We start from the raw sequence: 60,948 nt of genomic DNA on the forward strand, positions 1-60,948 counted from the left end.
AAATATATTATGGAGAGATGACCAGATAGTATAGATATCTCCCTTACTACATGCTTGAAGTTTGGAACTTGTTCTTTTATCTTCTGTGTAAATATTACTTGTTTCACAACAAGACATATCGCATTTAAAGAAATATTATTTTCCCCTTTTCCCCGTTTTCTGATGTAAAATCAATGTTGCCTTCAGTTGCAGTCATTAGCCATCAAGTCAAACTCTCCGAAATCATTTTAACATGACAATAATTACAGAATAGATGAACAATTGTTTCTAATTACTTTGAACAGAATGAAGATATTGGAGTGTCTTTTAGTTAGACCAATTTTATGTAAGATAACGTTTGTATGCATAATATATAGAGGATATTATATGAGTGCCCATGTCATACTATGTTTATGACACGAGTGCCTTAATGTTGGTATTTCCCGAGCGAGAGCGAGGGATATTCCGATATTTAGGCACGAGTGTCGTAGGTAGAATTTGATGCTATAGTCTTCCTTGAAGCTTGGTGTGAAAGTGAAAGTGTGACAGTCCTGCCTACCTATGTACACTATCACAATCTAAGATGTAAAGTGAAAGTGCGACATTCCTGCCTAACTATGTACACTATCACAATCTAAGATGTAAAGTGAAAGTGTGACAGTCCTGCCTACCTATGTACACTATCACAATCTAAGATGTAAAGTGAAAGTGCAACATTCCTGCCTTACTATGTACACTATCACAATCTAAGATGTAAAGTGAAAGTGTGACAGTCCTGCCTACCTATGTACACTATCACAATCTAAGATGTAAAGTGAAAGTGTGACAGTCCTGCCTAACTATGTACACTATCACAATCTAAGATGTAAAGTGAAAGTGTGACAGTCCTGCCTACCTATGTACACTATCACAATCTAAGATGTAAAGTGAAAGTGTGACAGTCCTGCCTACCTATGTACACTATCACAATCTAAGATGTAGTGTGAAAGTGTGGCATTCCTGCCTACCTATGTACACTATCACAATCTAAGATGTAGTGTGAAAGTGTGACAGTCCTGCCTACCTATGTACACTATCACAATCTAAGATGTAAAGTGAAAGTGTGACAGTCCTGCCTACCTATGTACACTATCACAATCTAAGATGTAAAGTGAAAGTGTGACATTCCTGCCTAACTATGTGTACTATCACAATCTAAGATGTAAAGTGAAAGTGTGACAGTCCTGCCTACCTATGTACACTATCACAATCTAAGATGTAAAGTGAAAGTGCAACATTCCTGCCTAACTATGTACACTATCACAATCTAAGATGTAAAGTGAAAGTGTGACAGTCCTGCCTACCTATGTACACTATCACAATCTAAGATGTAAAGTGAAAGTGTGACAGTCCTGCCTAACTATGTACACTATCACAATCTAAGATGTAAAGTGAAAGTGTGACAGTCCTGCCTACCTATGTACACTATCACAATCTAAGATGTAAAGTGAAAGTGTGACAGTCCTGCCTAACTATGTACACTATCACAATCTAAGATGTAAAGTGAAAGTGTGACAGTCCTGCCTACCTATGTACACTATCACAATCTAAGATGTAAAGTGAAAGTGTGACAGTCCTGCCTACCTATGTACACTATCACAATCTAAGATGTAAAGTGAAAGTGTGACATTCCTGCCTACCTATGTACACTATCACAATCTAAGATGTAGTGTGAAAGTGTGACAGTCCTGCCTACCTATGTACACTATCACAATCTAAGATGTAAAGTGAAAGTGTGACAGTCCTGCCTACCTATGTACATTATCACAATCTAAGATGTAAAGTGAAAGTGTGACATTCCTGCCTAACTATGTGTACTATCACAATCTAAGATGTAAAGTGAAAGTGTGACAGTCCTGCCTACCTATGTACACTATCACAATCTAAGATGTAAAGTGAAAGTGTGACAGTCCTGCCTACCTATGTACACTATCACAATCTAAGATGTAGTGTGAAAGTGTGACATTCCTGCCTAACTATGTACACTATCACAATCTAAGATGTAAAGTGAAAGTGTGACAGTCCTGCCTACCTATGTACACTATCACAATCTAAGATGTAAAGTGAAAGTGTGACAGTCCTGCCTACCTATGTACACTATCACAATCTAAGATGTGAAGATCCTTTAGAAACTCAGGTGGAATATTGATCATTATTAGAAACAAGCTGCAGCAGTTAGTGAAACTAGTACCAATCACATCAGACAGTATACTATGGATTACAATCACAATCCTATATGAGCCGGTCATCTTTTTCGGTGCTGTTTACTACTCGCCAGAAGGCAGTAGTCATCATTCCAATGAACCTATCTTTGATACCTTAGAACAGGACATCCCAGTTCAAATTAGACTCTCCGGACTGTGGGGTAATAGTACAAGGCGACTTCAATGCGCGGACTGGGGACGGCAGTATTGTATTCGACTACATCATGGACGACGACACCAACTACCTACCAGTTGACCAGGACCTGGGCTACCTAGAGGATTCGCCTCCACCGTGCACATCTCAGGACAAGTGTATCAACAAGCGAGGGTATGCTATGTTAGACCTTTGTAAACAAACAGGCCTCCGTATCTGCAACGGGCGTGAGGGTAAGGACAAGGATCTAGGTATGTGTACATGTTATGCTTATGATGGAAGCAGTGTTATTGACTATACCAAGTGCCTAGAAAAATCACTTCATCAAATCATTGACTTCACAGTTTTAAGCGAAATTGACAGCACCCATATGTCGCTGACCTGCTCGTTGAAACTGACATGCGGTCACAGTGACGCATGTGAAACAGCTCCGGCCCGACCTACATACGTCTGGAGCGACAGTGCCCGTGACGAATACACACAGCGATGGAACTCAGACTCCGTCTTGTGTGGTCAGTTCTTTAACTCCATTAGTAGTGGGTCAGTACAGACTGCTTACTCTTGCCTCAGCGGAGTATTGTGCTGACATATGTAAAAAATCAGTAAGGCGGGATAAGCGAGCCAAGGGAGACAACTGGTTTGACAATTAATGCCTAAATGCACGTGCTGTTGCGCGGAGATCTCTCAGGGCGCTACAGGGACACAGTTGTGAAGTGAGCAGACTAAACTATAAGCTCTCTGTCAATCATTACAAGAACTTATGTAAAGTGAAATCCAGTAATTCACTGAACTTACTTATTGATCAACTACAAAACGATTTATACTGTAAGGATGGTAAATTGTTCTTGTACTGTGTCAAGAGACGGTAGCTGACAGTAATAACCTCTCACCTCAGGAATGGACACATCATTTCTAGGATTTGTTCCAGGGTACCAACTTTGCTGAACATGAAAGCTGATTTTTATGACTTTATATATCAGTTTGTTGATTCCATATCTGATAACCTGATTGATAGCACTGTGGATAATCAGTTCTTAGATCGAGATATTTCTTATATGGACATATGTAAGGCACGTGCTGCAAGTGAAATGCATTGTGGTAAAGCACCTGGCTACAGTGGTATGCCTATAGAATTCTTCAAGTATACTCCGAGGAGATGTTATGAAATGTTGCAACTACTCTTTAATGTGATTTTATCATCAGGTAATTATCCTAAGAAATGGACACTGGGAGCCATCATTCCAATTCATAAAAGGGCAATGTGACCAGCCTGGCAACTATAGGCCAATTACACTTTTTGATGTATGCGGTAAGATATTCTCGAAAAATCTTTGTACCAGATTGACAGGCTGGGCAACACACGCAAATATCATCTCCATGGAGCAGGCTGGTTTTAGAAAGGGTTTTCAAACCATAAATAATATTTTCATTATATCTGCTGTTATAAGAAAGTATCTAGCACTATACAAAGGCAGGCTGTATTGTGCCTTTATTGATTTTAAAGCTGCTTTTGACTCTGTCTTCCGCACTGGGTTACTTTACAAATTTTGGGTTGGTAATGTACAGGGCCGCGTCTATAACGTTATCAGAAATATGTAAAAAAAACGTAAAAGCATGTGTATCATTCCAGGAAGGCTATACTGAATTCTTCGACTGTGCTTTCGGTGTTCGTCAGGGCTGCCAGCTCTCACCATTCCTGTTTTCATTTTGCATAAACGACATGGTACAATTCTTAGGGGAAGATAATCAGTGGTCACTGCTATTGGCCTGGTGCAATTGTTTATCTTGCTATTTGCAGACGATATTTCTATTCTTGATAGCACAGTAAAAGGTCTCCAAAAAAGGCTAGAGAAACTAAGAATATACTGTGACAATTGGCAGTTGTTAGTCAACAGTGAAAAAAGTAAAATTATTGTTTTAGGAAGGGGCGTCTAAGGAAATATGAAAATTCTATTTCAAAAGGGAAACCCTAGAAATAGTATCTTCTTATAAATACCTCCGTGTTCACTTATCAAGCTCTTGTTCATGGTATAGGACCCCTAAAAACACTTGCTTACCAATGTAATAAAGCCCTGCAATGTATAAAATCTAATATTGAATACTTTTACAGGTTGCCTCTTCATATTCAACTCAACATATTTGATGTGAAGGTTATGCCTATAATGACTTATGGGAGTGACGTTTGGGGCTTCCATGTATCCCATGATATTGAAAATCTTTGCGATAGATTTTATACAACCATTTTAAATTTGAACAGGTCCATTCCAAATTTAGTTGGACGGGGCGAGCTTGGACGCTACTCCCTAAAAATTAAATCCTTACATAAAAATCATGAAGTATTGGGTAAGACTCCTTTATCAGGACAGCAATAATATTTTGAAGCATGTATATTTGTATTTGCAAATAGAGACATTGAGTGTTGGGCTTTGAGTGTAAAGAAGTTACTTTTTTTCTTATAGCTTCGGCTCAGTATGAATCAATCAGGACACTATAAATACCCAGTTATTCCTTCAAACATTTAAACAAAGATGTATTGATATCCATAAGCAGATATGGCGTGACAACCTAAATAAGTTCTCCAAATTAACACTTTATAAGTCAATCAAAAATACTGTCCATTTTGAGAGTTATCTCACAAGCATTCCAGCGACAGTGTACAGAAAATCTGTGTGCTCTCTTAGGTGCTCCAGCCACTGTTTCATGATTGAATATGGTCGTAATAAATTAGGACTACCAAGAGATCAGCGATTATGTCCTCTTTGTGTTATTCCAGTGATACAAACTGAGTTCCACTTCACCTTAGAATGTTCATTTTATGATGATCTCAGAAAACATCTTTTCCCAAAATAGTTCTGGGAATTTCCATCTCTCGATAAGTTTAAGCGGCTGCTGTTATATCATAATGAAATAATAACTGATCCTGGAAAGTACACATTTCTCGCATTTAAATTGCGGAATAAGTTTCCATTTTCTCTACTGTCATCTGCATTTCTGATTTTACAGGCGCTTCCTGTGTGTCTGAAATATTCCGATATGTTGTACTCTTGTGTAAAGGGCCTGTGGCCTCATCACCAAATGAAGTCATTCAATTGTTATAATGGATATAAATGGATTTGATAAATCTGTTCATGAATGTTTGGATTCACATTCATGTCAACATTGTAATGACATGCCTATTCTTATGAGAGTGTGTTTTTTGTAATTTGTAAAATCATTGATTAGGTGATAGTCATTATGGGTCACAATGTTTAAAGTTTTGAGTGTGGGTTGCGGCTCACATCTTGCATCATGTATGTTCAATGGCAATAGTATTTTTTGGCGGTACGCCTTTTTGATAGCGCTCCGGAGTTGCCTCCATTGGCTTTATTTTGTTGTGACTCCCGGTCGTATGTTCAACATGATTCGTGAATGTTCTCAGTGGATAAAGAATGTTCTAGACTCTCTGTCAATATATATATAAAAGCTGGCTGTTGAGTTGAGATGGGACTAACACACGGAATTACACGGGACTGTTCTTATCACTGGAGTTGTGTAGATCTTTCTGCCGTCACCTGCCTACCGTCGTCATCTCTCTGTCAACAGTGTCAAGACCGATTGTCTTCTGACATTGTAAACTACCTTCAATTCGAATATCTGCTCTCATTGTGAGGTGAGGTGAAATTGGGTTTTAACGTGGTTCTTGAGAATATTTCGCTCATATGACGACGTGCATGCTTGTGTATGTGTAGGTGCGGCTGCTTGTACTAGCCAAGACTGACGCTGGTTTTATCCTTAGGAATGGACACTGGGAGTCATCATTTCAATTCATAAAAAGAGCAATGTTGACCAGCCTGGCAACTATATGCCAATTACACTTTTTGATGTATGTTGTAAGATATTCTCGAAAATTCTTTGTACAAGATGGACAGAGTGGGCAACGCACGAAAATATCATCTCCATGGAGCATGGAGGCCAAACCTGCAATGTGGAAATTTCTGATTTTAATTTTTTTGTTGAATCACTACATTGATGAGGGAGTTTTTGGACATGAAGTTTTGGAAATGGTTGAAGAAGAATGTTCGGACCAGCTGGAAATGAAAAAGGATGGAAATAGAAGAAGAAATGTAATATAGAAAAATAAAGAAGAAAGGGAAATGAAAAAATTTGAAATGGAGAAAGAAAAAGAAATAGATTTAAGAAAACCGGAATTTGACAGAGAAATTGAACTGAAAAAGCATGAAAACACATTTTTTCCCTCAAACCATTCCTCTTTTGACATTGCAAGGCACGCAAGACTGGTACCCCCTTTTAATGAGAAAGAAGTAGACAAAGATTTTCTACATTTTGAAAACCTGAAAACCTCAAGTGGCCTAGGGAGTCATGGACTGCTACTGCAGACTGTTATGAAGGGTAAAGCTCAGGAAGCTTATTCAGCCTTGCCGATACAGCAAAGCTCAGACTATGATCTTGTCAAAAATACACTTTTAAAAGCTTATGAGTTAGTGCTTGAAGCTTATCGTCAGAAGTTCAGAAATACTCATGAAAGGGACAATGAGAATTTTGTAGAGTTTGCTAGAGAACAGGAATTCTTTTTGTGAGGTAGAGGCTGATCACTTATCTTCAAAGAGTAGTAACTTTTCAGGTCTTCTTGATAAATCTGATAGTCTGTCAGGTGGTGATCACATTCTTTCTAGAAAGCAGCTTATCAGTGTGCAGGGTGAGGATGTTGAGTTGAATTATGAGAGAAATTCCATTAGTGGTGAAAAGGTGTTAGTCTTACTTCCAATTCCTGGTCAACCACTGGGAGCTAGATATCAAGGTCCATATGTTGTTGACACAAGGTTAGCAACACAGACTATGTCGTTCTGACGCCTGGCTGTTGTAAACAACAAGGTTGTGTCATGTAAACATGAAAAAAAAATACCATGAAAGGTTAGAAAACAAACAGGTCAATTGTATTGCCACACTCTCCCATGTTACTGATTGTACTAAAGACAATGGTGAACATGTTGACAATATTGATGATGGTGTTAGCAATGTGAAGTTAGTGATAATGCTTTACCAAAGTTAAGAAATATGATGTGTTAGCTCACCTTGATGAGAAACTAACACATTTATCCCCTGAGCAGAAAGTTCAAATGTCAGATTTGATTCATGAGTTCTCTCACTTATTTCCTGATTTGCCTGGTCTAACTGATGTTGTTAGCCATGATATAGATGTAGGTGATGCTGTGCCTGTAAAACAACATCCATATCGTATGAATCCTGTGAAACGTGAGATTCTGCGGAAAGAAGTGAAATACATGCCGGACAATGACATTATTGAACCCAGTGACAGTCCTTTGAGTTCACCATGTATTCTTGTGCCGAAGAGTGTTGGAGGTGGTTGGCGTTGTTGTGCTGACATGAAAGCTATCAATGCACTCTCACGAACTGATTCGTATCCAATTCCGAGAGTGGACGTTTGCAAGCTAGATATATAAGTAAGTTTGACATATTGAAGGGCTTCTGGCAGATTCCACTCACAGACCACACAAAGAAAATATCAGCATTCGCTACACCAGATGGACTGTATCAATACAAAGGGATGGCGTTTGGTCTGAAGAATGCACCAGCGACGTTCCAGAGACTCAACAATGTCACATCTGGTCTTTATAGTGTCGAAGCTTATAGGGATGATGTCATCAATTACGACATGGAGTGGGAAGACCATCTGAAGAGAACTCGTGCTTTCTTCGAAAGACTGTCTGAAGCAAAATTGACTGTTAAATCTTGCAAAGTTTTAATTTGGGAAGGCACAAGTTGAATTTTAGGGCATGTTGTAGGGCACGGCCAGGTACAGCCAGTTCTTGTTAAGGTTGAAGCGATTGTACCTTTTCCAGTACCTCAGTCTAAGAGAGAACTCATAAGATTCTTGGGTATGGCAGGCTATTATAGAAAGTTTTGTCAAAATTTCTCAGATATTGTATAACCACTTACTAACCTTTTTGGGGAGAAGGTAAAATTCCAGTGGGATAGCTGTTGTCTGACTGCATTTGAAAACGTCAAAGCCATACTCATGAATTCCTCAGTATTTCAAGCACCAAATTTTGAGAAAGCATTTAAGTTACAAATTGATGCAAGTGATATAGTTGCAGGCGCTGTCCTGATTCAAGAGGATTCAGAAATTGATCACCCAGTTTGCTATTTTTCCAAAAAGTTCGATAAGCATCAAAGTAATTATTCTACAATTGTTAAAGAGACATTAGGTCTTTTGCTAGCATTTTGAAGTGTACCTAGGTACCACTACTTTGCCAACTGAAGTGTTTACTGATCACAATCCCTTGACGTTTCTTCATAAAATGAAGAACAAGAATCAAAGACTTTTGAGGTGGAGTTTGACCTTGCAAGGGTTGTATCTTGTGATAGGCACATTAAAGGCAAAGACAATGTTTGTGCTGATGCACTTTCCAGGCTGTAAATGTGTAATGACTTTATAATGCTGTATGTTTGTATCTGCATTATATCACAGTAATTCTGCAAGGTGTTTCTCATGTTATTCATATTATTACATGCATCTTATTATGTTAGTTATCTTGCAATGATTGTAACAGAACGTTTCTGTGAAACTTTCTTTTCCTCAAGGGGGAGAGTGTTTTGAGAGTGTGTTTTTTTGTAATTTGTAAAATCATTGATTAAGTGATAGTTATTATGGGTCACAATGTTTAAAGATCGTTTTTACTGTGCCTTTATAGATCTTAAGAAGGCATTTGACTTTTTTGATACAAAGAAAATGATGTATTTATTGATTACTAAAGGATTAACTGGTAAATTGTCAAATGTTCTACAGAATATGTACTCATCAAATAAAGCATGTATCAGCACAGATAAAGGAATCACTGCATGTTTCAAGACTTCATCTGGTGTAAGGCAGGACTGTGTGCTCTGTCCAGTCCTATTTATAATTTTTATAAATGAACTTGTAACTGAAATGTATATTGGATGTGATTATGGAGTCTTTGTTTCACAAGCTATTATTGATATAATGTTATTACTATTTGCAGATGATATTGCTTTATTATCATTTTCAGTGTTAGTGGCCAAAAACAGTTTAAATTATACTGAGTCAAAAAGAAACTTCACATTCTTTCTTCAGGGCACTATAAAAGAACATTGCTGAGATCTGTGTGATGTACTCGATACACTGAGAGTGCCCTAATCAGTTCCATTAGGCTACACCGCCGTTCCAAACACATGGGTATACAGAATGTCAAGTCACAAGAAATAAAATGCGAAATTTCTCAGTTCAATATCGTGTATGGCCGCCCTGCTCATTCACCACTGCCAAACACCATCTCCTCATCGACTGCCTGATGCTTGTGAACACGTGGTTGGTGATTCTATGCCATTGCTCTTGCAAGGCAGCGCCAAGTTCCTGCAAATTCTGAGGTTGGCTCCTAAGACCACGAAGCCTTCTTCCAAGTGCATCCTAAACGTGCTTTATTGGATTAAGGTCAGAGGACCTCGATGGCCAGTCCATGGCGTTGATTCCAGTGTTTTGAAGGAAATTTCGTGTCAACATCGTGATATGCGGCCGAGCATTATCATGCTGGAACTGTAGACCTGGGCCATGAGCCGCCATGAAAGGAACGAGTTCAGGGGTGAGCACCTGGTTGCAGTAAGCTGCACCTGTGAGGTTTCCACGGAAACGTCAAAGCCATACTCATGAATTCCTCAGTATTTCAAGCACCAAATTTTGAGAAAGCATTTAAGTTACAAATTGATGCAAGTGATATAGTTGCAGGCGCTGTCCTGATTCAAGAGGATTCAGAAATTGATCACCCAGTTTGCTATTTTTCCAAAAAGTTCGATAAGCATCAAAGTAATTATTCTACAATTGTTAAAGAGACATTAGGTCTTTTGCTAGCATTTTGAAGTGTACCTAGGTACCACTACTTTGCCAACTGAAGTGTTTACTGATCACAATCCCTTGACGTTTCTTCATAAAATGAAGAACAAGAATTAAAGACTTTTGAGGTGGAGTTTGACCTTGCAAGGGTTGTATCTTGTGATAGGCACATTAAAGGCAAAGACAATGTTTGTGCTGATGCACTTTCCAGGCTGTAAATGTGTAATGACTTTATAATGCTGTATGTTTGTATCTGCATTATATCACAGTAATTCTGCAAGGTGTTTCTCATGTTATTTATATTATTACATGCATCTTATTATGTTAGTTATCTTGCAATAATTGTAACAGAACGTTTCTGTGAAACTTTCTTTTCCTCAAGGGGGAGAGTGTTTTGAGAGTGTGTTTTTTTGTAATTTGTAAAATCATTGATTAAGTGATAGTTATTATGGGTCACAATGTTTAAAGATCGTTTTAACTGTGCCTTTATAGATCTTAAGAAGGCATTTGACTTTTTTGATACAAAGAAAATGATATATTTATTGATTACTAAAGGATTAACTGGTAAATTGTCAAATGTTCTACAGAATATGTACTCATCAAATAAAGCATGTATCAGCACAGATAAAGGAATCACTGCATGTTTCAAGACTTCATCTGGTGTAAGGCAGGACTGTGTGCTCTGTCCAGTCCTATTTATAATTTTTATAAATGAACTTGTAACTGAAATGTATATTGGATGTGATTATGGAGTCTTTGTTTCACAAGCTATTATTGATATAATGTTATTACTATTTGCAGATGATATTGCTTTATTATCATTTTCAGTGTTAGTGGCCTAAATGTTCTTAAATTATACTGAGTCAAAAAAGAAACTTCACATTCTTTCTTCAGGGCACTATAAAAGAACATTGCTGAGATCTGTGTGATGTACTCGATACACTGAGAGTGCCCTAATCAGTTCCATTAGGCTACACCGCCGTTCCAACACATGGGTATACAGAATGTCAAGTCACAAGAATAAAAATGCGAAATTTCTCAGTTCAATATCGTGTATGGCCGCCCTGCTCATTCACCACTGCCAAACACCATCTCCTCATCGACTGCCTGATGCTTGTGAACACGTGGTTGGTGATTCTATGCCATTGCTCTTGCAAGGCAGCGCCAAGTTCCTGCAAATTCTGAGGTTGGCTCCTAAGACCACGAAGCCTTCTTCCAAGTGCATCCTAAACGTGCTTTATTGGATTAAGGTCAGAGGACCTCGATGGCCAGTCCATGGCGTTGATTCCAGTGTTTTGAAGGAAATTTCGTGTCAACATCGTGATATGCGGCCGAGCATTATCATGCTGGAACTGTAGACCTGGGCCATGAGCCGCCATGAAAGGAACGAGTTCAGGGGTGAGCACCTGGTTGCAGTAAGCTGCACCTGTGAGGTTTCCACGGATGACCAGAAGTCGGGAACGGTTGTTCCCACAGAAAGCACCCCACACCATGCAACTTCCGGCCCACCATCCGTCGACTTCCTGTACACAACATTGGGCATACCGTTCACGACGTCATCTCCAGACTCTATGCCTGCCGTCCGCGAATCTGAGGGTAAAGACGCTAAAGACGACTCGATTCCAGTCTCTCTGGGTCCGTCAGAGGTGACGTTGGGCCCACACCAGACGTTGACGTTGATGAAACGGAGTCAATATTGGCCCACGATATGGACGTTGAGAATGGAGATTGGCAGCCCGCAACCGATTTCGAATGGTCTGTGAGGACAGTCGACCTCTAAACATCTCAGCCCTAGTCCGTGTAGCCAGCAGAAATCTGTCACGTAGGTGACGTAGGACGATTTGACCGTCTTCTGCTCGTACGTCACACGTGGACGACCCGACCTTGGGCTATCAGAAGTGGTGCCCGTTCGTTGTAGACGACCTCGCAAGTCATACACAGTACGACAGCTGCATCCCATTGCTCTTGCGACGTCAATAACTGATCTTCCCGCTTGCAACATGCCAACGTGCCAGCACGTTCACGTTGCACATTTGACAATCGTCGCATTTCAAGTACCGTTAGAACTGTGGTTTAAAAGTGTTTTTTTTCAATTCTTGATGCCAATGCAAACACGTGCATATGAAGAAAACTTTGATGCGAAGATCACGTGATTGACTGCACGTGCAAAATCTGATTTGGCACTAACGTCATTTGCACGACGAATGGATGGGTTTGAGTGGGTTTTGCTAACGTTTTTCTAGAGTCGAAAGATAGGGATCCCATTTCGGATACATAGATGTATCATCAGAGAAAAATTATTTCATTATTTCTCAAATTAGATTTTGTGAAGTTTCTTTTTTGACTCAGTATATATTGTGAGAAATGGGTCCTTGAAGTAAACTTGAAAAAGACAAATGTTATTGTTTTCAGAAAAGGTGGTATTCTTAATAAATTTGAAAAATGGACGTACTGTAATAAGGAAGTAAGCATTGTTTCACACTACAAATATTTAGGATTGATTGTATCCAGATTATCATGGTCAGCAGCATGCAAGCAGCTAGCTTTGCAAGCATCTATAGCCTTGATCCCCGAATGTAAGGTCTTTAAAGAAAATAAGTTTAGATCTTTCCCAGTTGTTTCTAAAATTTTTGACACAAAAATAGCTCCAATTCTTCTCTATGGTTCGGAAATATGGGGCGTTAGATATAATCATTCCATTGAAAAAGTCCACACTTTATATTTTAAACCTTTCTTAGGTGTTGGTAAATATGCTTCTAACAAAGCTATTTTCGGAGAAACTGCTCGCATCGGTTTCTTTGTTTCATCACAGTTAAGGGCTGTCAAATTTTGGATAAATTACTTCGTATGAATTCAAATAGATTTACCGTTCAACGTTATACCATGTTAAAGAGATTGGATGATAATGGGAAAGATTCTTGGGTGTCTGATACAAGAAATATTCCTTTTTATGTCTGGCCTTTCCCTTGCTTGGATATCTCAAGATGCTAGAAATGACAAGTTATTTACCTTTATCCGTAAGCAAAGATTAAATGACATATTTTCACAAAACTGGCACTGTCAAGATTTCTGTGTCATTATGCAAATATAAAATCATTAGTTGTTCCTGAAAAATATGTATCCGAACTAGAGGATAGAAACTTTAAGAAGAACTTTCTGTAAATTACGAATATTAATACACAATTTTAATGTTTTAAATCGTAGAAAGAAAAATGTACATGATAGAAATAATATTTTATGTCATTTTTGTAATGAAGGCTATGTCGAGGATGAATTTCAGGTTCTTTCCATTTGTGAGCATTACCAGTTTCTTAGAAACAGATACCTCCCTATGATCTCAACTGTGTACAAAGATAAACAACAAATGAAAAACGCTAAACTCAAGAAATATCAATATTGTGTTATCTGTTTCAATATTCCTAAAAAAAACATTTTTGAGATTAGAACATAAAAACAAGTACAATGTTTGACAAATTTATTTTGGAAAAAATGAACATCATTTTAATACATTTGTATTAAACTACAAAAGAGCAAACACAAAAAAATTATATCGTTTTCAATCTTGAATTGAAATTTAAAGAAACAGTTCCGATACTCAAGTTCGTCTGATTGTTTTCAATCTGGAATTAAAAGTTCAAGATGCAGTTTTGATACACAATAGATGGTGTGGACGCCTCCGTCTCCGTGACTTGCCGCGTTTACAGTGGCAGAGGGCTTTGTTTTCATTCGTTTAAGTGCAAGAGGTGGATCCAGTTTTGTTTTCGAGTGAGTGAGTGAGTATGGTTTTACGCTGCTTTATCACGGCGGGGGACACCAGAAATGGGCTTCACACATTGTACCCATGTGGGGAATCGAACCGGAGTCTCCGGCGTGACGAGCAAACACTTAGTAGTATACACCCTGGGGGTACGAGATAAATTCTAACAAAAGCCTCTGTAAAGCTTCATTTATGAAATAAAGCTTTTGTCTGGCCCTTATCTCTCCCCACTATTGTATATACCAGATTTGAACCCCCTTCCTGGTCACTATGACCGCGAACAAACACTTTCCTGATCATGTGACACTATGTCGTGTTGATCTAGAGGAAACAGTTTAATGTGAATCAGCTGGTTACAGGATACTATTGGGATTACTCAACAGTTAGGGTTAAATATTTTGCTTGGGGGGTAACATTGTGTCGTATGGTATGACCAATAATTCTTCTCTGACGAAACCTCTCCCTGGCTCATCTTTCAAGTAGTACAAGTTCGGCTCGTCGGCTTTGATGTCCACTTAATCTATGTTGTAAGTTTTGAATGACCATGTCTGATCGGTGTCTCGTTTCCCAGTGTGGCCTTTCTGTTCCCTTGGCTGGTAGAGGTACCTCACGAGGGCCCTATCGGGTATCTGTTTCTCCTTCCCACGCAATGGTGCAGCCGGTTCGGCCGTCACTGATTTCAGTTTGATAGCGTCGGCTGGTTCTTGCCGGTGAGCTGAGTGGTTTCGTGGTTGATAGCCGACACCACTTGAGGTACCCGCGCTACCCATTCCGTCGTTCGTTTTCCCGGGTTGGCCATCTCTCTCGCATACTGATGCCCGAATAAGCGCTCGGCCAAAGTCCGATTGAATCTCTCGACTATGCTTTGACTGCTATGAGCCCCGGCAGCGCCACGCCTGACCTGGACACCGTGCTTGGCTAGCAGTTGTGACATGGCACCCATGAACTCCCGTCCGGGATTGACTTGCAGTTTGGTGGGCCATGTCAGCGGGCTGCGCTTCTATATGCGTTCGAATCCGCGGGCTACCTGGGCCGAGTCTTTCGAGGTTAAGGCTTTGGCTTCTTTGTAGCGGCTGGCCACGTCCACGATGGTTAGGGCATACTTGTACCTCTTGTTGTGGGGTAGGAACAGGAGGTCGGCCTGGTGGATGCTATTGGGTATGGCAATGCCGAACTTTCTTCTAGGCATGTAGCATGGTGCCGGCAAATAGATCTGCCACAGGGTTTGTTTTTCAAGCCATGCTTTGGCCTCGTTCGTGGGTACTCTCGCCATTTTGGCAAGCTTATGTATGGCGCTCACTCCTTTCCAGTACCCCCGCGGGCTGCAGTAAATATAGCTTCAAACTTTCTCTCTTTCCGTGACATCGTATACATACGGCTATGTCTTTGGTTCAATTTTCTCATGCCCGTATGCGTACGTGTTGATTCCATCGGTGGCTATCCAACGCTCCGTGTCCATCGGCGACAGGGACGTCTTGTTTATCGTCAGTCTGTTTATCCTGTGTCCTTCGCTTCTCAGCATGTTCATCTGATGCTTGAAGGTGCATCGTATAAATGGATGTGTTTTGCCATGTCCTCGTACACGTCTTCGGTTCGAATCTCCATCAGCAGGGAGTCCGTGTCCGTGTACAGCACTTTGCATCTGTCGCCGTACTGCTTCTTGAGCTCGTTGTAGTAGAAGTCGTACATCAGGTGCTTGGAGAGGTCGAGGATGCTCACCCCAACGTAGATGGGCCGGTTGAACTTGATGTGGCTCTTCCTCATGTGTAGGGCCACCAGATCGTCGGTGAATATCTTGCTATGGTTGAATGCCGGGCTGGCTATCAGCCTCCTCAGCTTGTCTTTTTCTTTCGCCTGGAGCAGCTTCATGGTCACGCGTTTTCACAAATTCTCCATCGTCTTACCGAACACCTAGTTGTTCATGAGCTTGTAGAGGTTCTTCTCGAAGTCACTGGTGGCCAGCTTTCGCACATCCGTGTTCATTCTGAACTCCATCCACTGGCTCTGGTCGAACTTGAGCACCCTATTCGTGAGCACCCTATTCGTATGGCCGTCTGTCCCACACCTAGGCAATCCTCCCGGTGGCATTCCAGCAGGTCGGGTCGGGTGAAGCCGTGCAGGCACCGTACGCAGAAGTGGCTCTTTTCTCTGTGTGCCGATTGGTCGTACAACTGCCTGCTGAAGTGTTTAATCCATGCATAGTGGTACTTATCACCTCGCTGGATCATGAATATATTGATCATGCAGCGACCCTCCATTGGGCTGATCCTGTGCATGATCGTTTTGTTGCCTTCGTGCCCAAAGCCCAGTTGAGCCAATCATTTTGGTGATAGCTAGAAGGTATGTTTGAATTAACATTGGCTGGAAACAAGGCTGACCTGATTGCTAACCTCATGCAATCGTCCCCTCTGTTTTTGATGCTGACCATGGCCTGTTTTTCTTGGTGGGGAAGTCTAGGTACGATCCACCTCTGAACGGTATGTGGTTAGCTATGTCTACATAGAGTTTATCGATTGTATCTACGGGCCACCCGGAACCCCTGTGCGTGAAGCGTTCCAGGGTCTCTCGTATTTGCTGAAGACTGGGATCGATGGACTTGTCTATAGTCTCGGCATGAGTCATGACTTCTTGTTTACCCCGGAAGTAAGGCTGAATATACTCAATGGCACCATTCTGCTGTTTATCAAGCGACATTTTTGCCGTTATTTGAAACTTTAAACTCCCCAAATCGTTCAGCTCCTCATTAATTTGTTCAGCGATCAGCAGCTTGACGTCACCGATGTCTATGTTCTTATCCACATGCATGTGCCAGCCTCTCAGATAGTTACCTACAGCATGTTCAGTGCACACGAACTCTAGATCAATGACTCTTTGCTGATGTAACAGTTCAACGAGCTCGGGCTTCCTCATACGGAAATAACCTACTAACCCCAGCTCTCGGGCTTCCTGTTTGAGTTGTTTCACAGTGTGGGACGTACAGGGTCGTGCAACAGCGTGACTAGCCCGGCTTTTCTCATACGGGAATAACCAGTCAACCCCAGCTCTCTGGCTTGGTGTTTGAGTTGCTTCACTATGGGAGGGGGTTGTATGTCGAGTAATCTAAACAACTGGGTTCTCCTCATTCGGGAGTAACCCACTACACCTCGTTCTCTCGCAATCTGCTTGAGCTCTCGGACAGTAGGCATTGTTATACCCAGGTGTATACAATCTCTAATTGGGCCGGCAACAAGGGAGGTAACTCCTCCAACCTTAATAAAATCACCACGAATCTAGTCCACCGCCCAGCGCTATATTTAGAATAACCATATCAATTCTGGGTTCAGGATAGCTTTCCCGTTTTATTATTTTCAGAACGTTGGGGATACACGTATATATATATTAGCTGATTCAGTCAATACTTGCTTCTGAAGACATCCAGCTTTGTAGTAACAATCATTTGAAAGTTGATGTAACCCAATTCGTCTATTTCCTCTTCGAGTTTGCTAATGACCAGAGGCCTGATGTCATCAATACTACATTTACCCGGAAACATCAACCAGCTTCTCAGGCAAAAGCCGGGGGGTTGAATTCGAATGAACTGAATAGCAGGCATTATTATACCTAGGTGTACACAGTCTCTGATTGGGTCACTGGAAGGGAGGTAACTCCTCCAACCATTAAAAAATAATGAGAGCTACACCACCATACTAAGGAGGCGCCTACATTCGTTTATGTACTCCTTTTTCTTCTCGTAGACATAAGCTGGTGCCTGACTACGTTTGCCCCGTGGCCTTTACATAAACAGTAGTGACATTTCACTCCAATACCGCACACGGAACACGTGTAGTTCGCGAAACACCTCCTATGAAAATAGCAGTACCCCTCAGTCCTACATCTCCTACCACAGGTCTCGGTCTTCCCCATAAGTATGTACTGGCATCGGTACGGGGCAGGTCTCATCTTTGGCATACTCATATGGAGACCTAGTTTATTTGCTTTATGATCAATGCAGTCGCTGCTAGACCCAGCACGACGAAGGTCAGTTCTCGGTCCTTTTGCCCCGGGGATGGTGTGTAGTACTGAGCAAGTGTGGGTTCCTTGGTTGGTTCGAGTTGTTTGCCGTTTAGTAGGTAGTATTCTCTCGCTGCGTAGTCGACGTCATGGAACGTTTTAACGGCATGGTTCTCACACTCGAGTCGTTCGTTAATGTAATCGAGCCTCTGCATATGTTTCTTCGCAAACTCTTGCAGTTTCTCCACGGCTTTGTTGTGCTGTTTTTGTTCTGCTTCTACCTCGGCCGCGTTCGACTCCCGTAATTTCGAGAACAGGTAATTACTCCCAGAAAATGCCAGGGCATTGACTAAAGCCCCGCCGACCATCATAGCGATCGTAGCCATCCTATATATGTTTATATACTTACTTCAAAATATTCCCCGGTATGATCCCTTGCTTCATGAGGATATCCTTGGTGGCCATAGCCATGCCCAAATTCATGATGAGCATGCCCATATCCTGCAGGTCGAAGTCGAGCTTGATAGTCTGTTATTTGAGGACCATCTTGGTCAACTGAGCGTACCCTACGGCTAGGCCGGCGACCAAGGTGGCGTGGTATGCTTCAGTAACGAAGGTTTTTCCCTCAGACATGATGTATATGATATAGAAATATATATTTATAACATAATATGGGGGTTGACCTCTAATTGTGGTTGTGGGGGTTGTGCTTGTGGCCTATTATAAAGCATGAAAACCGCGGCAACCGCAGCAGCGCCTACAATCCGTATATAATTACTCTTATGTTGCTTGGCTAGACCACCTTTTCTACCGGCGGCGACCCTTTTAGGGTTCTTCTGCTTGGTGACTTGTAGGGGGTTCCCCCCTATTTGGGTCGGAGTTTCCTCCTCCGGCAACGGGGTTGTCTGGGCAGCATCCATCTTGTATACTATTATGATTATTATTCCCCTCTTTAATTTGACAATGCTTCGCCGTGATGATCGCCGCTGTCACCTGGGCTAAGAACATACCGTATTTATGGTACAGCCGGCAGCTGACGGCACTCAAAGCATGTTGGATGAAGGGGTCCTTCTCGAGGTCCTCCCACAGGTAAAGCCGGCGTTCCGGGAGAATGGGGAGGACATACGACACTATGCCGGTGTAGATCTGTGCCATTGTCGAGCCTATAGTCATCATCTCGGCCCCAGCTGGGACTCGTATCTCGCGTACAGCTTATCAACCCATCAGTTTCTGGATTTTATCTGGAGAATAGTCCCCTAAGTATTCTTTGGCTTTACCACCGACCGCCAGCGCTACCAGTTTCTCTCGTTTGTCGTCGCCCACCAGTTCCTCTCGCTTATCGCCCTCCACCAACAGTTGTTCGAGCAGGTCGTTGCAATCCATCCTGTAATGTAACAAGCGATTCTTAACTCAATGATATAATAACCGATACAGGCGAAACACAGCGAGATGAAGGTTAAATTGCACACGATGAGCACTTCACAAACCATATAGAACAGTAACCTTTAATTCTAAGCATTTGCTCAGCTTTGCCTAGCATTTGCTTAGCATTGCTAAGCTAAAACACCCTATAGTCCACGGGTTGGTCGGTCTTGAGCACAAGCTTAACATGCTTCGTCTCGGCTAGCTGCCTCTTCACCCATTCCCATTCTAGTTTGCTCATCACATCGTTCTCTCTCAAACACTCCTCGAAGGAATCCCTGTCCTTGCAGTGGAATAAGGCCACCCATCGCATCTGCTCCATGAGGTCTTTCAACACCTAGTTGAACTTCTGCATTAGCACCCATGTGCTTTGCGTGCCGGCCGGAGAAGGCCCAAGTACGATAGCATGGTTCTCTGTTTGTTATCTCTTTATTAGCGCTGCAGTCGTCCAGGATAAACAGCGTTGACTCCCCTTTAAATTTCCCCTTATATGCCTTCAACCAGTCCTGCAGACGTGTTCCCGGGTCGACTCTATATACGTCCGGGTCCGTCATCACCCAAGGTCTTTCCATGTACGGTCTATTCATGTGCAAAGTAGGGCACATGATAACGATGTTATCGAACACATCCTGGTAGTACCCCTCCAGCATATCCAACACGAAAATGGTCTTCCCACAGCCCGTCTGCCCGCACACTATGGTGCAGTGCGGGTCGCGGGATATAGATCAATAGATGGCTTGCACGAATCTCCCATTCTCTATATTAAGTTGCGAGTCCATATCATGTACAGATATAATTTCAACTTGCCCGCAGATTGAGCCTTCTTGGTAATCTGGATGGTTATCCCGTCGCTGCCGTTGTTGATGCGGCGACTGCTGTTGGTGATGGTCACCGACTGGCGCACGGCTCTGACGCCTAGAGGCTCTCTTGATCTTCGAAAGGATCTAGGTTCTTACCATACATTGTTATTTACATAAAATATAAAAGTTTAATATAAATAATGGCTGAAGGTTACGACGACATCCCGATGGATGATATGGGGGATGATAGTGCCCAGACGGTCGGGGAGGAGGAAACCTCATTCACGAACAACCCCTTAAACGCTGAACTTGCACAGTCGGCCGTCGACGATTATTACATCACAGTTGAAAAGAGAGACAACATCAAGCCGTGGGGACGAGACTATACCAAGTTTAACATCGATAAGAAGGGCACGCTGTGATTGAGGGCTAACCAGGGGATCGATATCATGAGAAAAGACTTGAAAGGACCGCTTGCCTTATCGACACTCTCAAGTCACCGTGGTGGGGACCAACTGATCCGTGATGAACTAGGCTTCACAGATTACGGTGGGGCATGGCCTAAGCTTTCCCTGAAGGTCGTCCAAGATCTGCAAGCAGCCAGGGCCAAACTCAACGATATGCACCAACGTGCCATCAATGAATTGTTGGCCACCTACCATAACAAACCCTTACCCGAGTTCGAATTTACCGTCCGGGAACTGCGGGGGCTGGACAAGGCCATGCAAACCATTCATGGGTCACTCGTGGACAACACAGCCAAACTGGATGCGATCGACGCCCACATCGCCCGGGAAAAGACAAAAACTCAGCAAAACGGAGTCTCTGAAAGCCACAATCGAGGAACAAATACTTAATTTGGAAGAGGAAAGGAGGACCCGGCTGGAAGCGGCGTCCTCATTCCGAGAACAGCTTCAATCCCATATCAGCCGCGTGCGGGAAACCATCGATCGAGTCCTCGAGTGCCAATCTCCATTCTTGACGTCCATATCGTGGGCCAATATTGACGCCGTTTCATCAACGTCAACATCTGCTGTGGGACCAACGTCACTGTCGATGGACCCAGACAGACTGGAATCGAGTTGTCTTTAGTGATGAATCCAGGTTTACCCTCAGATTCGCGGACGGCAGGCATAGAGTCTGGAGACGACGTCGTGAACAGTATGCCCAATTATGTGTACAGGAAGTCGACAGATTCCGGGGCGGAATTTGCATGGTGTGGGGTGCTTTCTGTGGGAACAACCGTTCCCGACTTCTGGTCATCCGTGGGAACCTCACAGCTGCTGCTTACTGCGACCAGGAGCTCACCCCTGAACTCGTTCCTTTCATGGCGGCTCATGGCCCAGGTCTAAAGTTCCAGCATGATAATGCTCGGTACGATAATGTTGACACGAAATTTCCTTCAAAACACTGGAATCAACGCCATGGACTGGCCATCGAAGTCCCCTGGCCTTAATCCAATAAAGCACGTTTGGGTTGCACTTGTGAGAAGGATTCGTGGTCTTAGGAACCAACCTCAGAATGTGCAGGAACTTGGCACTGCCTTGTAAGAGCAATGGCGCAGAATCCCCAACCACGTGTTCACAAGCATCAGGCAGTCGATAAGGAGACGATGTTTGGCAGTGGTGAATGCGCGGGGCGGCCATACAAGATATTGAACTGAGATATTTCGCATTTTTATTCTTGTGACTTGACATTCTGTAGACCCATGTTTTGGAACGGCGGTGTAGCCTAATGGAACTGATTATGGCACTGTCAGCGTATCGAGTACATCACAAAGATCTAGCAATGAAACAATAACAATTTAACCATCTTACCATCTCTTGTTCTTTTATAGTGCCCTGAAGAAAGAATGTGAAGTTTTTTTTGACTCAGTATAGGATAACTCAGCAAAACGCTGCACATAAAATGACTGGCACACAAGGTCCCGGAATGAGGTTGAAAAAATGCATCAATGTGGGGATCTCCGACCTCAGGGACACTAGCGGATTCGACGACCCCAGAGTAGATGGTAAACTATACGCCGTGCAGCTTAAAGACAGTTTTACAAACGCGTTTGAGTCCCCTCCATCGGTAGAACCCTAGGTGATATAGTAGATACCTCAGGAGCCGCCCTCAACACTTGGTTCGACCTAGTCCGCATCAGTGATGATAGATGGTCGGTATACCCAACGTTCGGAAGCAAACTGTTCGACCTAGAAGATGTTGAGAGCACGACCGTTGCTCGAAACAAGCAGTATACCCTCGTCTTCACCGACGATGACAAGTGGTTGTTGTTACCCTCTCGAGTGGATTGGTTTCTCAACATTAGTCTCGGCTCCTCCTACGTGTTCACAGAGAACAAAGACAACTACCTAAACAAAGTCATGAACAACGGAATCCTGCTCGTGGCTTACATCCCGGAGCAGAGACGTAGCGTAATCATCAGCCCACTCTCGAGTATGGCAGCCCACATGCTATCAAGTAAACCGGGAGTGCAAAACGTGGCATTGCATTTGGTGTTTGAATTCGACGGGTAGGTCAAAATCCTGGAAGGTCTACCAACAAATTCCATGCTAGCCATCCAAGTCTACCTATACTTTCCAGGTTTCTTCACAAGGTATGTATTGCACTGCGAGTAAAATTCTGGAAATATGAAAAGGAACACTTGTATATTCATGTGTTCCCTTATTCGTTTCTATGAGGATATTCGAGATATAAAACGGTGGTGTATAAATATTCGAGATATACAACGGTGGTGTATAAGTATTCGAATCTGGAACAGTTATTGACATCATGAACTTCACCTTGCGCAGTTGGGATTCGACATGTGCCACCCGAATCGGAAAGCCTTACCACCCAATCCCGTTAATGGACTCTTACGAGCGTGGGTTGCTGAAGATCAATCAATGCCTTTTTCTGAGTTTCAACTTCATTCATGTAGTGGAAGAAGTTGTAAATTGAAGCTGATAAACACGTCTTACCTTTCGTATGTAGTTTTAGTTATTACGCACATGAATGCAAATCATATTGTCCAAACAGTATATTTAGTGGAACATCTTTTCCTATAAATTACTACCTATATAGGTTTGTTTTCTTCCCCACACTTTTCTGTAACAAAATTACCCAAACTAGACCTGAGATAGCTGCAACACGCCATTAGGTGTGACATGAATGAACCTGTTAGTGTACACCGGTATAAGGGACGATCATACCAGCTCACTAAATGATACAACATTCGCATGGACCAGTTCTCATCTCCTTGCGTTGGGATAATCATGTGGCTAAAGAGTTTGTTCGTCATGCCGAAACCCACGTTCCATTCCCCAAATGGCTACGATGTGTAAAGACCATTTCTGGTGTAAGCCGCCATGATATTGCTGGAATATTGCTAAAAGCAGCGTAAAACCATATTCATTTACTCTATCTCTCTCTCGTTATCCATTTTCACTGCCGAGGCCAAAGCTATCATTTCAGCCTAGACCTATGTTAAACAGCAAAATCATTCCAAAAACTTCATCGTTTTCACAGACTCATTATCTTGCCTTCAAGCACTTCAAAGTGTTACTTCAAGTCACCCAATCATTCTGGACATTTTGGAACTTTACAACGACCTCTCTACTGGCCAATGTGACATCGTCCTCTGCTGGTTGCCGGGTCACGTCGGCATAGCAGGTAACACAAAAGCCGATGCAGCAGCAAAAGCAGCTCTTGACAAGCCCTTATCTCCACTGCTCATACCGTACAGCGATTTCAAACCCACTATCAAAAGCTATACTCAGGACCTCATGCAAAAACGATGGGACACTCAAGTAGGAAGAAATAAACTGTATGAATTGAAACCAACAATTGGTTATACCTACTTGGGTTGTCAGTCAAGACGTGATGAGGTAATTCTACGATGATGTCGTATTGGACACAGTCGATTTACTCATGACTATCTGCTGAAAACGGATGGGGATGGACCCCCCATGTGTGTCTCTTGCTATGAGGTTTTCACCATCAAGCATATTCTGCTTGAATGCGTGGACTTATTGTCTGCAAGGGACTCGCATTATGATGCAACAAACCTAAAAGATCTGTTCTCCCGCGTGAGCGCTCATCTGATAGTGAACTACCTGAGGGAAGTTGATCTGTATCATAAATTGTCTTTACCTGCTTTTAAATCACAATGTAATGAATATATGTTTTTGAAATGAAACTCATTCCGGGTGTGTACTTACAATGTTTGTTAATGCAAACTTGTTCTCGTCACTATATGGCTGGAATAATGCCGATGTGACGAAAAACCCAACTCAACTCAACTCTCTCGTTATCCGCCTACTACTACTACACACTGTTTCAAATAGCAGACATATATTCTCAGGTTTGCACCAAGAGAAAACTTGACACTGGAAAAAAAATCCATCTTTCCAAGCTTGGAAATGTCTTGGAAAGATGATGTTTCCAAGACATTTCCAATTTTGGAAAGATGATGTTTCCAAGACTTTCCAATTTTGGAAAGATGATGTTTCCAAAAATTTCCAATCTTGGAAATATCCGCAAGGGGAGATTACTGGTGGGTGATGGTAAATTATTGTTCTGCATGGGCTAATTGCAATAGTGGCATGGGGCGGCATGAGTGTTTCATGGGGTCGTTAAGGCGACTGGCGGTAGTCTTTGATGTTTGGTGTTGTTTTAGTAATGATTGTTTAAGGGGTTAACGAAAGGATAATCGACTTGACTAGTCGAAATTGCAGTGAACACATTTTAAGTGTTCAATGTTGTGGGTGAAAAGTGAATTTGTCACTTTGAGTTTAAATATGTATCATCATAAGCTTATATCTAGTCGGTGAGAGTTAATTTCATTACAAGGGCCACCGACCCGTTTTACAATTATAAAGATGAAAATACAATCCAGCGCCATATATAATATTAAGCTGTATGCTAACGTGTACAATGTCTCATTTAATCTTATACTCTATATTCAAAAACTTCGCTCTTTTTGTCAATGTTTCACATGGATTATTTATGTAGTATTGTGGGGGAAGGCTGTTTCTCAGATCACAGTAAAATGAACATTGAATAAAGAATTGGTACTCTGATTCAATGGTAAGTACAATACACAGAGGGTAGAATCACTCATGTTGTTTTATATTTACTTTTCGCCCTTATTCCAACATTAAAGGAAGGTCTGAACAACGAAACTTACTCAAAGCAAAACGAATCGTTGCGTTGCTGTCAATCGTTGCGTTGCCGTCCTGGGGGGTCGAGTGATGGTGTCACCATGCACCGGACCCCGCAGTTCGTGCTAAATCATTTAGTAAATGGGTTATGTTTGTGAGTGCGAAGCGAGCGTTGTGGAAGCTTGGAACGATACCTTAAATTTATCCAGATCGCTTCGCGGAAGTTAAAGAATCAAACTACTTACTACTTGTAGTACAATATATATATGATTGATGACCAAAAATATTTTCCATGACACAACTTGAAGCATAAAGATTTCTTTCTCGGAAGCGAGGTCGTGGTGGAAGTGACAATAATATTGTAATAGTGTTATACTGACACCCACCTCGCTTCCTCGAGAGAAATTGTTATGATATAAGATATGTCACGCAAAATCCTATTGGACATCAATCAAATACATATTGTACTACCAGTACAAAGTAGTTTTGATTTTGTAACTCGGTGAAAACAAACCTAGATAGCATTTATTCTCAGACTCGCGGATGTTCGCGACAGGGCGCTGCCATTTTTAATAATCGTAACATGACGGGCTAAAGTCTGTTAAAGAATTGATGAGATTATGAGTTTGTTTTCATCAAGTTAGAAAAGCAAAACTACTTTCTACTCGTAGTTAAATATGTATATGAATCATGGCCAACAGGATTTGGCATGACACAACTTATAACATAACGATTTCTTCCTCGGAAGCGAGGTGGGGGTCGAAGTGACATACTGCGCAATAAATATCTTGCTACATTCCCATGGTTAATGTCCACTCACCAGTATGTAGATACTAGTCAACGTGCGTCTTTCTATTTGGTCTTATAATCCTAATTAGTTTATTATCATACTTATGTGCATTTTGAAACTAAATAAAAATCAGGCGATCTGCCTTTACTTATAACTTGAATATCTAGACATTGTAAATCATAATTCGCACACACGCCCTAGTGTATGTTGTCTGTCTCATTACTTCACGACGAAATCATGGATTCTGTGGAATGCTGCGACAAATGAATAAAAACAAAATGCAATTATTAAAACTAAAACAGGTAGTTATAATGATGTCAGGCGATTACTTTGTTCGAGGAATGTATCCATCAATATCCACAAAAACGAGCCGTATGCCATTCACCTGCAGCTGTTCCAAATGATGTGTCTTTTAACAGTCTAATACATGTTCACGAAAAGTGATATATCGTTTCAGGTATTTCACATTGGGATATAGTCGCATTGGTCACCCAAGATAGCATACCTGGGAACTAATTGCATAATCTCCGCCATTCTTTACAAAAAAGTAATTTAGTTAGCCAATAATGAGAATCAATGTCTTGGCGGTTAATCCTTTGAAAGAAGGAAGTTGTTTTACGCAGACACAGACACGACAGAGTGTATTCAGTATTGATTAGTAAATGTACATACATAAACACTACCTTTTGACAAATCCGCTGTGTAAGATAAAAGTATGGGTTAATCCTTTGATCGATGTTTATAATGTTGAGTATTTACTCCAGACACAAGAAATGCAAAATGGGAACCTTTGTCGGGTTATCTAAGTGGTGTTACCACTAATTATACCTGCTATAAATTCATTAACTGACCATCAAGTGAATGATGACAAATGACATGTGTAGGTTTATACCACCTAACACGGGTTACAACAAGGGAGTATTAATTGCTGTATTGCATGCAATTTTAATTGCATGTGAAAACCTATGGGCCGACACTATTTTGAGAATACGGACAGAACTTCATTGTTGCAAAAGAAATACATATAAGCATTTGCTGTGTGCTAAAACTGTATTAACCTATTTACCTAAGTAAATTTTCAGAGTCTTCTAGCAATAGCAAAGTGCAAGGATGTGTTAAAAAGGAAAAACGCAGTCAAACAGTTGCTGTTCGAATTGCATGACATATGCAAGAAGCATGACATATTCAAGAACAATGTTTCCAATTTTGGAAATATGAGATTTCCAAAAATGTACAATTTTGGAAATGTCCACAAGGGGAGATAACTGGTGGGTGATGGTAAATTATTGTTCTTTGCACGCCCCAGGACCTAATCCCTTGTTGATTGATGAGTGGGTCAAGGCAGTTAAGAGTCACCAATTAACAAGGCCTACTGCCTTGGCCTTATGCCTCTTAAAGAAGTCTCTGGAAGTAAGTTAAATCTTTGATGGGCATTAAGAAGTGGAATGCATTACTGTGACCTGATTTTCACCTGATGAAGGAGCAAGCATATGCTCCGAAACTTCGTGTTATTCACAATAAAGAAGTAGACATCCATAAATCTTGTTTTTCTTATTAAAAAGGTAAGTTATTAAAATCTGCTGAGCTGTAGGTTTGTTAACCATGTCGCGATGTGATTATCGCTCTAACACACCTGAGAGATTCGTCAACAGTGTGGTATGCACAGGCGGTGAAAATTGTATTGTATTACATTGGGTTAGTTGCATATTGTTTTGTGTTATGCTGTCAGTTTGTATGTATGTGTGAATAAGGAACCTCACATATTATGACATTGAAAACAGACTAAACTTAACATTATTCCATGGTCAATATCGCAATGTTTGTGAAATGGTAGTATACGGAAGTTTGTTCCACAATTTTGATAATACCTTCTTTTATGCAAATAAAATTATTACAAAAATGCCATGCTTCTCTCAGAGTAAGGGAAGATAATTTATAGTGATTCTTATCAAATTAGATATTTCTTTATCGTCCGAACAGAATTCACAAATTACGGATGTTTTGTGTGTGTGTGTGTGTGTGTGCATGCACGCGTGTATAACATCTATAACTTGATAGGTATTAATTAAAATCAGGCATATTGTAACCATAATGACTATATTGGTTGGAACACTCCAAGAACAAAAATAATTTCACTCTTCAAAAGGAACTGGAACAGTAACATTTTTCATGTTTTCATATGAGCTTCAAAACATTGAATGACATAAATGCTGTATGATGAAATGGATCAGAGAACATTAGAATGGCATACGTGACGTGTGAATGACACGTGTAATGGTCAAAAATATATAATCACTATGTTAGTTAACTCATGACCAGACACGTCAAACTGGTACCGATAGATTTATATCTAATATGTAAAAATTCAGTATTTCTTAGTACCTGAAATAGAAAACACGACTTTGGAATGAGATGTTTTAATCTGAGATTAATCTGTTAGGTAGCAGTTTACTTAAATAGAACTTAAATCAACTTCAAAAGATTGGTCATTCGCAAAGTGAAGTAGATTTCACTTATACTGCAGTAAACAGTATGGGGATACACAACGAAACATACCACCTATGAGGATATTCCGGATTATGCGAATGAGAGCGAATGAGCGCACACCTAATGAGAAAACGAGCCAAATATATGTATAAAGAAAGTATTTCATTTCAGTCTCAGCATATAAACATTGAAATATAAAACACATAAAAAACATAGAAGGCGTAAGCCACGAGTGGTAACGGGAGACTATATGGACAGATTTTATTTAATCATGTTACAACATGCTACATATTACAGGATTTTTTTATAAATATTTATATTACATCATATTATGAAATGTTTCAAAATATTACATAATTATAAATATACATACACATTTATAAGTACATTATAAATATATTAAAGATGTGAAAGAAGAGACGCTGAATCAGCAAACTGTCTAACAGTTAACATTCCATTTTGAAACTGGTGTCTCAGTTCTTGAAGACGACGTTCCAGGTATCGGTATTTCTTCTTCGTGGGTTGTCTTTGGCCTCCGTCATATTGCACCAACGAGGTGTAGGAATAAACTTATGTTCAAGTTGAGCATTAGCCATTTCGAAATCGAATGTACACTTTCATGCTTCTTCTCATTATATATCCCCATGTAATTAGATGGGAACTGATCCAGAGCGATTAATGTTTCTCGCCAACAGTCTAATTACCAAACCAAACTGCAAGCTTGTCGGTATCTGCTCCTTCGACCGTGACGGACACAGGGACTGGGCTTCTGGCCACCTTGACAAAATTTCTTCAACCCAAACAGCGGGACATTAGGAAGGGTGGATGCTCATCAGATGCTGTTACATGTATTTGAGAATACCCCCAGTAGTTCCTGTCTGATTGCAATAAAGTATACCAGCAGTGTATATGCTTTTCGGATTTTTTAATGCATAGATGGCATAGTGACTGATCAATTTTTCAATTTGATCTTATTTCTGTGTTTTTACCTCGATATTTAATCATGCCATGTAAACATATGATGTCTATTACATATTATATTTATGACAAATGAAAATGTACTTAGGTATATACAATTTTAACTTCAGTACACATCCAATGCTTATATGTATTTCTTATGCAACAATGAAATTCCGTTCGTATCCTCCAAACAGTGTCGGCCCATAACTTTTTTCAGGCAAATAACATTGCATGCAATTCAGCGATTACTATCCCCTTTGCTGTAACCAGCTGAGTGTTTGGTGGTATAAACCTACACATGATATTTGTAATCATTCACTTGATGGTCAATTAATGCATTTATAACAGGTATGATGGTAATACCACTCAGGTTAGCCGCCAAAGGTTCCCATTTCGCATTTCTTGTGTCTGGAGTAAATACATGTACTCAGCATTATGAATTAAGGTCTGATGTGACAAATGTATTACATGTTATGTAATATGCTCATGGAACTGCAGCAAGACGAATTATCAGCTGAGATACAAAACAAACATTGATCAAAGGATTAACCGATAACACGCTGATTGATTAATTACTTTTTTCTTGCACAGTGGATTTGTCAAAAGGTAATGTTCAATGTATTAACCGCCAGTAAGTTGATGGGGGTGTTCCTCTTTTGCCAGTCGGGCAAGTTGATTATTTAAGGCGTAAGAGGATCACCAGACCATGTTAATTAGCAAGACAATGGTACGGGTGGGTGGGGGTGTGGGGGAGGAGATGACCACGCCAAGAAAAACTGCTCATTATTGGCTAATTAAATTACCTTTTTAAAGAATGGCGAACATCATGCAATTAGTTGACCAATGAGATTATACACCAATGTGAAAACTGAATCGATGTATCCCTTTTTCGGGTATTAGACTGTTAAAAGACACTTGGCATGGAACGGGATTCTTTGTCAGCGGCAGATCAATGGCATATTGTTCCTTTATGTGGAGGTAGTGTCCCATTTTTGACAGGGTCTTGGTCACTGATTCGCGAAGTTTCGCTCTCAAACCTGGGATAACTAGCTGCACCAATTAAGGGTAGTTATGTTAATGCAATCACCTGAGAGAAGTACAGAACAAGTAAAATTCTTCAACACTAATACAAACTAATACGAGACGAACTGCCAGCAGGAATGGTACCATTATATGGAGATGTCAGTGCCCGACAACAGCCTCAGTCACTACAACAGCAGATGGGACTGTTGTCAGAAGAGGGGACAAACAGCATACACATCCAGACCAAAGCTCTATTGGCTCCTATATCCAAATTTGAGGCTGTCAAAATCGGGACTAAACCTATGTGGATATTGATGGATACATTCCTCGAACAAGGTAATAACCTGACATTGTTGCAGACTTTAGTCGGTTTTATTTCTAATATTTGCATTTTGTTTTTATTCATTTGTGGTAGCATTCAGCAGAATCATTTGTTTTCGCCGTAATGAGACAGACAACATACACTAGGTCATACCTAGGGTGTGTGTGAAATATGATTCGTGTTGGCATTCTATAAAATGTCTAGATATTACAGTCATGTTGTAAATACGCTATAAGTATAATCGTATGCTTTTTATTAAGTTTCAAAATGCATGCCAAATATGGCAATATAATAATTAGGATTATAAGACAAAATATATAGACATACATTGACTTCGTTTTTTTTCAGTCCTGACATTTTTTACCACTTGCAGATGATTAAACTTCAAACTGTTTTCATTTCATTTTCAAAATGATGGAAATATTATCGAGTAAAAAAGATTTATATTTGTTGATCAATCTACACCTATACGATCAATTGCGCATGCGGGTTGCGCAGCAAAGGTCACGAACCAATCGAAAGTACTGGGATATCATCCGGGTACTCAGGGGACAAAAGCAATAACAAAAGCAACCACCAGTGCGCGCAAATTGCTCTGGATCAGTGCCTTGTTAAATGTGTTTACCATATGATTGTTTTGATCATGTTTTTACACGGTCGGCTTCAGTGTGCGATGTGTTCACTTCCATCAACCACCAGCTTGTAATAACACGTCACATGAGATTAGCCATGTGCTAAAATAACACCCAAACTTTAAAGCGTACCCCTTGTCAATGTCCTGATCCTTATAAGAATCGAAAGGTCGGCTTCCTGAGTCGACATCTCAAACTATGGTATGTAAGTGGTAATAATTCCTGAGCATTAGAGAACAGATTGGCTTGTTTGGAATTTAATGCTTTTCATAAACTAGAATCTCATACACTGTTTGTCTCTGGAATCATCTGTGATATGAACTTGTGTAGTGGTTTCTCTAGAAATTATTTAACGTTATCTAAAATTAAACATTTAGTCACCTTTTATTGTATATGACCAAATTAATTAGTTACACTATGAAGTTTTTAAGAAGGAATTCATTTGGGTTCTTTTTGCCCCAGTCCGCCTGTGTGTGGACAATATAACCAATTATCTATTATTAAGTTCATGATATTTCGTGAATACACCAACTGCATAACACCGTCTCTGACCACAAACCCAAAAAGGGTTGCTCTCTATTCTCTTACAGTCTTAAAATAACATTTCATGGTCTGTTGACTGTTGATTTCGCAATGATAAACCACCTAAACGGTCCATCCCTTGTGTCAGGTGTTAATTAGAGGGTACCATTAAAGAATGTATTCTACTACAATAAGCCTATTATTCCCTGGCAAGGGTTCACTTTTATGACAGGTAATAAACCCTGGCCAGTCAGTCAGTGGGTCCGGTAAACTTTTATTTAATCAATGATGTAACGTAGGTCTATGTAATTTGTGTTTATGCAAACCGTGACAGGTCAAAAACTATTTGCGCTTTTGTGGATAATAAGTAAACCATACACTTAAAACTGTATTTTGGAAAATGCTAGCCATATCAGGGCAAATATGACAGTTAATGCCAATTTTTGACACCTAGAACAACAAGGATGCAGACGAGAGAAGTTATACCAGGAATAATCTACAACGTCTTATAGTCTCCCTGGTTATAGTTGATCGCATAGGAGGACGAATACACTCCTAGGAGGACGAATACACAGTCTATACACTCACGGGGATCCTTGGGAAAAGGAGAAACTGAAAGAAGTAGTGGTAAAATCCTTCCTAAATTTCCAAAGATTTCCAAACCTTGGAAATATCATCTTTCCAATTTTGGAAATTTTGGGAAATATGATATTTCCAAATTGGACATTTTTGGAAATCACCATTTTTTTTCTTGTGTTGAGCCTTGAGGAACTCCGTACTCCAGATGATGACGGCTTGAGTTGGAGCCATGTATAACCACAGCCTGGTATCGGTCCGTGAGGTAGGACTTAACCAAGCTAGAGCTCTACCTTGGATGCCAAGGTGCGATTCAAGCAGTGAGAGGAGAATACCATGGTTGATGGCATCAAAGGCCGCAGAGAGGGCTAGAAGAACCAGGACTGCTGCGCCTTTGGAGTCGACTTCACTGAGAAGGTCGTTCTGTACACGGAGCAGAGCGGATTCCATGCTGTGGCCAAAATTTATAGGCAGATTGCATGGGTTCCCCTAGCTATAGGTTGAGCTTCAGGTGATGCTGCAGGCGAGATGCCACAACACATTCAATCACGTTAAATAACTAAAGAGTGAGAAGGAAACAAAGGCGGATCGTTGTATGTGTATCTATTTTCTCAGATCATAATGACAAATGGACAGTCAACCAAACCTAAAAAGAAACTCAACAAACGTTTACACGTCCGGACATGATGTTGTCACAAAATAATCTTGACAGAAGATGCTTCGTCAATACGAAATCCAGCTTGACCATCCAAGAAAATATGCAAATGGGGATTCTTTATGCAAATGTAGTTGCCAGGTTGAAGGTCGTTCCAGCTGAAGTAAGGGTCGGGGTTGTCGTAGTCCAGGTAGAAGAATACAGACGTCTGACGGCCGACGCGGTCCTACAACAACACAGGGGTAAAGGTCATGTAATGTTATTATAGCCCGTTGTAATTCCAGCTCTATATTTCGGCCTTTCGACTTTAAGGTCGAAGTATAAGCGAAAACTCTTTGAAGTCACATATATATATAATTCCTACCTTCACATACACCCCGTGCCGAATGACATAGAAGTGCATTTCTGATATAAGCCCAAGGAAGATCCCCCGTGACGGGTGCGTGCTCAGTTTGGAGAGTTCATCGAAGAGTGGCCTCCCTGGATATAACTTCTCAGCCTTCACCTTGGCCTCAGTGAAGGTCAGTTTTCTACGTTTTTCTACAACAAGGCTAGTAGTCAGTTGTTTCAGGAGAGTCTTCAGGTCGTTCCCATCGTGGTCCGGTATTCTGCATGTCTGAACGATATTTTTAATTGTGAGCGTTGGGTTGAAAGCCAGTTTGAACAGTGTATGATTTATACCATCGCGGAATGTCAGCGTAATTCTGTTTGTTGATTAGCGCCGCATTCAGCAATATTCCAGCTACATGTGGGCGGTCTGTAAATGATCGAGTCTGGACCAGATAAACCAGAGGTTGACATTGTGAGCATCGATCTACGTAGCAGGAATACGATGACGTGACAACCAAGTTAGCGAGCGTGACCAGTGATCCCGTTAGTAGTGAGTGAGCATAGTTTCACGCCGCTTTTAGCTATTTTCCAGCAATATCTCGACGGGGGATGGGATTCCCACATTGTACCCATGTGGGCAACAAACCCGGGCCTTCGCTTTAACAACTGGGCTTCCCTACCACCTCGATCTCCTTAGTAGCCTCTTACGACAAGCAGGTGTTGCTGATGACCAATTCTAACCCTGATCTTTACGGGTGTCAGCTTAATGAGAGAGTAAGCTAAGTGAGTGAGTGAGTTTAGGTTTACGCCGCACTCTGCAATATTCCAGCTATATGGCGGCGGTCTGTAAATAATCGAGTTTGGACCAGTGAGTGAGTGAGTTTAGTTTTACGCCGCACTCAGCAATATTCCAGCTATATGGCGGCGGTCTGTAAATAATCGAGTCTGGACCAGACAATCCAGTGATCAACAGCATGAGCATCGATCTGCGCAATTGGGAACCGATGACATGTGTCAACCAAGTCAGCGAAACTGACCACCCGATCCCGTTAGTCGCCTCTTACGACAAGCATGGGTTACTGAAGATCAATATTCTAACCCGGACCTTCACGGGTAGAGTAGCTAAGTACTGACTGAAATAATGTAATGGTATGCTCTTTTACCACAAGAATCTCCCTCCAAATACTACTTTATAAAGTGTTTCCATTAGGGCTGCGCAATATAACCGGTTTACCGGTATTTACCGGTTCAGACATGAAAACGATTCGTATTGCGATACGCTGATCGAAAACCGGTATTTTAACGTCGTAACAGTCGGAAATCTTCGGATATTTCCTTGTTTCATTTGTGCCAAATATTATTCACATTTTTATTTTATCATGATTAAAAGTTGTTATTAAGCTTAATCAAGCATAGTGATGTTGTTGTGTTTTTGCTCTATAAATCAAGCAGTAACTCGATTTATAAGTAGTGTTTTGTTTAAAAATATTTCATGCAATATATATTGCAATACATATCGCAATACATGCTTTCGCATCACAATATATCGCAATATGAATATTTGCTGCAATACCCACCCTTAGTTTCCATATAGAGAGTGGGATGTTTGATAGTTAAAAGGTATGTTCAAGAATCTTTTTCATCAACTTCAGATTCAAGTGGTGAATGAAAAACAAAACACACAAAAAAGAGACCGATGTAGTAAATGTTTGGACACGAGGTCTGTTGTATCTCCATTCCAGTTTGCTAAACAACTTGGACACATTCGCCACCCACTATCATCATCGGCATCTTTCAGCACAGAAGTTCTCTCGCTCGTAGGAGTAATTTGATTGGACGAGAATTTCCAGCCAATCGAAAGCCTATATTGTTTTTTTATTGTGTTTGTTATTGCAGATGTGTGTCTTTATTACCTTCTTGTGTTTCTGCCAGTCTTTCTTCTGACACTCTCTGGAACAATACAGAGCCGTCTTGCACCGACTACATATCTTCAGACGCACGCCATGCTTTCCGCATTTCCCACACATCTGGGGCTCGGGAATGTCCGGGGAAAACTCGCATACATCCAAACAATTTTCGTCTGAGCAGAAAGCATCATGTCCACCACAACACCCAGATTCTCGGTAGTTCTCCTTCGATGACCTCTCGACGGAGCTGCATTTAGTTGAACCGGAAGTAGTCGAGTGTACAAGGTCACCAGGGCAACAACTCTTGCCGTCTGGTTTGGATGTGGAAGACTTCGGTTCGTTGAGCCGGTTGGCGTCTTTCAGCGGGCCCAATGACATGTCAGATCGTCCTGCAATGAGAGTACAGCTTTCACTCACTGAAGTTTGTCAATTTACATGTAAGACATTTTTACTTTGCTATAACCGCTTGTAGACTTATAATTGGTCTCATGAAGAAATGATACTGATTTGATTAAAAAATTCTCCCAACAATTTCACAGATGGTGGTCTAAATAATCAAGAGCATCACGAGCATCGATCACCCACTTAGTCGTCTACTATGGCAACGAATCGAAAATTTTGTAAACAAGATTCGTTGCCAGATTTCACTTCCAGGAGAGGGGCGGTGGGGTAGCCTAGTGGTTAAAGCGTTCGCTCGTCACGCCGAAGACCCGGGTTCGATTTCCCACATGGGTGCAATGTGTGAAGCCCATTTCTGGTGATATTGCTGGAATCTTGCTAAAGGCGGCGTAAAACAATGCTCACTCACTCACTTCCAGGAGATGACACAACAGGAACAAGTCAGCTTCACCTCCTTCAAACATTCACACAATTGTTATTGCAAACGGTTCTAAAAACATATAACAAAGTACTCACCAAATCTACTGTAAGAAACCTGAAATCTGGGATCGCAGTGACCTCCGATATTACTGGTTGTGTCACGAAAACCGCTCTATCCGACTGGTGAATTTCCACGTCGTTTTATTCCCCGACTCTCCCACACCAAATCTAGCGATTAATTAGTTTGACATCCATATAGTGACAGTTACCGTTCTAGTTTTCTCTATCTAACCCTAATTCGTACGCCCATGATTGATTCAATAAACAACTCCTTTGTGAATTACACGACTTTCAGACTTAGTTCAGACTTTATTCTCCTTGCAAATTCTATATATTAAGCCCATGATTCATTAACTTATTCAGATCTGGATGTTTCTGGTGGATCGGACAGTATCTTCCCCTCTGACCCTTAACCCATCATCAATCAAATCAGTTCCTCTCTGTCAACCAGAACCGTCTACATGGTTCTGAGGTTTGCCTTCTCTTTCAACTATACTGTCCCCTGTCACTCAGTTCAGGAAAACAAAATAATTGGAGTGAGTGAATATGGTTTTACGCCGCTTTTAGCAATATTCCAGCAATATCAAGGCGGGGGACACCAAGATGATTGGATGTTGCCATAGACAGACAGACATACACACACACACTCTGGTAAGTGTGGTTAGTTTTACGCCGCATTTTGCAATGTTCCAACAATGTCACGGCGGGCGACACCGGAAAAGGGCTTCACACATTGAACCATCCATGATGGGATTCGAACCATTAGGCTACCCCCACAGCCCAACATATACAGGTACATTCATATACACCCACGTATGTAATAAATATTCCATGCACAATCAGAACAATGTCGACCGCCTCCGTGATGTAGTGGTTAGAGCGTCCGCCCGGAGAGCGGAAGGTCGCGGGTTCGATCCCCGGCCGCGTCATACCAAAATATGGTCTTCATTGTTGGTCCCTGCCTGGCGCTCGGCATTAATGGGTACAACAAGGACTGGTCGGCTCGGAGTCAGTATAATGTGTCTGAGTGGGGTATTCATGCTTCACTGCGGCATGGTATCTCAGTGGGCTAGCACTATAAAACCAGCTTAAGTCTGGGCTAGTACAAGCAGCCGCACATACACATACACACGCATGCACGTCGTCATATGAGCGAAATATTCTCAAACACGACGTTAAACCCAATTTCACCTCACCTCAGAACAATGTCAATAATTGAATATTCATTTCTCGTTTGATAACCGGGACTATATAGCTCCTGGTTTCAATTGTAGTCTTTATTGATGTTGATCCCTGGATTGTCTGTCCCAGACTCAAATATTTACAGATCGCCGTTTATAGCTGGAATATTGCTCAGTGTGGCGTTAACACCAAACCAAACCAAACCCTCTAAGGACCAAAACGAATTTAAGCCATTTTACCACAATGCAATATCCGGATCCATTTCTTTCTCTGGCGTTTGAAAATCATAAATGCGTTAGTAAAATAAATTTCTTTGAATAAAGTTAATCTGAACCGATTACCTGAAAGCAATGGCGAAACAAACTGGGGGCCGGAGTGCTCAGTGACGATTGAGGGTTGTGTTGTGATTCAGTAGATCTTTTCACGGGTCAGGTTGTGCAGCAGGTCGGAAATCACGTGCTGCACGTGGTGACCGCAGACGACCCGATTTATATCCACTTACCGTAAGTGCTGCAAATATTCATCATGGACTATCATCTTCGTGATTATATGACGCCTAAGTCAACGGGCTGACAGCTAGAGCTTTTTTCTGTAGATCGTTGGTATTGTTTATGTATCATCAATATGTGTATAATATTAAACTACGATGCATTTCCCTATTCATGTATTGGTTATCATTACAATACCTGCATGTACATACAAGAGGGGCGTTAGGGTAGCCTACTGGTTAAAGCGTTCGCTCGTCATGCCGAAGACCTCAGTTTGATTCCCTCACATGGGTACGATGCGTGAAGGCCATTGTTGGTGTCCCCCGTCGCGGAATTGCTGGAATATTGATAAAAGAAGCGTGAAACTAAACCTAAACCTCACTCACATACGAGATATCCGTCAAAACATCATTTTTTAGTAATCTGTTGACGTCTCTGCAATCGACTGATGTCACCATATAAAACCCTTCCACTACCCTATGCAACTGTGTATTGCTCTTCGGGGTTTTGAAACATTATTTTCTTATCCAATAAGAAAATTGGAAGCTTTCAGAGACCACGATTGGCAACAAATGCTGCTGTCGGATCATTTCAATTATTAATTGATATAACAGTAATTAACTTTTGTTTTAAAGAATTCTGACATTTGAAACAATGCAATGTAAGCAATGTAATATGTATATTTTATTACTTGTGATCCACCGGCTGAGCTGACAAGGATGCCAAATTTGATGTCCCCCGGTTTGACACAGATCCGTTTTAGCCAGGAGATCCGTAATTTTATGTACACCGTTGTCGTCCTTGACCTTCTGTGCAGGCGATGCAACTAACATCATAAACAATGTTTCGTGTCTACGGTTTGTTGGGAAAAGAAATTGGCAACAGATCTAATCAAGTATGTTTTTTAAACTACTTACTTCCATACAACCTTACACGTGTATGACATTATAGGGATACAGAAAGAACGTATGAAATGTGATCGACCAAGAAATGTCCTATTTTCGATCACTACTATATCGTTATATTTGCAATATAAACTAATGATGTACAACCTTAAGGTCTGCTTCCATTGCACAAAACGTGGCACTGGTAACAAATTTGGCCAAGTAGTTATTTCTTTCATTGCATATTTCTTCTGATGACACGGTATTTGTTTAGATTACCTTAAATTAACTCGTTGGTTTGGTTGCAATATGTCCACAAGCGTTAAACCTGAAGTTACGCTAAGCCTCAGATTGATTGTCTTGGCATATTGTGAGTGTCATATATAAAACTAAGACATTTCTTCTTTTGCAAATGGGTGGCCGAGATACATCAGCTCCATGTGATGAGTTGTGTCCCTTAATCCTGCAAGGATCCTATGATTATTTGTTTGAATTTGGGCTTACCCAAATCATATTTCTAGGTGTGTTAGAACCAAGCACCGACTCATGGGTTTCATCAAAGTGATAAACATCTCAGAGGCATAACTCCTCTCTGGTGTGATGTAATAATATCTGAAAAACTGTTCAGTGTGAAGTAAAAACAGACGTACTCAATTCTGTTATTTGGGTAGTTATTAACTCGGAGTATAACCTGTGCCCACTTTGTTGTCTTATAACTGGAGCAGCCTTGAACACTCTACTTTTGAACAGACAAGTGGGCCAGTGGATTTCACAATGTACATACTTGAATAGGGACATTTTGGAAAAGAAAAGAAACATTTGAAGACTTGAATGAGATTTGTACTGACTGCCAGCACATTTGATCCTGTCTTTTCTTTGATTAAGTGTTATATATTTGTTATCCTTCATATAAAGTGCACCTTACGAAGTAACAGTACTCAAGCAAAACTATATCATATTTTTAAGATTTCTGGTATCCATTTCGTGGCCATTTCAGAAATTGTTTTGGATGAGGCATTATGAAAAGAAACATGAGTCAGCACAATGCCTTTTTTAATTAAAGTTTGGTTTTGTGAAATCTGAAAATATTATACTGTTGACAAATGCTGAGAGTGAAACTGATCCTGACATCTACAAGTCATGTTTTACTTAATGTCTTCCAGTCCATATTTACGTTAACAGCTATGTACATATAAGCATGTACATGGCTTATCAGTGCTTGTTTCTGTTGAAGATACTTGCGCCTATATGGAACTGCACCAGGTTTGCCAGCAGCTCATCTCCTCTTGACCCGACGTGGTCGGCAGGAGCCAAGAAGGAGCTGAAGGGGAAGGATGTGGAGGAAACGCTCACATGGAGAACATCAGAGGTGAACATACTGTCAAACATTGAACTGTATGTACTCTTCCTAAAATAGCTGCCAAATCATAGCTATGTACTGATCCACCTCTTCTGTCAAGACCCGTGAAGATCCGGGGTAGAATAGGTCTTCAACAACCCATTCTTGTCATAAAAGGCGACTATGCTTGTCGTAAAAGGCGACTAACGGGATCGGGTGGTCAGGCTCGCTGACTTGGTTGACACATGTCATTGGTTCCCAATTGTGCAGATCGATGCTCATGCTGTTGATCACTGGATTGTCTGGTCCAGACACTATTATTTACAGACCGCCGCCATATAGCTGGAATATTGCTGAGTGCGGCGTAAAACTAAACTCACTCACTCACTCACTCTTCTGTCAGACCTGTACATGCAGGTACGAAGCTATGTACTGAAAACAGCTCTGGTTTTACTATCAGAAATGTACCAGTCATTAGTACATAGATATGATTCTCTCATTATGAAGGCCTGTGTTTGATTCCCCACGTGGGTAGGTGGCACAAAATTGCACCCGAAGAAAGAATGTGTAACCTCTGGACACGTGTGATGTTGGCAATGAATTAAATTACATTTTTCTCTGCCCTTTCTTCAAGCAGCATCGGAAAACTTATATCCCAAACCATCATGTTAAAAACCCAATGTGTTAAAATTTAACGAATTGTTTAACTGTAGACAAATTAGTGTTTTAAAAAACCTGTCTCTAAACTGACATTTTTCACCGGTCCCGAGCGATGTCGATTTAGAGGGGGTCCACTTTATGTATATTTTGTAATACCATCATGAAAATTATACAATCTTCCATGTAAACCATTCCGCCATACTAGTTTCACTTAACTCTGTGTTTGTACCTATGTCAAGTATCCCGGCCTGAGAATAATAAAAGTTATCTTCTGTTTTGGTACAGTGTGTGAAGCCCATTTCTGGTGTTCCCCATCGTGATGTTGCTGGAATATTGCCAAAAGCGGCATAAAACCCAACTCACTCACTCACTCACTCATTTATATTATAACATTCTAATAGCATCTGTGAAAACTGGAATCCTGATCTCTGTCAAGAGCAGACCAAATTTGATGTCATGTACTTTCAGTGTTCATATATAGAGAATACTACACGAGGTCTTATTACATACAAATTATACGAAACGAGTGTCCTTCCTGTGGTATCTCACCGAGTGAAAGCGAGGTCAGATACCGTAGGAAGGTCACGAGTTTTGTATTTATATTTCGTATGTAATGATACGGAATTTGGTATTTTATTTATTACCCACGTCTTACCTGCATAAAATTGACAAAATAGCGTATTTTTGTGGGTTTTATGCTTTCAAACAGAAACTGGTTTCATAAAGAGGTTGCGGAAGAATTTTCGCTTGATGTCATAGTGTATTGATGTCACTACGCCATTCTTGTCTGCCCCCTCGTTATAAAAGGTACCCTTGGTAACCGACGTCATGATGCATGTCAGTTGTCATCGCCTCGTACAGCCTTGTACACTAAACTACTCCATAGCACCCCGTTTCTTGGTTTGCAGTTGCTTCACTCAGCTAACATCACTGACAGAAACATTACGCTTATGGTTTTTGACGGATAAAATGTCTCAGTTCAACTCACAATTTAACAGCGACATGGTAACGTTCGCAATGTTTACATTCCCACAATGCATCCGTGGAATGTGGCGTGATTAGTCAGGTTCACCTGGATGTACTGATCTTAAGTTGGTAGTAGAAATGCGACATTCATATTGCCCCATTTGGTCTACGTTAATCACAGATGTAATTATATAATAACTAAGAGAGATATTTAACCCAAACATAAACCGTCTTCAAACTGTTTTTTCTGGTAACGTGCATCTTAACGTAGGGCGATACAACACTCGTGTGACGTACGAGATTAGTATGCACCTACCCATATGTTGACCACGTGGGTAATAAACATTAGTATCATGACAAAATCAGTCTAATCCAGATTTCTCACTCAAACATGACTGTTTCTAAGATGTGAGATACCAAAGAGTATTTCTCATGGCTAAAACTGAATCTGTTGTTTATACAGGATTTTAATCCCAGTCACCTGTAAATGGGGTTTGACTGAATTCACTGTATATCACAGAACCTTTAAGATACTTCAACATGAATACACCCATAAGCTGTGTATATAGCAAGATCTTTCCTTTTATAACAGTTCTAAGTTTCTAATAATTCTTTGTGACATATTTCAGCTGTTATTGTTTTTTTTATTTTGACTGTCACTGCTGTGACATGCATGATGATTCAGATGTAAAAATGTTTCTTGTTTCTATCACCAGGGGATCAACATCAAGCCTCTCTACACAGAGGAAGATGTGAAGGACGTACCATATGAGATACCAGGGAAATACCCCTACACCAGGGGCCCTTACTACACCATGTACACACACAGACCCTGGACCATCAGACAGGTAGACCACATGACTTGATCTATAGACCCCTACACCAGGGGCCCTTACTATACACAGACCCTGGACCATCAGACAGGTAGACACACATGACTTGATCTATAGACCCCTACACCAGGGGCCCTTACTATACACAGACCCTGGACCATCAGACAGGTAGACACACATGACTTGATCTATAGACCCCTACACCAGGGGCCCTTACTATACACAGACCGTGGACCATCAGACAGGTAGACACACATGACTTGATCTATAGTCCCCTACACCAGGGGCCCTTACTATACACAAACCCTGGACCATCAGACAGGTAGACACACATGACTTGATCTATAGACCCCTACACCAGGGGCCCTTACTACACACATACCCTGGACCATCAGACAGGTAGACACACATGACTTGATCTATAGTCCCCTACACCAGGGGCCCTTACTACACCATGTACACACACAGACCCTGGACCATCAGACAGGTAGACACACATGACTTGATCTATAGTCCCCTACACCAGGGGCCCTTACTATACACAGACCCTTAACCATCAGACAGGTAGAAACACATGACTTGATCTATCGACCCCTACACCAGGGGCCCTTACTATACACAGACCGTGGACCATCAGACAGGTAGACACGCATGACTTGATATATAGACCCCTACACCAGGGGCCCTTACTACACCATGTACACACAGACCCTGGACCATCAGACAGGTAGACACACATGACTTGATCTATAGTCCCCTACACAAGGGGCCCTTACTACACCGTGTACACACACAGACCCTGGACCATCAGACAGGTAGACACGCATGACTTGATCTATAGACCCCTACACCAGGGGCCCTTACTACACCATGTACACACAGACCCTGGACCATCAGACTGGTAGACACACATGACTTGATCTATAGTCCCCTACACCAGGGGCCCTTACTACACCATGTACACACGCAGACCCTGGACCATCAGACAGATAGACACAAATGACTTGATCTATAGTCCCCTACACCAGGGGCCCTTACTACACCGTGTACACACACAGACCCTGGACCATCAGACAGGTAGACACAAATGACTTGATCTATAGTCCCCTACACCAGGGGCCCTTACTACACCGTGTACACACACAGACCCTGGACCATCAGACAGGTAGACACACATGACTTGATCTATAGTCCCCTACACCAGGGGCCCTTACTACACCATGTACACACGCAGACCCTGGACCATCAGACAGATAGACAGGTCTTACAATGTACCTACACAATAATCTCCTGCAGTAGCTTGGTCTCAGGTAGAAATATGTCTGTTGGACAATCGAGTTTTGTCACAATATGGTTTAAGCTCAATATCATCGTCATTTCTAGCAGGTGTTAAACCTGGACACTTGTATACATGAAATATATTCAATTAAATTCTTTGAAGGGTAAAGTGAATCAAGTTCAATGAAGTTCCATATTGCATGACAATGTATCAGGTTCATATGAATGTTAAGATGAAATCCAAAATGATTTTGTGAGTGTCAGACAACAGATATAACTCTAGACTTCGCCTGATCTTTTGTTTTCGGGACGTTCCATTTCAGTATGCAGGATTCAGCACAGTGGAGGAGAGCAACAAGTTCTACCGGGACAACATCGCAGCTGGCCAGCAGGGACTCAGTGTTGCCTTCGATCTCGCTACACACAGAGGGTGAGTACACACATGGGGTGAGTCTACACACAGAGGGTGAGTACACACATGGGGTGAGTCTACACACAGAGGGTGGGTCTACACAAAGAGGGTGAGTCTACACACATAGGGTGAGTTTACACACATAAGGTTATTCTACACACATAGGGTGAGTCTACACATATAGGGTGAGTCTACAAACGGGGTGAGTTTACACAAATAGGGTTGATCACTGGATTGTCTGGTCCAGACTCGATTATTTACAGACCCGTCACCATATGGCTGGAATATTGCTGAGTGTGGTCTACACACACACACACACACACAGAGTCTACACACAGGCTGAGTCTACACACATAGTGTGCATCGCACATCACAGAGGGTGCTAGCACTATAAAACTGGCACTAAAAAGTCCAGACTGGTATTAGCAGACAGAGTGTTATAATGTTAGTCCCCATTTAATCTCTCCTATTGTGTTGTAGCTACGACTCCGACAACCCCCGGGTAGTTGGTGATGTGGGCATGGCTGGAGTGGCTATAGACTCGGTGGAAGATATGAAGCTGCTGTTCGATGGCATTCCACTGTCCAAGCTCTCCACATCAATGACGATGAATGGAGCCGTTTTGCCGGTCCTGGCTATGTTTGTGGTGGCTGCTGAGGAACAGGTGAGGTCAGAGAAACACGCAGAGGCCAAGTGATCACTGGATCTACTGGTCATAAGATATATACCCAGTATATCATAGGTATGTAGGACGACAGTTTCTCTCTGCCGCCTTAACATGGTTAGTTCAACACTGCAGTGAGCAATATTCCAGCTATATGGCGGCGGTCTGTAAATAATCGAATCAGGACCAGACAATCCAGTGATCGACAGCTTCAGCATAGATCTCTGCAATTGGGATATGAGGATATGTGTCAACCATGTCTGCAAGCCAGAGCACCCAATCCCGATAGTCACCTCGTACGACAAGCATGGGTTGCTGAACACCAGTTCTAACCCTGATCTTCACAGCTCTCCACCAGTATAGAAAGGAGAAGGTTGTGAGCCTCATGTCACTTACTCACATTATGACTTTTTTGAGATAGCTATTACCTGATATATTTCCCAATCTATGACAGGGGTGGAAATAACCCATTGCCCGACGTCCGAGTCCAGTGTTTTTTTCTGTTGGGCAAGCAAATTTGTATATCACACTGTACCGGTGTCCAGTTGTCTTTCCAATATTAATTATGTTGTTTATTTAAAAAATCAACAAGAAAACGGCCGGTATAGTGGAAAAATTATCAGGGCAAGTTATTTTACATGTGCCACTGTACTGTAGTACACTAGCAATTTTAAAGTTATTTCCACCCCAGTATGAAACATTAAACAGTTAAAATATTTTCAAAAGTTTGTCCTTTTACTATCATTGTTGTTAGAGTTCAACATTCCACTCTCTCTCTCTCTCACTCACTCACTCACTCACTCACTCACTCACTCACTCCTCACTCACTCACTCACTCACTCACTCACTCACTCACTCACTCACTCACTCACTCACTCACTCACTCACTCACTCACTCACTCCTCACTCACTCACTCACTCACTCACTCACTCACTCACTCACCCACCCACCCACTCACTCACTCACTCACTCTAACCATATGGTGTATCTTCAGGGATTTATTACAGGCCAAATAATCATATGAACTGTCACTGGAATTTGCAATTTGTATTCCCAGAAAATTTCCTCATTCTTGTTGATATGTATATGTGTCTGTGTGTGTGTGTCTGTGTGTGTAATTAATGGGTTCATACAGATACTCTTTACTGATAGAAAGAATCAGTCAGTATACAGGGTTTGATGCTTAGTTTTATTATTTCTCGGTTTTGAACCAAATAACAGTTCTTTTCCCAATTAGATTGTCAGGGTCAGTTCAGAGTCCTTGATAAATGTCTCTTATCTGTAAATCGTCAACCTCCGTCATTTTTGTGTGCAGTTTTTACGTTAAAATATATTCCAGCCAACAATGCTGGTTCTACTGACTGGATCAGGTGGTCAGATTCAGTGGCTGGTTAAATTTATGCCAAGGTATCATGATGACATTGATGATAATAATAATAATGATATTGGATATTTTTAGCGTGCCATTTTCCATGATACATGCTCAAGGCGCTACATAAAAGCCTACATATAGTGCATACAAAGGATAAATAGTAAAATAAGTATACATTGAAATTGATGACAAATAGATTAATTTTAGGAATAGGCTTTGTGGTCTAGATTATTGACCTTTCACCATGATACAACTGGAATATTGATGCGTGAGACATCATACAACAAACCAACCTTGTCTATTAAGGGAGTGTGACAGAAGGAATATTGCTGTGTTATACAACAAGATGGTATGGTATGAATTCAGGGAGCGTCACAGGACCAGCTGGCCGGGACAATACAGAACGACATTCTGAAGGAGTTCATGGTGCGTAATACCTACATCTTTCCCCCTGAACCCTCCATGAAGATCATTGGGGACATCTTCGAGTACACGTCAAAGGTTTGTATGGGTCTCTGGAATGATGACTTAAATATTCTGCATGAAGCTCAGTAAACCAAGTCAGCATGTTTTGGTGAAGGGATTTCTAAATTTAAAAAACAGATATATTGGTGTGTATATAATAGACTGGAGTAACGAGCACGTCAAGGAGAATGAATAATGTAAGCACTACATTGTAACAGGCAGCGTTAGGTTTACGATCAAATCAGGCAAGTTAGATGAATCGTTAAATATGTAGCAGCAGCAGCAGCAATAGGTATCAGGCCATGTAATTGTCCAGACATTTATCACTGTCGAATGTCCAAAGCCATTGAAAGCCATTGATCTTAAATCCTGTATTGTGTTGGATCATGACAGGACTTGGTGCTTTCAGATAGGTATTCAAAACTGATTTGGCAAAGTAGACAATAGGCATGTTCCCGAGAGAGATAGGACAAGAGGCTTACGACAGGGCTGTGTTCAACTCGGGGATGTTTCCAGGGAGGCAGATATCACAGAGGGATTAAATTCCTCTCCGCGTTGTTGACAAATATGGGGGGCATGCTTTACCATTTGAGAATTTCAAAATGAGACAGTTCCAGAAGGATGACTGTGTAAGAGGAAGAGTAACATGGTGGCTATTAAAGCCCTTTACTAACAATATGCATAAGTTGAACACAGCCAAGTTGAAAGACTCTTCGTTTTTCTTCTCTCTCCAGAACATGCATAAGTTGAACACAGCCAAGTTGAAAGACTCTTTGCTTTTCCTCTCTCTCCAGAGCATGCATAAGTTGAGCACAGCCAAGTTGAAAGACTCTTCGTATTTCCTCTCTCTCCAGAACATGCATAAGTTGAACACAGCCCAGTTGAAAGCCTCCTCTTTTTCCCTCTCTCTCCAGAACATGCCCAAGTTTAACTCTATCTCCATCTCTGGCTACCACATGCAAGAGGCGGGAGCAGACGCCGTCATAGAGCTGGCTTTCACTGTTGCTGACGGGCTAGAGTACATCAGGACAGGTGTGTACACAGTGGTACTTGGGGTATTAGTCAAACAGTCTCCTTGGGAGTCTTTGTTCATTAAGGACAGAGGTGGTTCAGTCATGGCCAGTTTTTAGACCTCGTTGTGACGTTTGTGTGTGCCAGAGGCCAGTGATTATGTTTCTAAGTTTGTCAGCACCATAAGCTTACTGGATTCTCTGCTGGGATTCCAAAACAACTTACAACATTTTCTCGCTCACTTTGTTGAAGAGGTATTGTTCAGGAAAGCTGTGTTAGTAAACTTAGAATATTCCCGTGTATTTTTTTTTCTGAATGTGAACATTTTCGCAAATGCTATTTACTTTGTGAAGTTTTCATGGTGTGAAACATGTGGAGTTGAACTTGAACAAGGTTTCTTCGATGGCAGTTTTAAACAGAGTTATTAGAACTTCGGACTGGCGTGATCGTGCTTTCAACGACCTCTCCTAACATTAGTGTTAGAACTTGACTGGTGGGCGGTCATATATTCAATGGCCTATCGTTATATTCAAATTAGAACTCGCCAGCTGATAGGTTTCATTTGCAACGCCTATCATTAGTGCTTCATTGTAGTCGCAATAGAACTATATCGTTGGGAACAGTATACCAACTGTATACATTTGTGAAAAACAAAAATAGAATTAAATTGAAAATAGATTAGTCACAGTGTTGAGAGTTTAATTTATAGAACACTGTGTAACAGGTATGGACACACAGTATCTCAAACATCTCAGTGAAAATGTCTTGACTGTGGTCTTTACAGTTTGTTAATGTTTCTTCTATCAGGTGTCAGTCGAGGTTTGGATGTGGACAAGTTTGCGCCAAGATTGTCTTTCTTCTGGGGTCTTGGCATGAACTTCTACATGGTAAGTTGTCAACAGCAAACCATGGTTCTTTCTCTACTGTCAAACATGGTGCTCTCACGACTGTCAAACATGGTGCTCTCACTTAAACCTGACAAGTATATTACCACAGTAATAAGAAAGCCTCTACATGTATGTTTTACTCCTGTACAGGAGATTGCGAAGATGCGAGCAGCTCGGCGCCTGTGGGCTAACTTGGTGAGGGAAAAGTTCCAACCCAAGAACCCCAAGTCAGAGTTACTGCGAGCTCACTGTCAGACTTCTGGCTGGTCACTCACAGAACAGGTGGGTGCCTTTATGGATATATGAATATATATACAATGCCATTTACAAACTGGGCCCCGTTCCTCAAAGCGATCGTAGCGCTACAACAGTCGTAAGTCTATGTTAAAGTATGGGAGTTACGATCAACTTTGCGCTACGATCGCTTGAATGGATTCTAGTACTTTTAAGGTTGAATCCCATCTGGCCGTGAGAGCCATGATGATAATTTCCGCTTGTCAAAGAGGTACACAAAGTATGTGCACTAGAATACCAGTTGACTCCGATTTTGTTTGGGCCGCAGCTGCAGACTGGGTTAGATCATTCACATTTTGTGCCGGCAATTAGGTGCCTCACTGTGGGAGAGTAGGTTCGAATCCAAGATGGGACTCAAAACAAAATGTACCACAATCTGTACTTTCCTGAGAAAGTGAAATCCCAATATAACATATATATGTATACTATTCACACTTTGCTAAGGATCAAATCATGGATTCAACAGAAAACTATGATGAAAACAAATTTTGTTTAAATATCTAAGCTTATTGTTAGCATGGATCCTTGGTTTCAGTATGTCATTGCATCCTGTGGATCTCATACCTGCTATTGGCAGGTGTTGTTTATTTGTCAATGACTCGTTCCATGATTTGCAAAATGGTTGATTGTGCCATGAAAACCATTTTTATGGTTACTCATGTATAAAGTGCATAAGGTTAGATTAAAGTAGCTGTTTGCCTAAATAGGGGTTACCATATTATTTATCCAGTTTTAAATGGATATAATTTCAAATTATAAATCTACGTTTAAGTATAGTTGTATATATCGCAGAAGAACTAGAATCAGATATTGTCATGTTAATTGGTAATGACCCCACATATCAGCTGCATGAAGGGGACATATCATCATTGTCACAACCCATCATTCTTACCCCAGGATCCTTATAACAACATCATCCGCACAGTGGTAGAAGCGATGTCTGGAGTGTTTGGGGGCACACAGTCCCTACACACCAACTCTTTCGATGAAGCCCTTGGTCTCGACGCCATTCAGTGCCAGGATAGCCAGAAACACTCAGATCATCCTGCAGGAAGAGTCTGGAATTCCTAATGTAAATCTTCTTATAGCAGGGACACATGGAACATAAACACATTTAGATATGAGTGCTTGAAAAAGTTTTTTTGTAGTTTGCTGAATGACAATTAATGCGTTGTTTGGCATATATTTAGCTCTTGTGACTGAACGTAGAGTGATAATGTGTTTGGCCTCATTGTCCTGTGTCTGTTGTCTTATATCCATAATTTTTCTTCTGTCATACCCTCCTAGACTCAGAAAAGATTAGACCCGTGAAGATCCGGGGTAGAATAGGTCTTCAGCAACCCATGTGCTTGCCATAAAAGGCGACTATGCTTGTTGTAAGAGGCGACTAACGGGATCGGGTGGTCAGTTTCGCTGACTTGGTTGACACATGTTATCGGTTCCCAATTGAGCAGATCGTTGCTCATGCTGTTGATAACTGGATTGTCTGGTCCAGACTCGATTATTTACAGACCGCCGCCATATAGCTGGGATATTGCTGAGTGCGGCGTAAAACTAAACTCACTCACTCAGAAGAGATTAAATTTAAACTTCACAATTGTTTTCATCAGTGATGTAAGCCCAGCTGATTCAAGAAATTCAATTCTGAATTTCAAAGTATAACGAAATTTGGTAGATGTGACGTCAGTAGTAGGACGTTTGACCTTGACTTCACCTTTGCTCTTTGACTAAGCTGAAATTTTTTAAGGCTATTACCAATATTTATCAATTTTTGTCTAATAGTTACTTGCAAAATCCCCTCTGAGTATCATTCACTCTTAATTAATATTGAGTTGGAGATAAAACCCCTGTAATACTGTGTAGTGTATGTCTCAGGTGGCTGATCCCTGGGGCGGATCTTACATGATGGAGAATCTCACCAATGACATCTACGACGAAGCACTCAAGTTGATCAATGAGGTCAGTTTAGTATATCAGCGATAACATGCTTTACCATACAAGACATCTGGACATCTCATCTCAGTCAGTGGAAATACATAGGCACAGCAGGTCAAGTGGTGTAAAACAGTTTATAGTTGCTTCCCTTTGCTGTAGCAGCATACGCTGATCTGCATCAATCCCGGCCCTGATTCTGCTGACATTGAGGTTATGTATTGCTATTCTCTACACTAGACCCTGACTTTAACTTTCTGAGGAGACTCCAGCAACATCAGGCTGTGGTCAGTGTATTAATCTGGCTGAAAATTTGTGTTATGCTTTTGGGGCATTCTTGACTCTACACAAACCAACAAATATCTGGTGCAGCCAGTTGTTAAGTACAACCTGCACTTAGTGAAGTGCAGAAAAAGAACACAAATGCTCCCTGACATTCAGCCATTTGGACCGCCTCCGTGGTGTACTGGTTAGAGCGTCCGCCCGGAGAGCAGAAGGTCGCAGGTTTGATCCCCGACCGCGTCATACCAAAAGACATTAAAATATGGTACTTGTTGGTCCCTGCCTGGCGCTCGGCATTAATGGGTACAACAAGGACTGGTCGGCTCGGAGTCAGTATAATGTGTCTGAGTGGGGTATTCATGCTTCACTGCGGCATGGTATCTCAGTGGGCTAGCACTATAAAACCAGCTTAAGTCTGGGCTAGTACAAGCAGCCGCACATATACATACACACGTATGCACGTCGTCATATGAGCGAAATATTCTCCAGCGCGACGTTAAACCCAATTTCACCTCACCTCACCTCAGCCATAGAACGACGATCACTTTATGGAACATTTACCTGATTTGACTGTGAGTTTTACACTATCTTTCAACAGAAGGTATTTTACTCATATTAGCCCTATCAACAGTTTGGCTTGCTATTTCTCTGTATATTAGAAACTGACCAAAGCAATGATATAACACAGGGAAACATTTCTTGACCCATGTAGTTCCAAAAAAGCCCCATTAGCCCAGATATTCTGGTAACTCACTTCAACATCTAGTGATAGGCATCGAGCCACAGTCACTCTTGGAACAGTTGCCTGTCATAACAATGAGCTTGAGGGACCAGGGTTATACACTCTTTGTCCTCAGATTGAGGAGATGGGAGGCATGGCTAAGGCTGTAGCATCTGGGATGCCTAAACTGAAGATCGAGGAATGTGCAGCCAAGAGGCAGGCTCGGATCGACAGTGAATCAGGTCAGAAAGTACACATTTATTAAACACTGGTAGCTTTTGTAAACATTTGTGGTCATTTGCTAAAGTATAAACTAAAATGGCTATATTATTTGTATGTTCATTTTTAAAACTGTAGTTTTTAATGTCTGAAACTGTAGTTAGAAGAGTTGATTTATGGATTTTAATTTCTTATTCTTTGAGTGTGATATTACAGCACAGATGCTAGTACATTTACAAGTGAAACAAGTGAACTCTGCCTGATAAAGATTTTAGCTTCTGTACCTAAACGTCCCATTAATGTCCATGTTTTCTTTGAAGAATCCACAGTTTGCTGACAATGTAAACCCTGTCTAACACAAACATTTGCTGATGGTTTGCTTGAGACAACACATTACCAGCCTATCTGAGGGCTGCTGGTTTTGTGAAGGTTCGGGATATTTAGGGAACAATAATTGTGTGCCTTTCTTCGTGACAGAGGTGATAGTTGGTGTGAACAAGTACCGACTGAAAGACCAGGACACGGTGGAAGTCCTGTCTATAGACAACACTATGGTGCTAGAGAAACAGCTGGCCAGACTGAAGAAGATGAGGGAGACGAGAGACGAGGCTAAGGTAGGTCCTGTCTATAGACAACACTGTGGTGCTACAGAAACAGGTGGCCAGACTGAAGAAGATGAGGGAGACGAGAGACGAGGCTAAGGTAGGTCCTGTCTATAGACAACACTGTGGTGCTACAGAAACAGGTGGCCAGACTGAAGAAGATGAGGGAGACGAGGCTAAGGTAGGTCCTGTCTATAGACAACACTGTGGTGCTACAGAAACAGGTGGCCAGACTGAAGAAGATGAGGGAGATGAGAGACGAGGCTAAGGTAGGTCCTGTCTATAGACAACACTGTGGTGCTACAGAAACAGGTGGCCAGACTGAAGAAGATGAGGGAGATGAGAGACGAGGCTAAGGTAGGTCCTGTCTATAGACAACACTGTGGTGCTACAGAAACAGGTGGCCAGACTGAAGAAGATGAGGGAGACGAGAGACGAGGCTAAGGTAGGTCCTGTCTATAGACAACACTGTGGTGCTACAGAAACAGGTGGCCAGACTGAAGAAGATGAGGGAGACGAGGCTAAGGTAGGTCCTGTCTATAGACAACACTGTGGTGCTACAGAAACAGGTGGCCAGACTGAAGAAGATGAGGGAGATGAGAGACGAGGCTAAGGTAGGTCCTGTCTATAGACAACACTGTGGTGCTACAGAAACAGGTAGGTGATGTTTTTAGATAATACTCAGGTGCCTCAGAAACTGGATGTGCAATATTTAAGATAACAGACATGGGGAAAGAGTTGGAAAATACAATGACTCCTTATAGATGTTGAGAACTTATGTGTACAATTGTAGAACATTTTGATTTAACACTAAGGCTATTGTTATCACGTTATGTTTCTTAGAAGGTAGGACTGACTGACTGAGTTGGGTTTTACGCCTCTTTTAGCAATATTCCAGCAATATCACGGCGGGGGACACCAGAATTGGGCTTCACACATTTTACCCATGTGGGGAATCGAACCCGGGTCTTCTGCGTGACGAGCGAATGCTTTAACCACTAGGCTACCCTACCGCCCCTCTTAGAAGCTATGATGGATCTACTGTTAAACATCAGACCTATAGGGAAACTGTTACACTTTGGTCTCAAGCCTATGGATCTATGGGTAACTTAAGTATGCACCCGACTGTACCATTCTGTTTGTTTCAGTGTCAGGAGACCCTGTCTGCCCTCACCAAGTGCTGTGAGACAGGGGACGGGAACCTGCTCCATCTCTCCATAGAGGCCTCCAGGGCACGGGCATCTGTAGGGGAGATAACTCAGGCTATGGAAGTGGTAAGCCCAACATTGTGGATAATCCCTCTTTCTGAGAATGAGCGAGTGGGTTTAGTTTTACGACACACTCAGCAATATTCCAGCTATATGGCAGCGGTCTGTAAATAATTAAGTCTGGAATAGACAATCCAGTGATTAACAGCATGAGCATCAAGCTACGCAATTGGGATACGGTGACATGCGTCAACCAAGTCAGCTAGCCTGACCACCCGATCCCGCTAGTGGCATCTTACGACAAGCATGAGTTACCAAAGACCAATTCTAACCCGTATCGTCACAGGTCCTCTTCCTGAGAAGTTTTCACTGTAGAGGATGTGTAATCTCATTGTTTGACTTGAGTTTACTTAGGTGTGTTATTTTGGGGTCAAGGGCACTCAAAACAATACTATTTGAGGATTCCAGGGTATGAATGAAGGGCAGTCAGACTGGGAAACTCTGCCATGCTTCACTGTACATCCGAGGTTATTGTTGGGTGTGTTATCATTGACAGGAAGTCAAGGCCCTGTAACTGATGGTGAACACAATGTTTAATTGAAGACACCCTTAAAACTTTGGAGTAACACATTGGTTGGTGTACTCTCTGATTTATTTCTGTATTTTTCTCAAAAGTCTTCAGCAATCTGTGCTTGTTGCAAGAGGTGCCTAACATGATCAGGTGGTCAAGCTTGCTGACTTGGATGACACATGTCTTTGTATCCCAGTTGCATAGGTTGATGCTCATGCTATTGATCACTGGATTGCCTGGTCCTGACTTGATTATTTACAAACCGCCCTCATATAGCTTGAATATTGCTGAGTGTGGCATTTCTAGGACTTCAGTCCTGCCCCACAACGAAGCACATGTGACGCATATGGTCTCACCTTAGGCAAGTGAGTTTGTTCAAAACTGCCTCTGTTAACCCAGCAGTAAAATAGGGTACCTGGTATGATACAATGGTAGTCTGAATTTGAACATTGAGCGCCTGACAGGCGACCGGTTGTATTCTCCACATGGAGTGTTCTGTACTCGTTGACCAGGGGTAATATGTCAGCGCTTTGAGCATGCAATGTGCATGGATAAACGCGCAATATAAATGGACTATTATAAATATTAAAAAACAAATAAACAAACTTAAGAAATAAGAAATTATTATTATGTAACTGCGTGTTGAAACTGAAATATTATAGACACGATATTTTTGTGAACAGGTATTTGGACGTCATGTAGCCAGTGACAGAATGGTGAGCGGAGCGTATGCGACAGAGTTCGGACAAGCTGAGGAAATGAGAATTGTGTCCGAAAGAATAAAGGTGAACATTCATTAATTGATCCACTTGTTCACTAAACATACATATCTGTCTTTGAGTGAGTGAGTTTAGTTTTACACCACTTTTAGCAATATTCCAGCAATATCACGGTGTGGGCTTCACACATTGTACCCATGTGGGGAATCGAACCCGGGTCTTCGGTGGGACGAGCGAATGCTTTAACGACTATTCGGCCATGATAAAGCTGGAATATTGTAGACTTTGGTGCCAAAAAAACCCAAACACTGGTACTGTGAATCGGTGCTAGCACACTGACCAATGACATTGTCAGTAAGAAGTATGATTGTTTTGTGTAGAACTTTGTGGAGTCGGAAGGTCGACGCCCGCGTATCCTGGTAGCCAAGGTGGGCCAGGACGGCCACGATCGAGGCGGGAAGGTGATCGCCACAGGTTTTGCTGATCTTGGCTTTGATGTTGACATCGGACCCCTTTTCGCAGTAAGTGAAACTGTTGACTCTTGTGGCTGGAGCCAGTTGTCTTGGTGGCAGTCCACTGTTCACTCCTTGTAAAATCACCTGTTAACATCTGGATTAGAATCGTCATCAGTAGCGTCATCAGTAAGAGGCGACAAACGGGATCAGGTGGTCAGGCTCGCTGACTTGGTTGACACATGTTATCGCATCCCTATTCCACAGATCGATGATAAGCATTGTTGTCCATCCAGACTCAATTATTTACAGACTGCCGCCATATTGCTGGAAAATTGCTGACTGTGGCATTAAACAATAAACGAAACCATACCTTTGGTGAAATCAGTTTGACACATACTGGTACAGCTTGTTCAGCTTGACATGAGCTACTCTACGTATGCATGACCCGGGAGGTCAGATAGCACAAACGGCAGATCGGATTATCTTCATTAATAGGGGTGCAGAGGATGTTATTTATGTTGCGGTCGTGCGAAGCATGCATACAGAGATTCATTACAGAATTTCTCCCAGAAAACAACACTTCTGATAAAAACCCAATCATGTCATGTTTTATAATTGAATTGTTTATACAGTCATATGCTATCTAGTTTGGTTTGCTGACTTTACAACTTACAGATGTCAGTTACTTTCATAATCCGATTCACTCTCGCTATCACTCTCTACACCCAGTTCAGTTATCACTTTTTCTATTTCATGTTCAACTGCAATATTTCTGTCCCGGTAGTTGCTTTCCAAATTTTCAACATGGGTACAGCAATCAGTCCACTCGTTTACACCAATCATCTAACAAAGGTGCACCCCTTCACAAAAATAGACTCAACCAGTTGTGACACGGTCACTCAATTCATTAGTATTCACTTGATCAGGTCAAGCTGAACAAGCTGTACATGTCTATGTCTACATGTACAGTGGTTCTGTAACAAGGACAGGACAACCTCATGTTAAGTTAGTGTGTAATATCTACTCTTTACTTCATCACAGACCCCCAAAGAGGCTGCCCAGCAAGCCATTGATGCAGATGTGCATGTTGTCGGAGTTAGCTCCCTTGCTGCTGGTCACAAAACCCTGATTCCCGAACTTATCAAAGAACTCAAGAACATGGGACGACCGTGAGTAGCACAGATAGTTGACATGTATGTATGGGCCTCAATATCTCAGTTATTGAAGGAAATATATGGTGTGAAATGGAGATGATATATGTTTCTGTTTTGATATATTTCGTTAGCAGGGGCTGTGAGGTAAGTAAGTGTCCAGCCAGGTATGTTTTCCCATGTGGTTAAGTAATGGACCCATTCTTGGTGTTCGTAGTATTAAAACTCTTTGGGACACGCACTGTTGGTGTAAACTGCAGATCACTAAAGTACTGGATCATCCTGTATCAGCTCCAGTGCTTGTGGTATTCTTTTACTGACTGTAATTATTTAGCTGTAGTGAGTATGGTTTTAACACCGCTTTTAGCAATATTCCAGCAATATAAGGGTGGGGGACACCAGAAATGGGCTTCACACATTGTACTCATGTTGGAAATCGAACCAGGGTCATCGGCGTGACGAGCGAAGGCTTCAACCACTAGGCTACACCATCGCCTATATATAGCTGTGATTCTGATGACAGGAGTGTACTGACCCCTTCAGTCCATATGTTCCCCCCTAAGTCCTGTGATGGTGTTTCAGTGACATCCTGGTTGTGGCCGGTGGTGTGATCCCTTCAGTCCATATGTTCCCCCCTAAGTCATGGGATGGTATTTCAGTGACATCTTGGTTGTGGCCGGTGGTGTGATTCCTTCAGTCCATATGTTCCCCCCTAAGTCCTGTGGTGGTGTTTCAGTGACATCCTGGTTGTGACCGGTGGTGTGATCCCTTCAGTCCATATGTTCCCCCCTAAGTCATGGGATGGTATTTCAGTGACATCTTGGTTGTGGCCGGTGGTGTGATTCCTTCAGTCCATATGTTCCCCACTAAGTCATGTGATGGTGTTTCAGTGACATCCTGGTTGTGGCCGGTGGTGTGATCCCTTCAGTCCATATGTTCCCCCCTAAGTCATGGGATGGTGTTTCAGTGACATCTTGGTTGTGGCCGGTGGTGTGATTCCTTCAGTCCATATGTTCCTCCCTAAGTCATGTGATTGTGTTTCAGTGACATCCTGGTTGTGGCCGGTGGTGTGATTCCTTCAGTCCATATGTTCCCCTCTAAGTCCTGTGATGGTGTTTCAGTGACATCCTGGTTGTGGCCGGTGGTGTGATTCCTTCAGTCCATATGTTCCCCCTAAGTCATGTGATGGTGTTTCAGTGACATCCTGGTTGTGACCGGTGGTGTGATTCCTTCAGTCCATATGTTCCCCCCTAAGTCATGGGATGGTATTTCAGTGACATCTTGGTTGTGGCCGGTGGTGTGATTCCTTCAGTCCATATGTTCCCCACTAAGTCATGTGATGGTGTTTCAGTGACATCCTGGTTGTGGCCGGTGTGTGATTCCTTCAGTCCATATGTTCCCCCCTAAGTCCTGTGATGGTGTTTCAGTGACATCCTGGTTGTGGCCGGTGGTGTGATTCCTTCAGTCCATATGTTCCCCTCTAAGTCATGTGATGGTGTTTCAGTGACATCCTGGTTGTTGCCGGTGGTGTGATTCCTTCAGTCCATATGTTCCCCCCTAAGTCCTGTGATGGTGTTTCAGTGACATCCTGGTTGTGGCCGGTGGTGTGATTCCTTCAGTCCATATGTTCCCCACTAAGTCCTGTGATGGTGTTTCAGTGACATCCTGGTTGTGGCCGGTGGTGTGATTCCTTCAGTCCATATGTTCCCCTCTTAGTCATGTGATGGTGTTTCAGTGACATCCTGGTTGTGGCCGGTGGTGTGATTCCTTCAGTCCATATGTTCCCCCCTAAGTCCTGTGATGGTGTTTCAGCGACATCCTGGTTGTGGCCGGTGGTGTGATGCCTTCAGTCCATATGTTTCCCCCTAAGTCATGTGGTGGTGTTTCAGTGACATCCTGGTTGTGGCCGGTGGTGTGATTCCTTCAGTCCATATGTTCCCCCCTAAGTCATGTGATGGTGTTTCAGTGACATCCTGGTTGTGGCCGGTGGTGTGATTCCTTCAGTCCATATGTTCCCCCCTAAGTCATGTGATGGTGTTTCAGTGACATCCTGGTTGTGGCCGGTGGTGTGATTCCTCCCCAGGACTATGACTTCCTCTACAGTGCCGGCTGCTCAGCCATCTTCGGCCCAGGTGAGCAGGAATAACTTTAGTTCCCTAATGTTAGTTTTATGTTTCCTGATGTCTTGTTTCCTGTTAGTCTTTGTTGTAAGCCTCATGTTTCCTGTTAGTCTGGAGTTTCCTGTAAGTCCTGTGTTTCCTGTAAGTCTGTAAGTGTACCTGTGAAGTACCTGTCTTCAACAATCCATGCTTGTCCTAATAGGCGAGTAATGGGATCAGGTGGTCAGGCTCGCTGACTTGTGTTTGCTTGTTGTCTACCTTTGCACTTGGCAGTATTCAGGCAATGTGAGTACGTCTGTAAAGATCGAGTTTGGACAAGACAAGCCAGTGATTGACATCATGAGCATCAGTATATGCAATTAGATTGGTGCTCATGATGACCCAGACTTGATTATTTACAAACCGCTGCCATGTATCAGGAATATTACAGATTGCGGCGTTAAGCAACAAACAACATCTGTTTCCTATCAGTCCTATGTTTTCGTATCTGTTGCAAGAGTGATGGAGATAACCTGACACATATGTGCAGGTTTTCCCTGCAGACACCTGACACCACCACGCATAGTCAGACAAATACCAGTCCCCAAACACACACACACATCCATCACAGATGCTAACTGACACATGACCAAGTATCTTCTTCTGCAGGAACACGGATACCAGACGCTGCCATGAAGCTGATCGATATGATTGGTAATCAGATACAGACAGAGACTAAACACAGTGTGTAACTGAGAGTATGACGTAGTGATCTGAGACATTCTCCATCATAAGTGCTATGCTGTTACTTCCTCTGAGAGACGTGATATGTCCTCATCTGATGTTCTGTAGCTTCATCCAGATAAATCCCCCCAGTTTACATCTATGTTGATGTGGCTGACATTATGGCTAACCAGATGCTTGTCATGTTATCTCAGAATGCATCTGTAGGAAGCGATGTGACGTGCCATATGTTCTCATAATGGGACAGCCTGAATCTTAAGCATAGAATATGCAAGATACAATGTTTATTTGGAACTGTTGCAAATCCGGTATGTTGCAGTGAAACCACCCAAGTATTCTTATATCAGAAAAAATGAATGTATTTTTTATGAAGCATATCATATTCACGGGAGAGTGAACTAGTTGATATTATTGAGCTTCTACTGAAAGTTTTTCTAATGTATTGAATCTGAAAGGAAAGTGCCAGATTAACCATGTGAATGGTCTACCAGAGAAGGAAGAAGCACTTGTGTATAACAGTTTATCAGGAACTGTTGACTGTAAATAGTGTGTGGAAGGTGAATGTGATGATGTGATAGAGTATTGTATGTTTACTATTGCAGTTGGTATGGAATTGTAATACGTTAACTTATTACAGTAAATATTTAAAATCTTTGTGTGTCTGTTCTTTGGCTGAATAAAACATGTAACCTTGGTCTTTGCCAACAGCTTGAACGCACCTGGACAAATTCTTCTGTTGTTTTTCTTAGTTTTAATGTCAACATAGGGATTCGTATCATCTCATCTTCCACATCAGTGGGACCCACTGGGATGTCACCTTGAGGTGGTTCCGCGCATAATATGCTGGTTGTCAGGACGCAGCCAAATTAATCGGCTGTCATTCTGGGTTAGAATATGCTCCCAGAAACCTGTGCTGGTTGTCCATACGCAACCAAATAGGTCAGATGGTCTTTCTTGGTTAGAATATGCTCCCAGCAACCTGTGCTGGTTGTCCATACGCAACCAAATAGGTCAGGTGGTCATTCTGGGTTAGAATATGCTCCCAGCAACCTGTGCTGGTTGTCCATAAG

General features: G+C 41.8%; 2 protein-coding genes across 2 annotated transcripts; one reads left to right on the forward strand and one right to left on the reverse strand.

Moving 5' to 3' along the window:
• Positions 1 to 33,254: 33,254 nt before the first annotated feature.
• Positions 33,255 to 38,114, reverse strand: LOC124283385. The gene is made up of 4 exons (XM_046719436.1): positions 37,963 to 38,114; positions 35,567 to 35,949; positions 33,688 to 33,939; positions 33,255 to 33,549 (listed from the first exon to the last, which is right to left on the reverse strand). Exons 2-4 carry the CDS (start codon positions 35,936 to 35,938, stop codon positions 33,361 to 33,363), a joined length of 813 nt encoding a protein of 270 aa, XP_046575392.1. The 5' UTR covers positions 35,939 to 35,949; positions 37,963 to 38,114; the 3' UTR covers positions 33,255 to 33,360.
• Positions 38,115 to 38,902: 788 nt separating this feature from the next.
• On the forward strand, positions 38,903 to 60,602 carry LOC124283386 (methylmalonyl-CoA mutase, mitochondrial-like). Its single transcript, XM_046719437.1, is given in 20 exon segments — positions 38,903 to 39,004; positions 40,228 to 40,362; positions 42,675 to 42,806; positions 44,393 to 44,499; positions 44,962 to 45,145; positions 46,885 to 47,019; positions 47,898 to 48,015; positions 48,802 to 48,881; positions 49,032 to 49,163; positions 50,073 to 50,185; positions 50,187 to 50,247; positions 51,051 to 51,134; positions 52,247 to 52,352; positions 52,807 to 52,943; positions 54,080 to 54,205; positions 55,394 to 55,495; positions 55,810 to 55,950; positions 56,926 to 57,053; positions 59,079 to 59,167; positions 59,804 to 60,602. Coding segments are annotated over 20 exon segments (2,247 nt in total). The 5' UTR covers positions 38,903 to 38,950; the 3' UTR covers positions 59,887 to 60,602.
• The last annotated feature ends 346 nt before the right edge of the window (positions 60,603 to 60,948 follow it).

The sequence above is a fragment of the Haliotis rubra genome, unplaced genomic scaffold (assembly GCF_003918875.1).
Source record: "Haliotis rubra isolate DU_JTF1 unplaced genomic scaffold, ASM391887v1 Scf314, whole genome shotgun sequence".
NCBI lineage: Eukaryota > Metazoa > Mollusca > Gastropoda > Lepetellida > Haliotidae > Haliotis > Haliotis rubra.

Excerpts from the sequence above, each read along its gene's own strand:
- LOC124283385 (XM_046719436.1), bottom strand. The coding sequence starts at position 35,938 with ATGTCATTGGGCCCGCTGAAAGACGCCAACCGGCTCAACGAACCGAAG. Across the intron at positions 33,940-35,566 it reads ACTGGCAGAAACACAAGAAG|ACATGCAGAATACCGGACCA; the intron begins GTAATAAAGACA and ends AATATCGTTCAG. Across the intron at positions 33,550-33,687 it reads GGCACGGGGTGTATGTGAAG|GACCGCGTCGGCCGTCAGAC; the intron begins GTAGGAATTATA and ends GTGTTGTTGTAG.